The following is a 72089-nucleotide window of genomic DNA, read 5'->3' as shown; positions in this document are numbered from 1 at the left end:
GAAAAGAAATTAAACTATGCCGATATAAGGCACCTTTATACCTGCATAACTGCATCCATTCTAGGCATATGCTAAAGTGGATCCTTCCCCTGAGGGATGGGAGGCCTGGGAGGTTGCAAAGCAAGCCCACCTTGAACTTACCCTGCAACAGCAGCTCCTGTCTTGTGGGTCTGCCTGGGCATGGCTCCCTGCTCCAGGCATTGCAATCTGACCCTAGCACACAGGGTTGCAGCACTGGTTACTCAAATTTGGCCCAGTTACCGCTCTGTGGGCTGGGCCAAACCTGAGTTGCACTGTGAGCCTGTGCACCACAGGCCAGGTCACAGTGCTGGGAGCAGGGATCCAAGCCCAGACAGCCCTGTAGGACAGGAGCCGTTTCAAAAGCACCAGGATTTATGGGTCAAAGCAGGACAGTCCCACGAAACCCAGGACTGTTGGGACATCTGACACTAGGGGTTGTAACTGTATAATTATATCAGTAAAAAAACCCAACCAAACAAAAACAAACACCCCTAACTGACATCCTGTAGTTATACTGGCACAAATGCTGTGCATACACCATGCCAAAGGCCTTCAAGATTTAGCGCTATATCTGTGGTGGGAAGGGAGTTGTTCACTTACCAAAAGAATAGCGGTCTAGTTCTTTTAGAGCTTTTTCTATGATAGCCTGGGAATGTTCCACGTGGATAGTGCATTTTTTTATCCTGCATCTGTTACCTCTAAGGTGTGAGACAGCTTTGATTGCTGGTACTGCGTTACTCTTCACACTCTCATTGAGCCAGCTGTGAAACTACCACAGCCGCTGCTTGCCAGGGAAGGTCGAACCCTACTGGCTCTCTTTCCTTCATCCACCTGGTGCTGCCTGAGATATCATCCCTAGTAGCAACTGTTCTGATCTCAAGGGAAGGAGGGAAATCTGTGGGGCTGAACAGAAGCTGAGATTTCACAATTTAATGCTGTCTTTCCGTGAATGTGATCCTGTGAATTGTACGTGACAATATAACAGCTATACAGAGACATGCCTATTTGGGATGCGTGCTCTTCAGGAGTGAGTTTGCTTACAGTGAAAGACATTGCTTTTATATTATTGCTGCATGAATTCAATGCTTGTGAAATACACCAGATGATAATTGAGGGGTATAGTTGGGGATTTTAAATCTGAACCCACATTGGTTAATTTTTATACACACCCACTGCTCAAACCATGCCCATAATTTTCTAAAGCAGATCTGCCATACACACAGGATGCCTGCTAACATAGTGAGTGTGGTTAGATAGAGAGGTGTAGTAATGTATCTTAACTAAAGATCTGAGAAAGTACTAACAACCTACCAATCCCCATGAGAAATATTGCCTCTAGGAAATTAGAAGGCTTATACCATATATCTGGCTACTCTAAGCTAATTGTCTGGTCCTGCAAAGCACTGCACACTGAAACACCACTGAATTCAAGGATCAGTTTCAGTATCCTCATTTACCCATGGAACAGGTCAAACTTCCCCACATTGGCCTGTCTATTGTGTCTGAAACTTGTCCTGGAGGGACTACTTTGAGTGAGGAGAGGGTTATTCTGGTCATGCCTGTTCAATCATTGTTATTTACATATTAATATATTTATACCGCACCCAATAGTGTGCCAATGTGCTTAATAGATGGATTAAAAAGAGCATGCTCCCTGTCCCAAAGCATCAGTCCTTGGATATTCTGGTGAGACTGCCAGCAAAGGTCCTGCCGCTGCCTGTCATTGTTATGGAAAAGCACTGAATACAGAGCAATAATGTTTCCATAGAAATTGTAAGGCATATCTAGAATTTAATAGGGAATCATTTATCTGCTATAAAATCCCATAGGATTTTTTAAAAATCACTAATCAATATTTAAGGTTTTTAGAATAATTTCTTTTGATCCTTATTAGTTTCATCCCAAATACATTCTATAGGATTTTTCAATATGGGCTAAGATAGTGGGTTTAGTTTTGCAGACATCTGCCCACTAGGAACTGAACTGAGACCACCAATTCATTTCAAATAACTTTTGGGCACTACCAGATGTGACTTTGCCTAAAGATGAAAGATTCCTGGGGCCTATTTCCAATCCTTTTTGGTCCCCTTTTGCGGCTTGCAGGATATCTACACAGAAAAAGCTGTGCACAGGTAAGCCTGTCTGAACAAGCTTGAATCCAGCTGGCTTGGGTACTAATAGCAGAGAAGACAGCACAGCATGGGCTTCAAAGCAGGCTAGGGGGCTGAGCATACACCCAGAGACTGTGCCAGGTTGTGTTATCTGTATTGAAGCTTGCAGTGCTCTGTCTCCACTGCTACGTTACTTGTACTAGTAGGATTCAAGCTAGCTTGGGTAGGCTAACCTGTGTACAGCTTTTGCTGTGTAGACATACCCTTAATGATTTAGAACAAGGGACTGGAAGCCAGAAGTCCTGGTTCTAATTCAGCTCTGCCAATGAGTCACTAAGGGCATGTCTACACTGCCAAAAAAGACCCCAGCAGTAAGTCTCAGAGCCCAGGTCAACCAACTCAGGCACATGGAGCTCACACTACATGACTAAAAATAGCAGTGCAGACATTTGGGCTTGCGCTGGACCCTGGGCTCTGAAAGCCAGCGAGAGGGAGGTTCTCCAAAAGAAGGCTGAGGAGAGATATGATTGCTCTCTATAAATACATCAGAAGGATAAATACCAGGGAAGCAGATGAGTTAAGTTAAGCACCAGTGTGAACACAAGAACAAATGGATATAAACTGGCCATCAACAAGTTTAGGCTTGAGATTAGATGAAGGTTTTTAACCATCAAAGGAATGAAGATCTGGAACAGCAGAGGAGCAGTGGGGGCAAACAACCTAACTGGCTTCAGGACTGAGCTTAATAAGTTTATGGAGGGGATGGTATGGTGGGACTGCCTACAATGGCATGTAGCTGATCCGTGACTGCTAGCAGCAAATATCTTCAATAGCTGGTGATGGGGCACTAGAATTACTACAAAGTAACTCTGAATTACTATAGAGCATTCTTTCCCAGGTGTCTGGCTGGTGGGTCTTGACCACATGTTCAGGGTCTAACTGATCACCATATTTGGGGTCGGGAAGGAATTTTTCCCCTGGGTCAGATTGGCAGGGACCCTGTGCGTTTTTCGACTTTCTCTGTAGCATGAGGCATGGGTCACCTGCAGGTTTAATCTAGTGTAAATGGTGAATTCTCTGTAACTTGAAGTCTTTAAACCAGGGTCTGAAGACTTCAGTGACTCAGCCAGAGGTTAGGGATCTGTTACAGGAGTGAGTGGGTGAGGTTCTGTGGCCTGCAATGTGCAGGAGGTCAGATGAGATGATCACGATGGCCCCTTCTGGCCTTAAAGTCTATGAGTCTCAGCCTGAACTCGGATACCTAAACTACCATTTTTAGCAGTATAGTGTGAGCCTCAGTCAGTTGACCTGGGCTGTGAGACTCACTGTCACAGGTCTTTTCTTTTTGCAATGTAGACATACCTTAAGTGACCTTGAGCCAGTATCTTAATCTCTCTGTGATTCACTTTTGTTGTTTATAACATGAACAGCAGTTACCTCCCTTGCAATTGTTTTGCACGGCTTAATTGCTATTATTGTTTCTATGGTAGCACCCAAAGGCCCCAGTCAGTATCAGGACTCCAAGAGGTCAGGTACTGGACAAAGATGGACCCTGATCTTGCAACCTATTCTCTGTGAGCAGATCCCTACCCTGACATGAAGCCCCATTGACTTCAGCACAATTCCATGCATGAAAAGGGTCCACCCATGCAGAACAGCTTGCAGGACTGCTGTGATAAACCAGTGAAAATACGAGGTGCTGCACCAAGTAGTATGGAATTTGCATTAGAGGTAAAGCAAAGTCTAAAATACCTATTAATCAGATTACAATCTACGGCAGTTGTTCTTAAACTTTTGCGCTGGTGACCTCTTTCACACAGCAAGCCTCTGAGTTTGATCCCCCATAAATTAAAAACACACTTTTTTTTTATATTTAACACTATTAAAATGCTGGTGGATGAAGCGGGGTCTGGGAGTGGAGACTGACAGCTCGCGACCCCCACTTAATAACTCCCAGTTTGAGAACCCTTGATCCTGGCCCAGTTACTAGTTAAAGAAAAGGAAAGTTCAGATTATGTGTTCAGTACACTATTCTAATATTTGTAAAAAACAAAACAAAACACTGAAATGGATGTATGCACCTTTGATGAGTAAGAGAGAAAAATGGCCCCTCTCTCTTCCTGTCTGGAATAAATTTAAACCTTTACTTTCTTTATAATATTTCACACCTATGTAGCAGCTTTCATCTTTATTTTGCAAACATTACTGAATCTGCACAACATCTCTAGCAATATACCTGAGCATTGTTACCACCTGTCAGGGACTATCTAGATAATACTTAGTCCTGCCATGAGTACAGGGAACTGGACTAGATGACCTCTCGAGGTCCCTTTCAATCCTATGAGTCTCTTACTCTAACCCCATTTTGCAGATAATCTGAGGCAGAGAAGTGACTTCTCCAAGGCCACAAAAGAAGTCAGTGTCAGACTCAGATTTATTTCTTACAAGAAGCTGTTGTTAAGAAAGGGCACAGTGAGCTCTTACTGCAAGTTTTTGACTTTTCATCAGTTTTATTCAAATCCCTTTTCATTAGCTAGACAAACTGGTTTTACTTTTAATAAACAGATTTACTTACCACTGCTACTAATAACTTAGATTATTAAAATGGAAAAGCCTTTAAAATTCAGATTCACCTTAATAAATTCCCCTTAATAAATTAAAAGCGGCGAGTGGTGGGGGTAACTACTGCTCATAAACACAGTAGCCTAAATTTTTGCACTCTCTCTTTTCCTCTGCCTCAAAGCAGAAAGATCCTGCTCCAAACCAGTCAGTACTACCCAAATAATAAAAAAAATAACATTTTACACTTACAAATCAAGTATTAACACGCAAAGGTCTTTGTCTGAATGTGTATAAAAGATTTGTAAAATTTGTGTAAAACAAAGTCTTTTGTACCAATGTACAGGCTCTCCTTTTTCTGCAAAATAAAGCATTTTTCCTTATCCCTGTCAGGCTGTTATTTGGCTCTCAGCTAGGCAAACCCAATATTTCGGTAACACACCTTTCACTTTATGTGCAGTGTATTTATCTTTTGAACTGCACTCAACTGGGACAATGAAAAACTCATTGTCACTCTCTAGTCAATTTCATTTTTTTAGATTTTTCAGAAACTAGCCCAGTGCTGCAAAAGTTGCTGTTGCACTTGTTTAAAAACAGTTTCTATTATAGTTTGTAAAAAATAATGCATAGAAACATGTCGATTGATCTAAGGTGTCATGAAAAGTTTGACAAACCTAAATGTAGGGTCACATTTAAACAGATGGTGTATTTTTAATTGTGAAAGCTATGGCATTCTACTCACATGGGGGTGTTAAACAGTGCAAATTGCCCTTTAAAAATTAATTTTAACCTGTCTACATTGCATCATCCTTTTCACACATCCTACCTGGTGACAGTGACGTTACACGGAACCTTTACCTGCCGGATGACTCGTCTTTTCCATCCATAACAGCTACAAGGTTTAAAAAAAATAAAAGCACTGCAGCTGCCCTAAAAGGAAAGAGGAAGCTAGAACTTTGAAGTGTTGGTCACAGAATCTTGTCCTGCCCCATGATGCTTCTTCCTGTCTCAGTTTGTGAATTTCCACCTTCCCCTATTCTCCGTTTATAATGCAGCACACGTGGGGGCAGAACTGTTTAGTCTCCTTCTGTCTCTGCAGAGGATTAGTATCAGCAGAGAGAGTCATGCTGTTCCTCCTTTTCTCTATAGTTCACTCGAGGTAAAAGAACTCTGGCTGGATACTATCCTCTGGTAAGCCCTGTTCTGCCTATGAAATGAAGGTACCCAGTGAATATTAAAGTTAGTGTAATACTACAAATTTAGACTGCAGAAATTGCGTGCTGGGAGAGGTGGTCACCCATTGCCATTGTGCCTGTTGTGCATAGCTGATTGAGCGAGTTTAGTGTCAGATTTGAAAATTAGCACTGATGTCAGATTAGAGTTTTGTTATATGGTCTAGCTTTCAGCATTTATTATCTACTTGCATGTAGTGAAAGAGAAAAGCTCTTTTTTAAAGGAAGGCATATCTATGGTAATTGTACTAAATGCATTACATATACAATTTCAACTCTCATAATAATGTTTTATAGTTTGCTAAGGATAGAGAGATTGACTTATTTCAAGATATATTTTAAATGATATTTTGGCTTGCAGCAGAGGCACAAAAGAATGATTAAACGTTATGGTGGGTAATTGTTATTTCTTTGTCCCTTCATTCTGCACAGGCAAACAAAAGAAACCAAGGGAACCAGAATCACTAAAGTTCCATCAACTAAATTCCTAATGAAGGTGTTAAGCAGCTGCAATGCTGTAAGTGTGTTTAATGAGTCAAAGGATCTACTTTACAAAATGTTAATTTTTACAAATAATGTTGGAATAGTTTCTCACGTTTTGTATTTGTTTTCTTTCTTAGCCAAAACCTCTAAATGCCAGCAATATGGAGACTTTGATTGAGTGCCAGTCAGAGGTAAACAATCTCTAACACCATCCAATTCCTATTGTATGTTCATGTGTGATGCCTTGGCAAGCTTGGGGCCAGATCCTCAGCTGGTGTAAATCGGCATCATTCTGCTGAAGTCAGTGGAGTTTGCTCATTTACACAAGCTGAGGATCCAGACTTTGTCGTGTGTTTAATTTGGACCTTGTTTAGGTATTACATCTAAAGAACAAATATGCAGCAATGATGATGTTTAAAGTTAGTTTAAGCAAGTTTCAAAAAGAGATTGGATATTTTTAAGGATATCAAGACTATCCAGTCAGAATAGTTAATGAAAATATTTTGGAATGTTTCAGGATTTAAGCAGATTTCTAACTATTAAAGATCAGAATAAGACCTACCACTATGTGGAAGGCAGATTATCCCACATCTGCCTACTGCAAGGATCTTACACCTTCCTCTGAAACATCTGGTGCTAGCCACTGTGAGGCATGGGTATGACCCTTCTGGAAACTCCTAGGTTCCTAATAGCAACATAAACATTAGGACTGGATAGTTCTATATAATACAGAGTTTACGTTTAATTGCTAGACTTAATTAATTCTGTGATGCTATATTTTTCCATTTTGTATATGAAACATATCATGGGATTTTGAGATACAGATGTGGTTGGCTGTTGTTTTTGTCTGCTTCATAACTGATTAACATTTATTTTAGGGTGATATCAAGAAATGTCACTTGTTGGTGTCGTGTGACAGTGAAGATGGGCTTTGCCATCTGATTGGTGAGTTTTGAACATAAATTTTCCTCTTATATAAGTGTTGAAAGCTGGTATTTCTGCAAAACTGAAGTTGGTAGAGAGAGAGAGAGAGAGAGAGTGTACTGGAAGCAGGAAAACAGATTATTGTTAATTGATATTATGTATGTTAATATCACACTATGTGACGTTGTTATTCTTTTTAACTCTTTATTATCAAGACTTTAGTGAGCCACAGGTGCAGGTCCTGCTAACCTCTAACACACATAGCAAATTTTCCATTTCATTTTGGAGTGGGGATATTCAACGTCTGCAAAGAAGGCAACTTGTTTAGAAAACACTCCCATTTATGCTTTATGGGGAAAACATAAGCTTCAGTACACTGTAATCTTCAAGTTCCCAACATGCCACCATGTTTAAGATCCAGGTTCAAGTCCAACCATGGGAGATTTAGGAACCTCAAATAGCAGAAGGCGAGGAGTGTTGTTGATATCCTCCAGGCATGTGTGCTGTGTTCTAGGGTACCCCCTTGTGGCTGCCTAGAACAAAACTTTAAAGTCTTAAAGCAGGTGTTGACCCACTGAGTCACTGTATTTGAGTTTCTGAAGCAGAAAAAGAGGGCATTGAAATGGAGATAGACATAGAATTCGTGCACATTTGGACCTACCTACAACCCAGACTAGTTGCCGCAAGAGTTGAGATCCCTGGCATATATCCATAGCTTGCATCCAGCAGGCCAGCAACAACCCCAAACAGAAAAAAGTCCATATCTACTAAAGAAAAAAGGGCCAGTGAGTGATCTATGAGAGGCCTGGAGCACTGGTATCCACAAGGTGCAAGCTATGAAAGGATGTGCTTCTAATCAATGCTTTGCAAGGTGCTGGAAAGAAAAAAAGAAAGAGCCCCCACTTCCATGAATCCACTAATAGGGACATTGAGCAGGGTCAAATAACGTAGTGAAAGAAAATTCATAACACTGCAAACTGGGGATCCGCTACTGTTGAATCAACCACAAAAGCAGTTCTTGGGCTGCGCCTATTCCTGCTGTAAGTCTAATGCTAAGAGGAAACAGTGAGTACGACATAGAAACAGGAAAGGTGCTGTCTTTATAGAGATGGTCAGAGTGTTACAGTTTAAGGACTTGTTTCCTTAGTAACAGCTTAGCTGTCTTTCAGTTTAGCTTTGCTCCGCTTAGCTTGGCATCCTTGTTTTAATGTATATGGTGGATATTATTTCCTCTGTCACAGAGCATACCAGATCATATCCACTGTAGTTTTCTCACACTGACTTTCCTTTCATTTTTGTTTTGCTTTTGCTTGTAATAGATGGTAATAAGAAAAGAAAGAAGGTGATAGCATGGCCCTTCACGCTGCGATGGAACTCTACCATATCAGAGTCCTCGGGACACTTAGAATCTGATCTGAAGACTTTTCTATTTGATCAGCCTCTGTCAATTGTCTGTGGTGAAGATGACACACTCCCCAGACCCATCCAGGTAAGCAATAATCATTTGGTACTTCTTATGTCTAATGAGGGGCAATATTTCCTAGTAGGTAGGGCACTAGACTAGTATTCAAGAGACATCAGTTCTGCTTCTGGGTCTGCTGATGACCTTAGGCATGTCACTTCACTCTGCCTCAGTTTCCCCATCTGTTAAATGAGGCTAATGATATCTCAGTTTGTAAATTTGTACCAATTAAAATCTCTGTATAAGAGCTTGGTATTAATATTCATGTGCAAATAATAGTGCTACTAAGCAAGATGGGGATTTTCCTCTGTCCTAGAAAAATCCAATCCCTCAAATCCCATTGTCTTCAATTACACACGTGAAGATTACAGACTAAGGGACTATACAAAAAACTGCATGGGTTAGACCATCATAAGTCAGTAGAAAAGCAGCAGCTGAAAAGCTGTGAAGTTCAGGGTGGTGGAGAGGCTTGGCTTGATTCACTATAGAAAAAGGGGTTAGTAGCAGAGTTCAGATGCAAATCCAAAGTTTGAGGGTATTCAGATGTGGGGGGTTGGGTTCAGCCCCTGTAGAAGTGTGGTCCACTGGCGAGGGCACTGATCAGGGAGTCAGGAAAAGTGAGTTACCTTCTTGATCATGTCATTGGCATGTGTGATCTTGAGGAAATCACTTCACCTTTAAAATATTTCAGAAGATAAAGACATTATGCATGACAGAGTTCCCTGACAAAAGCACTCAGCTTTTGAGCAAACAACTTCTGACTCACACAAATGCCTCCTCAGCAAAGGAAGCATGTGTCGAGGCCCCTTGTCAAGGGTATGATAAGCTCAGAACTGGACTTGGCCCACATTCAAGCAATGGATTTTTTTTTCCAAAGTGAGCTTCACTAGACTTTCAATATGGGAGTGGGGACGAAAACATGAGTGCCCAATTCATCTCCTGCTGGAAATCAGGAGTAATTCCACTGAAGCGGATGTAAAGTTAAAGTGAGAGAACAGTCAAGCCCTTGAAGTGTAATTTGTTGCAAACTGACACTAGATGGTATCCCACTTTAAGAACAGTGCAGCTCCCAGTTAAACATGCTTATATCTTTAATAACACAATTATGCTCTATATGGCCTTCCTTACCATTCTTCCATTCCTGTATGTGTGTTTCCTATAGGATATCCTTACTACACTGTACTTAAAAGGACCTTTCACTGAAGGAATATTCAGAAAAGCTGCCAATGAAAAAGCACGCAAGGAGTTGAAGGAAGAACTGAACTCAGGAGGAAAGGTTGACTTGGAAAGCAAACCCGTGCATCTGTTAGCAGTGGTCTTTAAGGTAAATGCACCTGATCCCTAGCTGTGAGAGTAAATTTCTAACAGGAATGGGCAAACTAGTAACTAGAACAGATCCTAACCTGGAACCAAAATTAAAACCAAAGTGAAGCTAGACTAAACTTTTTCAGCGTCAGAAAAAATTGATAACCTTTTTCATTTCTTATTTTATTTTTCTCCCACTGACTTCCAATTCCTATGTGACCTTGGACAAGTCACCTCAAAACCTCAGTTTTCCCCTCTGTAAAATGGGGGTAGCTATATTTTTTCTGTCTTCGTGAAGCACTTCATGCTGTTTTGTGTATATTCATACAACATACATAAATGGTTTTGTGTGTGTGTGTGTGTATATATGTACCACATAGCTAAAACTGATGAGCATTGTGTTGAGTCAAAGTCATGGTAATAATCAAAAGGCAAGAAATATCTTTATGTTCATTCCATGGTAAATGGTATTATCCAAATGCTAAACCAAAGGTCTCTTCATTGCAGGATTTCCTCCGAAATATCCCAGATAAGCTACTCTCATCTGAACTTTATGATGAGTGGATGACAGTGATGGAGAAGCAGAGCAATCCTGACAGAATTGAAGGATTGAAAGAGTAAGTTTTGCAATCAGTCCCATTGATATGGAGAATCCAAATCCAGTGACCTGCCTGGAAACATTTCCACTCATGTCATTTGTAGAAAGTTGGTGCAACTCCTCCAGTGGTTAATTTTGGAGTGAAAATGGTGCAGAACAGCATTTCTTTAGTAACAATACCATCCTAATGTATGTGAGATTGATTGAAAAAACATAAGACCTCCAGAATAATGAACAAACAGACTTGCAATGTTTTGGTGATTAATGCTGTACATCAACAGTTGACAGTCAACTGGGGCCTCATCCAAAGCCCATTGAAGTCAATGGAAAAGCTTCCATTGGTTTGAACCTGATCCTGGGAAAACAAAAGAAAATTTTTCATTCTTGTGGGGGGAGAAAAATAGAAAAATATAAATTATAACAGCTGACATGAAATCACTGTAAAGTTACATAACATGACTTTAGACGTGTTAAGGATCAATATTATTGCACCTCTCCAGTGATATTTCTAGATTGCATATCATTTAACAACATTGTTTGTTAATTTATTTTAAAAGTATTCTAATGCTTGCTTGTCAGTCAAGACGTTATGGTTAGAGACACAGTCAGCTGCTGTTGGGGAATTTTGAATGGTAGTTTTGTAAAACAGTTAAGAAAATCATTTTCCTCTTTTTAAAGGAAATGTCGTGCATGGGAGCAAAACTGAAACTTGTTCCCATAAAGAAGAGGTCATTGTCACCTACTTAATTTTGCATTTTTTCATGTTTCTTAGGGTTGCAGACAAATTACCAAGACCAAATCTCCTCTTGCTCAAGCATTTGGTCTTTGTGCTTCACCATCTCAGCAAAACCTCTGAGGTCAACCGGATGGATTCCAGCAATCTTGCTATCTGCATTGGGCCAAACCTGCTGACTCCAAAGCAAGCTGAAACCTTACCACTCGAAGTCCAGAAACAGATGAATGACAAGGTTAGTTTGGCTTCCTCCCTCTGCCGCTTCCCTAAACAGACCCTTACCATTACTATTTGCCTTCAGAAGCTAAGTGAGGCACCACTACCAACCATCTCTGGATCAACCCTTCACTCGTCTATTCAGAAACAGGTCATCAAGTCTCCTTGACTCATCATCTACATTGTACTAACAATGAGTTAGCCTAGAGTACACGCTACTCATATTTCCAGCTCCTGAATACAAATGTACTGAACACATATATATCAATAAAATATACTCTGTGTGTGTGTGTGTGTGTGTGTGTGTATCTATATATCTAGATATACACACACAGATATACACTATTTGAGTTGCAGTCTTCAACTGAGAGTTAAGTCTTTTTGGGTAAATCTGAGCAGATCCACATATCCATAGGTCCAGGACTCCTGTTCCAAGGTGGCCCATTATGTAGGATGAGTAACATTTTCACATGATCCATCCATTCCTGCAAGCCCTTCATCGTTCAGCATGGTTCTGTTCAAAGGTATCTTGCTGTCTGATATGTGGAACTCTATATAAAGGAGTAGCTTAACCTAATGTTGTAGCAGCTACCCAGCAAAAGTACTGTACCGTATTATGAAAGATTAGTATATACTATACATGTTCTTTGTACCCCTTTGGTTAGAATAAATTAGTTAACCTAGATCTTAAATTGCAAAATAAGAACAAAACCAGTGCCAGTTATGAAACTGCCAGTTCAAATGCTTAGTTTAACACACACGCAAATACTTTATTTTATTTTCACAGGTTAAGACATTAGTGGAATTCCTCATTGATAACTACTTTGAAGTATTTGGGGAGGATATATCTCTGCTCTTCAGTTCATCAGCTGATGATTCACTGGAACACACAGACAGCTCCACAGGTACTATGATGTGTTGATGTATTTTACATATTGGGTGTACTGGACCCACTCCAGATTTGGATAAATAACATCCCTGTATATATTTATGCATGGTATCTGGTCTATCAAGTTATCGAAGCACGTTTATATTAAAATTTTTCTGAAAGTACAGGGGTTTTCTGGGTGCCAGACACAAACTGACAATGTTATTTTATTGGAGCATGCACTACATGCTAAAGAAATCACATAAAATGACAATATCCACAAGGCTAGACTCATTCCCAATGCTGAGCATCAGATGCTCATACAGTTTATAAACTCATAATATTCATAGCCTTTGATAGGACTCTATGCTGCAAGGTGCTGAGTGCCCTCAGCTCCCACTGAAGTCTGACCCCATGGATTTTAAGGAGACCCACCACCCTTTTTTATATAAATGGATTAAGAAGATTGTCCCTAAAAACAACAATGAAAATTGAAACAAATGTGCCCCATTAGGAAGCTATAGAATATAGCGATTGTTCATAGCTGGGGGGGGGTTTCTACTTGTTTTCTTCTATCCCCGTTCGTAAAATTGTTTACCTTCTGTTCTCCTCCTTTAGCCCTCTAAAAAATATTATGCTACAGTTAGTTGGGTATATACCTGAATTTAGTGAATTTGTCAGATAAGAACTCTTGAGGTGTTCGACTGAACTACATGGGTCAGATTCTCAACTGGTATAAGTTGCTGTAGTTCCAGTGAAGTCAGTTTACATCAGCTGAGGATCTGGCACCAAAACTATGAATAAATGGAGATCAGCACATCAATAATGGTTATTTTCAAGTAGTTTTTGCTTGGTATGTAATGTACTGACAATTTCTTCCTCTCCCACAGAACTGTTATCTCCCACTCAGCAAAATGACTCTGCCTATGAAAGCACTGATCCCGAGGCTGAATGCAGCTCCAGCATTTCTCAAATCAAGGAGCTCCAGAAGGCCAAAGGGAAAACCAGTAGCCTGAGCAGTAGAGACCCACAATGCCAAAAAACACAGGACCTGCCCCCTTCTGCCTCTTCACTAACCATTTTTAAAAACTCCATAAGCACACTGGATAGGAGATTCTCTGAGCCAGACATGTCCTTGCAGGACTGCCTTGAAGGCAAGATAAGGAACCAGAAGCTAACCAAAAGTGAGGATAACTTCACCACCCAGCAGGAACAGCTGAGATTGCAAGGTCAAGAACTGGAAAAGCACCTGCCAGGGGAATTGTTTCCTGGAGGTCACTATAGGACTAAAAAGCCACTAAACCTAAGTGTGAAAACCAACTTGCCATCAGAATTATCAAGTGGCTCATTACCCAAAACATCCTCCAACTGTTCCTTAGATAGCTCCTTATCCAATTCTGACTGCTCTGTATTTACCAGCTCACCATTAGTTTCTCCTTCCAGTCCCAAGAGAAACTTCGTAACCAGACCCCAGTCCTTTTCCACCAATACTGCTGATGAAAGTGATACACCCATTAGAGAGATCAAAAAGCACTCCATGTCATTTTCTTTTGCAACCCGCAAGAAAGTGCTAACAAAAACTCAAAGTTGGGAGCCTGGAAAAGCTACGAGCTTTCAAAGAAACAGCTTCAAGAAGGACTCAAAGAAAGAAAATCAGTTTTCAGGCAGGATAGTCCAGGAACACTGTACCAACAATGGCAAACCATTATCTATGGTATATCAACCAAGATCTCGTTTCAGGTCAGCTGATGAGGTGTTTAGAGAAGTGGACCAGAAAAATCCTGGCAAACCACCATCGTATGAAGAGGCTACTAAAAACTGCCTGGCTGCTAAGGTCCCTTCATACAGTACCTTAACAGTTCAGAATATGAGAGCAACTGTGTCAAATCAAGACTCTTTGCCTCTTCATCCATGTCTCAGCAATAGAGAGGTTACAACAGATACGGATCAGAAGGATCTACCCTCTGACAGACTTTTTGTGGTAAATGATTCTCAGATACAAACTGAAACCATTGACATTGGAATAAATTCCCGTGCAAGTTTACCTGTAACCCCTCGAGTTTATCGTCTCAGGACTATGTCTGAGTCCTATCAAAAGAACAAACAAGAGTATCTGATACGACGATGCAGTCAGCCAGTCTTTGAGGTTGACCAGATCAAATATGCTAAGGAATCCTATGTTTAAATAGACCGTCCATTCTCAACACAATGTACAAATAGTTGTCTTGCAAAACATCGTCCAAAACATTTTACTTTAAAAGGACCAAGATTAAGCTAGCTTGGCGTGAACACTTCTTCTGCATAAAGCTTTTCTGAAACCGGGTGTCAGCCTAAAGTATCATGTTTTTTCAGCATTGGGTGTGTGTGGTGCATTATAATGTAAAAAAGTGTATATACTGCACATAATATATTACACTGAAAGAAAATAATAGAAATGTGAGAGTTGTGTGATAGTGTGTTGTGTTTCTATCCTTCAGAGGTCACTTTCAGGGCTGGGAAGGCCAAAATTTAGCCCACCTGCCTTTTCTTTTATATATGTATGAAGGCTTTGTGTAATTTGCTATATGTTTTTCCCCTCTAACATAATGAATTGCTGATTTTGTTTAATTTAAAAAAATGGGTCAGCAATCCCTTAGTCCCAGAATTTGAGACATTAAAGATGGAAAATAATTGTTTCATCATCTAGTCCAGTCCCACCCTCTCCTAACGCAGGATTGCGCCTCACAACATACTTTTCTAGAGCTCTGTCTGGTTTTAAATGACTCAAGCAATGTTTCCACCACTTACCTTGGGATACTACTTCACTCTCTAATAACCCTTATTCTTACGAAGTTGCTCCTACTATTCAAGCTAAATTTCCTTTCTCTTGATTTTTATCTCATCACTTCCAGTTATACTCATTGTTGCCCTCTTAAACAATCCCTCTCCCTCCTTGGTGGTTAGGAGTGCAACCTTACAACAACTAATCGGTATTATGATGTAGTCAGTCTTGATCTCCAATCAAAATCAGGGACCTATTAGGCATGTACATATACACTGTAAGAGACTGTCCTTGCCCTGAAGAGTTTATAGTCAGGGCACACAGAGGTGGGAGAAAGGAAGTATTGTTATCCCCGTTTTACAGAGCACTTGAACAAGAAAAATCCTGCAAGTAAACCACTTCACACTCGAGCTTCCAACAGCTCTTTAAAACCTACAATGAGGGACATTTTAGTTACAAAAATACTTGACAGTATCTTTTAACTTTACAAGAATAAAAATGACTGGAAGTGTAATGTGTTTTCACATGTAGTAACTCACATGTTAAGAGCACTTATCTCCAGTTTATGGTTCAGTGCCTTGAACCAGGACCGAGGAGACTTTTTGGGTTTTCCTCCCATGTAATTTCACTACAATAAAGCACTTTCTTCTGCATGTCTAATTGTTATGATATTTTATTTGTGGTCTCTTTCTTTTTACAAATGTTCACACACTATCTGCATAATGTAACATACCCAAGTAATAGGATAGCAACTAATTGCTAATTATTGATTAGCATTTACTACTACTATTGCAGCTTTCAGAAATTGAGAGCTGAGTCTGGCCCTCAGACTATCTCTACCAAGGAACCAGGTTATGTTGGCACAAAGCAGCATTAGTTCTGGGTAGGGGTGGGGGAGTTGCAAGGGGCTGCTGCTGTGGTAAGGATTGGTAACATTTGTCAGAATGTTGGTGCAGGCAGGGAGATGGCAGACTGCTGAGGCAGCCGCTTTCCAGAGAACTTGCCTCCAGCAAAGCTCTCCAGAGTTGTCAGATCTTATGGTTTTACCACAAGTCCTGGGAAACTTGGTGTTTTACTTGAAGCCCCAGCTCCTGAACACAAGTGGATATGTAGAACCTCAGCTTTCATTTTTAAAAACTTAAGACTCTAGCCCTAATAGTTGCAGAGGTTCCTTGATCTCTGTTCCAGTGCCCAGACCCACTCCAGCCTGGGGCAGCCATTCCTGGGCTGCAATATTCTGAGTCACTCTGTGGAGATGGCACGTGTGGTTCAGTCACAGCAGAAGCTGTGAGAGATTGGGCATGCTCAGTGAGGGCAGAAGCCTGAGATTTTAGCTGCTAGTCTGCACTGATCATGTGTAAACTGCAATTTTTCAAAGGCTCGCAACTGCTAAATTTGGGCAGATTTTCATAGGAACACTTAAAGGCACATCCCCCCATATACAAGTCACTCCCTGCCAAAGTTCAAGTCACCATAATTTTTTAACATGGACAAAAAATGTATTTTCCCTAGTCTCGGTTTCAGAAATAACTGAACTGTTTTGGCTGACGTTTTCTGAGACCAGCCACACAGCATGGAAAAATTCATGGTTAAATGGTTAAAGTTAGGCAAAGTTAGAAGCAACTGAAAACAGTGTCCTATAATGGGAAATGCTGGGCAACCTTAATAATAGGTGGTGTTACCAGCCCTACCTTAGTATAAAGATTTGATAATAGATATGCACATACTTCTACAAGGGCTATATAAATGTTTTTTCAAACTCAGCCAGAGGAATGTTCAAGCAAAAATTTATCTTGGCCAACTGGCTAGTTTTCTGTCCACATGCACTGAGACGAGAACCATTCAACCCAAAATCTCTTGATCCAGAGCTCATAGTCAGGAATGGCGCTACCATTTAGGCAGCCTAGGCAATCACCTAGGGCACCAGGATTATTGGGGGGGGCAGCATTTTGCCGGGGGGGGGGCGGCAGGCAGCTCCAGTTGACCTGCCGCAGACATGCCTGCGGAGGGTCCGTGGCTCCAGTGGAGCTGCCGCAGTCATGCCTGCGGAGGGTCCATTGGTCCGTGGCTCCGGTGGAACTGCCGCAGTCATGCCTGCGGGTGATCGGCTGCTCCCGCGGCTCCAGTGGACCTCCCACAGGCATGCCTGCGACAGCTCCACCGGAGCCACGGACCAACGGACCCTCCGCAGAAATGCCTGCGGCAGCTCCACCGGAGCCGCGGGATCAGTGCGGGGGGCGGCAAAAGGGCCTTGTGCCTAGGGCGCGAGAAACCCTGGCACTGGTCCTGCTCATAGTCAGTTATTCCCACCATAGCCAAACTAATGGGAGCTGGCAGACAGGGAGAAAATATATACATGTATCTCCCAAGCAGCATCTCCCTATCACGGAAGAGAGAAAAGGCAGAATATTCATGAAGTCCAATAATGATCTAACTGAGGCCTGGAGCTTACCTAGAAAGCACAGTGTTCTTCCCATCCTGCAGCTCACTAGTGATCATTTAGTCTGATCCCCACAGGCCATTTAACTTCCCCAAAATAATTCCTAGAGCATATATTTTAGAAAAGCAACCAATCTTGATTTTAATGTATCTACATGGGGAACAAATATTTAATAATGGCTCTTCAATCTACCAGAGAAAAGTATAACACAATCCAATGGTTAATTATTCTCCCTGTCAATAATCTACTCTTTCTTTCCAATCTGAATTTGTCTACCTTCAACTTCCAGCCACTGGATCTTGTTATACCTGTCTCTGCCAGACTGAAAACCCATTACTAATTATTTGTTTCCCACGTAGACATTTATAGACTGTAATTACATCACCCCTTAACATTCTCTTTGTTAAATTAAATAGATTGAGCTCTTTGAATCTATCAACATAAGGCATGTTTTCTAATCTCATCGCCACCCCACCCCAAAGCCTTCACCCCTAGCTGGAGCTCTCACCCTCTGCACCCAACCCTCTGCCCCAGCCCGGAGCCCCCTTCCACACTCCAAACCCTTGGCTTCACCCCCCGCATGAATTTTGTTATGTGCGCCAATATGAAGTTGATATGTCACATATCACCTCCATATTTGTGCACATAACAAACTTCATTCCTCACATGGACATAAAAAATTAGAGGGAATACTGATTGCCAGCATAATCTAGTAAACAACTGCTTGCTATCTGTCCAGTCAGAGTCATGGAGTAGCAGCTATCTCCCATTCTAACTCACCCCTGTCGTCTGAGGAACACACCTACTTCTGGGAAATGGAAGAACCAAACAGATGCTGAATTCCTTGGGGTTGTTTTTTTTTTCTTTTTTTGAAAGATCTAATGCTGCATGTGAATAATTAACGATAATACACTGTTACTATCATGGATATGTCAGATTTTTTGTGTACAGCAAACAAATGCATTGAATTCCTTCCACTATCACAGTGCCATGAGGTCCCCCTAGAAAGTTTTTCACTTTGCTTCACAAGGATTCCAAATAAAACTCTTAATTCTGACAGACCTCCCGCCTTTGGGATCATAACGCCATTTTTGGCTTGTCTACATTTGCCCCTTCTTCCTAACATTTCCCCATCATGGTTACTACCTGTGCATCTCTTCCAGTAGAAGCAACCGTGGGAGCACTAGTGAAGACCCATCGCTGGCTTTCAACTACTGTGTTGTGTAATTCTGCTCAAAGGACGTGTAAATGATAAAACAGCCAGATTCTAATACCCTTATATTCAGTAGTTCCTTATGTAGTAAGATGAGGCCCTGAGACATAAACCCTTGTATCAGAGGCCCGGTATGAGGCCTAAGGCCTGAATTACAGTAATGGTGAAGACTTTGTTAACATAAAGCAAAGTTAAGCTGTGAGCAAGAGGCAGGCCCTGCTCAGAGTCTGGCAAGGAGAGGCCTGATGTTGCAAAAACCCACATGCCTAAAAGTACTGGACACTAGAGATATAGACACGTGCCAGGATGGTACCAGAACACTCCAATACTAGCACATTCCACATAGATAACAAGGAACATGCTGATCCATCCTAAAGACCCATCCTAAAGACAGGGGCAAAAGGGTAATATGATGGATAGGGTTGTTTTGATCGAACTAACATGTACAAGGTGATAGGCGGCACCTTACTACATAGAGGGGTTGTACCTCAATGCATCAGGAGTGATGTATAATTGGTTGTACCTGTGTATAACCCCTGAGTGGTTGCCTTTGTCTGGCATAGGGGGCAGTGGAGAATCCTGTCACTGACTAAGCCGTTTCATTGTCAGGGAGCTAGCAGAACTGTAGACATCTGATCCAGGGAGCTAGACTGTGTTTTGTTTGGCAATAAACCTGGCCAGGTGCCTTCATACCTTATCAGAGTCTGTGGTCATTGGGGCTTCTCTTAAGGTCTGCCGTGCCAGCAATCTGCGCATAGCCGGGGCAGCAGACAGAGGGAACACATGCACCCAGCTGACTGTTATCAACAGTGGACACAGCAGAGCACCACACTGGTGCCATCTGACAACATTACTACTATCCAAGCATTACTACCCAAATTTTATTCATATCTGATCCCCTCTGAACCTGATAATGCTGACAAATAAGTTTCTTATTTTGACAAATTTACCTTGCTTTAAAGATTGATTCTCTTGGATTTTGTCACTATCCAATTAATTTCAAGAAGTAGGCTTGCAAGTTTTTTACTTTACATTATATAATATACATTACAAAAGAACTCTACATCCTGCACTGACAAAGACCACTAGAGTTTTAAACAGGCTAGTATAGGAAACACTAACATCTTGCTGGCTCAACAAGGACTCTCTCTGGGTAGATCTATACTGCAGCTAAAAACCCACAGCTGGCCTATGCCAGCTGACTCAGGTTCACAGGGGCTTGGGCTAAGAGGCTGTTTAATTGTGGTGTCCATGTCAGGGCTCAGGCTGCAGCCTGAGCTTTGGGATCCTCCCTTCTCACAGGGTGCTAGAACCTGGGCTGCAGTCCAAGCCCACATGTCTACACAGCAATTAAACAGCCCCTTAGCACAAGCCTGGGCCAGCTGGGGGGGTTTAATTGCAGTGTAGACATGTACTCTGATCCTATCACAGAGGGTTTCATAGGCTAATATGCACTCCATTGAGCTGTGGACTAAAATGAAGCCAAGTACTTTCTCAAGTTTTTTTTTAAAGTGAGATTGCGGTCTCCATAAAATGTTGATTGGAAAGTAGTCTGAGAAATTAAGTTTTCCTCTAGTTCCAGACACAAATTTACCAAAAGTGCAAAGCTATACTTACCCAGGGTTCCAGCTCAGACTCATGTGTACTTCTGAAATTTGAAAAATGCAAACTCAAAATTACTAAGTGCACCTATTTACATACACAAAACAGTTCCATACAGCATTCTCTCCTAACCTAAGGCATCAAATACCAATATAAAGAAGTACAACATAAAACAAAAAAGATTTTAAACCCCAAAGGAAAACCCCTGTCTGAGCTATTTGTAGACAGACAACAGGAGTTGCTGTTCTGTCTCCAATCTGTTCTGCTTTCTGCTGCCTGACCTCTATATCACAGCTGTGCTGCAATGTTTGATTGCACACCTACAAGAAAGATTAAGCATGAAGACAATTACATACTGGCCTCCAATGCCATAGTAGTGAGTCACTGAGCTGCATTTGGAGGGCCTACCAGAGCACACAAGGACAAAGAAGAATAATTTATTTCCACCTTGGGGAACCAAAGATGGGAAATGCCACAGAGATTTGGGACAAAAGGGGAATGGAAAGTAGCATACTCACATCTCATACACAGATGAAGGCTTGAGTGGAATGAAGTAGAAAAATTCCCTGAACTGCAGAGGATTTAAAAATGAAATAAAGGATCCTGAGGAAAAGAAAAGGGAACTCCTACTCTCCTTTTCTAGGAACTCCAATCTTAACCATTCCCTGGGAAAAAACATGACAACATGAGGGCTGTCAGGAATCTTATGCTTCTATCAACAGGATTTCTCTTGAGAACTTCCTTTCCCCAGGATCCCCAGAAAGTAAAAAAAAGAAGCCACCTACATTGAACTAACAGAAAGACACACAAAACCAACACACAAGAAATTTGAGTAGATCATACTGCCAAAGCCTCCAAAGCAAAAATACTATTTTCATAGTCTCTCCACTCCAATAAATCCCTTAATCCATTCCCTCTAATGGAAAGAAAATTAGAAATAGAAAAAATGAAAAACTATGATTCAATATAATTTAACATTTTTATTCAATATAAAGCACATTGCCAGGTAATACACACTCTAATCATTCCACCTCTCTACTAATGCTGCAGAATGGATTCTGTTAATAGAACTACTTCCCCTCTGCTTTCACCTCATGTGGGCACTTAGACCTGGGCAGAGTGGGTGGCAAATGCTATCATTCTGTTCCGGTAGTAATTTTGCACTCCCTTTGCAAGTGACTACATGAGGTGCAAGGAAGTGGAGCAACCAACTCTCAGGTCAGGGCCTACTACAGCAGAGCCAGTCTGCAGGCAACCTAAGGAGCACATCTGGCCAGCAGTAGGCTGTCTGATTGATTAGCAGAATTAGCAGACTGGGTCTTAAGCCCAGCAGCAGTTCAATGGCTGCTCAAAACATTTGACCATGGCTGTGATTTTTCTTGTGCCTGTTTACCCCTAGCCTTTGGTTCTAACCCTTGGCTCCGATTCCTAATTACCAACTCCTGTGCTAACCATGAGGCCTGACTCCTGCTCCAACCAATGGCAATGATCACCCATGTCCTTGTCACTGACACAGTGACTCATTTAGATATTCTGTCCTCACAAGTGTTTCAAACCTATAAATCACAAAGTCCAAGTGCAAATCACATGCAACTATTATACCTAGTGTCTCCATTAATTTTTGTTAGCAACAGTAACTCTTAATTCTATTTTATAAATCTCCAGCAGAGCTAACTTTGACTAAAAGGAAACAGGAAACCCACAGTACTTTCTGGTTTCTCAGAATTTTGTTCATTCAGTGTTTATCTCTTTTGTCATCAGAGCAATGTGTGACTACTTTCCAGCAGAACTTGTTAAAGCCTAGAATTCAGGAGGGGTGATTACAGTTTAAATAATAACAATAATCTATTTGGTTTACAGACTCTATCATGTGAAAGTCAGGATAATCCTCCTTGTGCATTCCTCTCTCATCCACACACACCCAGTTTCAACTCTCCCTGGATTTGTCCTCTGGTTAGACTACCAGATAGGTGTGCCCACTGGGGACTCTGAAATAGAAATTATCTAATTATCTTTGGGTTTTTTTCTATAGAGCTTATACCTATGCTTCACTTCTGTTTAAAGCTAACCTTTCTCCGTTGCTATGTGTTTTGATTCACATTTCCTGTTCACTTTGGGTGCAGCCAGTTCTAGATTCTTCATGTTCTTCCACAAATGAGAGAGAAGGCCACTCTCTAGGTAAATGTGAAAAATAATAACTAAAATTACAAGTGTGTACCAGGGGTGCTGGAACAATTTGTATAGCGGGTATGCTGAGAGCCACTGAACCAAGCTGTAAACCCTGTATCTACTGGAAACCACCTCAAGCCAGCAGGTGCAGCAGCACGTCCCACATCTCGAGTTCCAGCACCTATGGTATGTACAGGTGAACAAATGGTTCAAGCAAAAATCCAAAGCCAGGTTTGTCTTCTGATCTATGTTTCACAGGCTGGATAATGACATGAGACAACTCCAGACTTATTAAAGAAAAACAGCTCTTTATTCAATCAGCAATCCATGATCCTCCCTCCAGGTTCCACGATTACTATGATCAAAGCTCAAACACTACATACTCAGTTCAACAGATGTCCTCTTGCAAATGTTGCAATATTTTGCTGCATTGTACATTCCCATGCTGAGGCCTCTCAGACCTTATGCATATGGTCTAGGGAATAGGAGAGAGCCACCACCTTCCGGTGTGTAGTGCAGCATAGTTCCATGCTGTAGGACTGCAGAAGGGTAGTCTTGTTGTTAAGGTCCTAGATAGTACTAAGGATATAGGAGTTCAATTCCTGCCTCAACCATAGACTTTCTGTGTGATCTTGGGCATGTTTTTTAGTTTCTCTATGCCTTGGTACCTCATCTCTAAAATGAAGATTATATTCCTCTGACTTCCAAAGGACTTGTAAAGATAAATTCATTAGAAACTTGTTAGGCAATCACATTACAGTGACAGGAGTCATGTAAACTGATATTCAGATCTCATTCCCAGCCTACAGACAGAGGGATAAGCAAGACTGATGCTCTACAAATTTGTCCCTAGATAATGCAGGTGAATAATGACTATATATTCCTGAGGGCATTCGTTGCCAAAAAATTAAAAATTCTGTGCATAACATTTTAAAATTCTGCAAGTTTTATTTGTCAATAAATAAATGCAGAGGCTCCAGCATGGCACTAGGGAGCACAGGCCACTGGCTGCACAGAGGTGGGAGATCACCCTGCAACATCCCCACCCCAAGACGCTGACTCAGCAGTGATGCTGTACCCAACCCTGACACAACACAAGGCCTGGACCTGTCCCAGAAACATATTGGGGCCCTGCCTCTCTGCACCAGGCACACCAAGTGTGGGGCAGGAAGGCTCAACTAGGCAGGATCCAAGTGTGGAGAGGCCCAGTGTGGGGGGATCGAGGTGTGGGGCAGTCTGGGTACAGGCAGCTCAGTGGGGGGGTCTATGTGTGGGGGGGATCTGGATGCACAGAGGCTTGTTTGGGAGAGGTTCCAGGTTCACGGGCAATGGGATTCTTCAGGGGCTTCCAGGTGAAGGTGGTTGGGGCTCAGTGGAAGGGTCTGGGCGTGGGGGTCTCAGCAAGGGAGTCTGGGTGCTGAAGGAGTAGGGCTTGGTGGGGATCTGGGTGAAGCAAGTTGGGTGTCAGTGGCTTAGGGGTCTGTATGTGGGGGCTCAAGGTGCTGCAGGAGGTCGGACTCATCAGGGTGGGGTTTGAGTACAGGGAACTCAGTGGGGGGTGGTTTGGGTTCTGAGGTAGGGGTCAAGAGGCAAGAAGTCTGGATGCAGGGGAGCTCCAGATGCAGTGGGGAGGGGTTGGGTATGGAGGACGAGGGGGGTTCTGGATGTATAGGGTGAGACTTGGAGTGGGTGTCTGGGTATGGCATGTCCAGATGCACCAGGGTTGAGTGGATGGGGGAGCAACTCTCCATACAGTGACCTCTTACCCCTGCAGTTGAGGAGCAATGGGGGCAGGAAGCAGGGGAGGATACTGAACTTCCTGCAGCTGGGGGAGATTTCTGGGGGTGGGTCTGACACAGCCCCAGCTATTCCTTGCAGGTGAAGAGGAAATCCCATCCTCTCCTGCCTCCAGTCCAGCCTGGACTAGCAGCTGATCCCAGCTCAGGGTAGGAACCACTGGCTGGGGTGCCCATAGCCCCATGGTGATTTACCTCTCTGCCAGCTGCCTGAAATTATGTACCTGCACTTCTAGAGAATGGTGCATGACTACTTTTGCAGCTTCCCTTTGCTTCCCTGTCAGAAAGTCATTTTTTGTGCAAAGAAATCTGCGGGGGAAATGAATTCTGCACACACACAGTGGTGCACAATTCCCCCAGGACTAACTATAGATGCAGTGGAATTGAAAGGAAGAAAAAAGGTAGCTGGAATACAAATTCAAGGATTCCTTAATGGCAGAAGAAAACAGAGTGTTTCAGTGGGGAAATGAAAATGTCCTTCTTCTCAGTGTTGAGAAGAGGGTGGACAGGGAGATTCAGTGCCATTTGCACTTTAAAGATCAGGGACCAAACTGAGACCTAGTACCAAGCAATGCTCTACTCTTTTTTCCCCACTTTTTTCCAAAATATACACACACCATTCCTCACCCTTCTGCATGCTAGATCAGGCTGTTCCTTATTTCCTCTCACTGCCTGGGTACCAGCAAGAGGGTCATTGAGAGCATAAGAAAAACAGTCTCCTTGCTTAGTTCAGGTGCCAGGTATCACAGTGGGGTAAAAGTCCTGCTCTGCTACTACAGCTCCAGGAGAGAGCAAGTTCAGTTGCTCTGGAGAGATGGTGTGCGCAGTCTGATGACATGGGAGAGAAGAGGGGCTGGTGCATGCTTAGTACAGACAGAATCTTTGGAGAATTCAGTGGCCAAACTCTGACAAGTCTCTACTGAGGATATGCAAACTGTGATTATTTTTAAAAGGCTCATAACTCTGTGTGACTATTACAGTAACCAATCAGATCTACTAACCAGACACTCAAAGTCCAGTTACTGTGGGCAGAGGAGGCAGGGAGGCACCAGGTCATCACCCGTGCCATGCCAGCCCCTATTCCACGAGGGCTGCCTCTTACCTGCATTGGGTGGCTACAGCTCCCAGCCTGGCTCCACATGAGTCCCTCCCAACCTGGGTGGGCTGGGGGGGGGAAGAGGAGAGAGAGGGGGAAAGCAGCAAGTGACAAGGAGACGGGGGAAGATGAGTGAATGGGGGAAGGAGTGGGGCAGGGATGGGGCCTCAGGGAAAGGGTGGGGCAGGGCCAGGGCCTTAGGGGGAAGAGACAGGGCAAGAGTGGGGCTTCAAGGAAGAGGCGGGGTGAGGGAGGTTCTGGCACTCCTGCTGGAGTATACAGTTTTTAAATACAGTAGAAACTCAAAGATACGAACACCAGAGTTATGGACTGACTGGTCAACCAGACACCATGTGAAAGGGAGAGAGACAAGCTGTTTTCACACACACACACCCCTCTGCCCAGAGAAGGACAAGCTTGCAAACTCATGCCAGGATTGAGGAGGGAGCTCAGCTGCTGCTGAAGCCTGGCCTGGACTATCAGCTGCTGGATCTGGAGCCCGAACTGCGCTTTGCACAGAGTTACAAACATTTCAGAGTTACGGACAACCTCCATTCCTGAGGTGTCCATAACTCTGAGGTTCTACTGTATTTCAAAATTGGCAACCCTAGTAGTCAGCTCTCTCAGAGTAAGAGCACAGTGATCTGGCTGCTGCAACTGGAGCTCTCGCAGGCTGGTTGATGAGTTTCCAGCTTCTTCCCAAATCCCAAAATTTTAATTAATTAATTCTGTGCCCCTGTCAAGGCTGATTCCCCACTCTGGCACTTCAAGTGCAGAAGGTGGGGGGCTCACAAGGACCCTAAAAATTAATACTTGTCACTCCAGGCTCATATTAAACTCCCAAGGTTACAACTTTTCTCTGACCTTGGATTGGTAGATGCTGCCACCACCGAAATGCAAAACCTTTGAGAACTCAGGAAGGCACACTTGGGAATTCCTACCTGTGGGGTACCCTCGAGCCATTCCACCCCTCCTCCAGTGAAGATCTGAGAAAGAAAAAAAAAGGAAATCAGCTGTTGCCACCAGCTGATTAAATAATATGTGCACAAACCTCTTAAGACACAAAAATCCAATTCTGTTCTAAAAAAAGGTAAATGTTATTAGTAAAAAAAAAAAGAAGAAGCAAATACATCTGGGAATTTAGGCTTTTGCTAGATTAAAAAAAAACAACTACAAGGATTAAGCATCAAGAATAGCTCTCTTGAGATCCAGCTTAAAAGGGATAAACCTAACCGTGTCTTCCTAGACATGTCCTGATCTACTTACTTATCTGGGGTTTTAGATGAGTAGTTTCTAGGTATGATATGGATGATTTTTCATACCTGGCCCATGCTTCTCACAGCATAACTGCTCCCTGTCTGCCTCTCCCCGAGAACAACAAACAGATAGACAAAAGAGGAGTCTTGTTTCAATTTTTAAAAGTTCTAGCCTTTCCATTGGCTCTTTTGGCCAATTGCCCACTCACTTCTTTTTACCTATACATAGCAGTGAGATTTTTTAATCCTTTACAGGTATAGCAATTAGAGGACAGCTACTAAGAGGGATTTCATAGCTACTAACTGGCTGAGTGTCCATAAAAGGGAGCTCCCCCCACCTTCATTTATCAAAGCTCCACCAGCCCAGAAATAATTATGCACCCCCAGACCTCTATCTGCCCATCCTTCAGCCCATCAATGTATTATGCACTCAAACTCCCAAACCCACATCTGTCCCTTGAAGCACCTCCACTCCCTCTGCAGTTGCAGTGTTTCTTCACACACACACACCCCAAGTCTGTTGTTGCCAGAATGCAGAGGGAAGGATGAACAGACTGACCTATTGTTCACGTGAGGAGAGGGAGAGGAGGGAGCAAAGCCAGACTGAGGAGCTATTTCTGCTCTTCCCCCCCTGCTTTCCCCCCCCCTTTGACCTCTCGCCTCCCAAAAATCTCCTCTGGGCTTCTAAGGGGGAGCTCTGCCCACCTCTTGCAGCAGCCCAGTTTGGCTGCCTTTCCGCAGGAGGCTGGGAAGTGGGGAAGGCAGCCAATCCGAGGGAGTTTTTCCCTCTGGGGTGGAACTCATGTGGAGGCTGGAACTTGCGCCATCATTGAGAGACTGGCTCAAGTAGGGTCCAAAAACACATTCTTGGTGACGAAATCATGAGAACTGACAATGCTGCACAGTTTCTCCAAAAAATTCTTACAACCAATTCATTAATATGGGCAAAACAACTTATTTTCCCAATTTTGTTCTCTGAAATGGATAAGCCATTTTTGCTGAAACCTTCCAAACAACCACAGCCTGGGGAAGACACTGGTCATGGAAATTTTCAGTCTGAATGGTTAAAGTTTGGCAAAATTATAAGCAATTTAAACAAGGATCTTATCATAGGAAGTGTCAGGTAAGCTTTTTCATAGAGTTTTAAGGCCAAAAGTCTGATCTCATGTATAACATAGGCAATTAAATTACACCAAGTTACCTCTGTATTGAGCCCAGTAACTTGTGTTTGGCTAAAGCAGATCTTCCAGAAAGGCACCCAGTCTTGATGTGAGACATCAGCAGATGGAGAATCCACCATTTCCCTTGGTAGTTTGTTCCAATGCTTAACTAACTTCACGGTTAAACATTTGTGCCTAATTTCTAAAATGAATTTGTCTGGCTACAGCTTCTGGCTACTGGTTCTTTTTATGCCTTTCTCAGCCAGATTAAAGAGCCCTCCCAGTATTTTCTCCACAAGAAAGTACATACACACTGTAATCAAGTCACCTTTCTGTCTTCTTGTTGATATATTAAACAGATTGAACTCCATAAAAGGAAAAGGAAAAGCTGGAAAAGTTGACTGTCAAGCTTATGCTCATACTTGTCAGACGGCTGGCATCAGAGCCTACCCTACTGTTAAATTTTATCTCTACCAAAGAGCAAAGGTAAATATTACTTTAAATATGATTCACACAAACCATGATTTGAGGACTTCCATGGGCCAGACACAGGTTTGATACAGGAGTGCGTGGGTGAGATTCTGTGGCCTGCATCGTGCAGGAGGTCAGACTAGATGATCATATGGTCCCTTCTGACCTTAAAGTCTGAGTCCTTCACTGTAGTGCAAGGGACTTTCCTGTAAAGATAAAAGAATTACAGTGACACCTTGTGGTGAAAATATCCTTTTACATCAGTTATGATATTCTTGAGACTTGTCTTGACAAGGTGCTGATACTGGTGCTTCTAATACAGTATTTCTTCTGCTCCGTGGAAGTTTTCTAAAAAACACAAGATATAGTATTGTAAGTAGAAATATATCCACTAAAAAGATTATTTCTAAAAATAATCTAAGCAGCCAACTGGCCCAGGAGTTTGAACCAAAAGCATAACTGGAACTATAGCTTCTACTTAATATTTCAACATGACTAATAAAATAAATAAATCAAACATATAAAAATTACCACTTATTCTCATTGAATGGAAACATATGTTTCTTCATTCATCCATCATTTGGAGAGGCAGCTGGATCTAATGGATTGATTTTAGGAGTTTATGTTAATATTTATAGGTGCAACTGTCTAAATTTGCTCACAAATCAGATTGTTAAATACCCATAAAAATTGAGATTAGGTTTAAAAATCAATCCTTTAATGTTAGAGTCTATTTTATATTATGTTGTTAGTGAATTTGATTAGGAGGTGGTCTCATAAATTGGTAGAGATGGAGCCAAGCAATGAATTGAATCTGGGCCTGAACTTTCCTAAAGTTCAAATAAGCTAACTCATTCTAGCAAGGAGAATCATGTATGAACAGATCTTGCTCCTCTATTTTCTGGTTGGATTTTAATAATCATAATTTTATTTGTATACAATTTTTCAATTTCTTTAGAATGTTCTATCTGTATGTGTTTTCCATTCATTTTTGACAACATATGGGATCATTCTGTAACTGATATAAAAGACAAGAAATAATGTATTAATTCTAAAGTATCAGTGCAATTGGAAAAATATTTGAAACACTTAGAAGAAAACAATATTAATAGGATGTTCTTAAAATTGTAATAAAGTTGATAAGATTATATACATATATGAGAGCTATTAATTTCTAACATGCATATACATATGGGACTATTATTTTAAAAGGTCCTTGTGAAAATTCTATCAATGCTAGATAATACATGAAACTACAACAGACATGTAAACACTGGGCTTTTCCATCTTAGCATTGTTCAAGTGCTGATATGATAAGAAAAAAGTTACTTTATAAAGGTACATGATGAAATGAAAAGTAATTCGTCTTTTGTGATATATAGAAAAATTGTCAGTGAATGAATGAATAGAAAACTGTCAGTTAATGAGGGGACCAGAAACAAGTGGGTGTATGTACAACAAAGCTGGTAAAATACACAGTAAATTCCCAGTCCTTTAAACACTTACTCATGTGCCTAACTTTACTGCCATCAGGGTTCCCTCCCCATTCTGAACTTTAGGGTACATACGTGGGGACCCACATGAAGACCCCCTAAGCTTATTTGTACCATCTTAGGTTAAAAACTCCCCTATTCTTTGGATTAAGTAACGCTGCCACCACCAAGTGATTTAAACAAACATTTAGGGAGGGCCACTTGGAGCCCTACCTTCCCCAAATATCCCCCTAAGCCATACACCCCTTTTCCTGGGCAGGCTTGAGAATAATCTCTTACAAATTGGTACAGGTGAACACAGACCCAAACCCTTGAATCTTAAAATGATGAAAAAACAATCAGGTTGTTAAAAGAAGAATTTGAATTAAAGAAAAGATAAAAGAATTACCTCTGTAAAATCAGGATGGTAAGTGCTTTACAGAATAACAAAAGACTCAAGAACATAGAGGATCTCCCCTCTAGGCAAAACCTTAAAGTTACAAACCCAGGGATAAACCTCCCTCTAGACAAGGAAAATCACAAGCCAAAATAAAAGTAAGCTAACACATTTTGTTATTATTATTTACTAATTCTAATCGAGTTGGATTGCTTGCCTTCTTGATCTGTCTCCGGCAAACACACTGAACAGACAGACCAAGAACAGACTAAACAAAGCCTTTTCCCCCTCCCCAGATTTGAAAGTATCTTGTCCCCTTATTGGTCCTTTCGGTCAGGTGCCAACTAGGTTACCTGAGCTTCTTAACAACTTTACAGGTAAAAGGAATTTTGTGCCTCTGGCCAGGAGGGATTTTATAGTACTGTATACAGAAAGGTAGTTACCCTTCCCTTTATATTTATGACAACTGCCATGAATAATCCCACTGAAATCAAGCTTGATGTTCACTGGATCAGAGTCTAAGGGTATGTCTGCATTGCAATGATATGGCTGCAGCTGTCCCAGGTCAGCTGATTCAGGCTCACAGGGCTTGGGCTACCAGGCTGTAAAATTGCAGTGTAGATGTTCGGGCTTAGGCTGGAGAACAGGATCTGTGATCCAGTTGGGGGGGGAGGGAGAGGCACACACTGTTATTTTTAGCCCAATTGCAGTGTAGACATACCTTACATGAGTGGGTTTGACCTACAGGAATGGGGAGTAGAAGAAAAGAATGTGACAGGGAGATCTCTTTTACAATACAACTTCATTAATTTTCAAAACGAATCATGATTTACTGAATTCTGAGCATAAGTGAACATTTAAAAAATCAAAGATAATGCATCACAACATATATTTTGTTATTTTGACAATTGTTCAGTTTAATTATGATCATACTTCACAATATACTATATGTTTTGTAAAAGTAGTTGTGAAGCTATAATAAGAGTCTTTAAACATGTGATGAGAAAGGGTGAAAGATTGCAAGTTTTGTGTGCAAATTATATGGATTAGTGTGGTTTCTACTGTATATTAGACAATCTATCAATACATCAAATATGCATGTTCAGGCCAGTTGGCATCTAACAACATGAACAAGCCACACAATGTTTCATCTTATTGTTTATGTAAACCATAACTCCTCAGAAGAAATGCAGTATTACAGAACCAAATTTTTCAAGGGGACTCTGTCCAGCTTCCATTTTTGCCCACATTTTTGTGCTTTGCCAAAAACAGAAAAAATATAGTTGATTTTGGCTCAAAACTTGTTTTGACTTTAGTTAATGTTTTACAGGATGATACTACTTCTACTAGCTCCAAGAAAACATGTTTTTGTGATAACCCAAGAAGGCATCTTCCTAAAACCAAATGAGTGTCTGTGTAAGTGATGAAGCACAGCCAAGGATTATTAGCCTGAGGTGCAGAAAGAGGGGTAGTCACTGGAGAATCAAATATTTTTCTTAATAACCCAGCTTCTGGAGTCAGGTGTTTATATGAGACTCAGCTTTTTTATTTTATTTTATTTTATTTTATTATGTACGTTTCTAGCTATCCTGAGAAAACCCTAAAGGTGGGGGGAAAACAGCAGATATGAAAAGTACCAACAAATTATTCTTTGTTGAATTTCATATTTGAGGCTATTTTATGATTTTTAAAGGGCCTGACCCATAATCTTTGTACAGAGGGGACAGACTGCATCGCTCTCACTCGCACACACGCCCGCGTGTGCCACCAGCAGGTGTTTAAGGAGCCGAAGAGACAGAGCTGCACGGAGTCACGACAGTATCCCCCGTCCATCACAAGCCCAGTGAAGCATGACGGCCGGCGTGCGCATGCGCGTTTCCTTGGGCTGGCCTCCCGAACCGGAAGTGCCCTGTTGCCGGCCGGGTCGCAGTTTATCCTGGAGACGGTTGTCAAGGAGCGAACGCCGCGTCGCTGGGCAACAACAGACCGAGGATTGTTCGCCAGCCCTGAGGCTGAGCTGAGCCGAGCCGCGCGCCAGGCAGCCCCCGCTGCGGCCATGGCCATGGCCTCCATGCTCCCCGCGCGCAACCAGGAGGCGGCGGCTGCAGCCAGCGGCACCTACAGCTACTGCAGCCGCCCCCGGGCCCTGCCCGCCCGGCGGAGATACCGGGGCGCCCCGGGACCCAGCGAGCAGTGAGTCCGGCCCGCGGCGCCCCCTGCAGCCCGCACTGCTCAGCCCGGCTCCAACCGCGCCCCCGTGAGCCTCGTCCCCCGCCCCCAGCTCCCCCGCCCCCCCTTGTCCCTTCTCCGTCCCGTCCCCCAGCGGTCCCCCCGCCCCTTCTCCCATCCCGTCCTCCAGCGTCCCCCTGTCCCCGCCTCCAGCGGCCCCTGACCCCCAGCCCATCCTCCAGCATCCTCCTGTCCCTGACCCCCATCCCCAGGATCCCCTGCCCCGTGTCCTGTCCCACAAATCAGTATCAGTGTAGTGAATAAGTGAGTGGGTGGGGTGCGACCCTTGGTTTGTCAGGGAAGGAAGTGGGTTATTTCCCTGGTCGGCGGTCTCAGTTACTCAATGTGGTATTGACTGTCAGGGCCGGCTCCAGGCCCCAGCACGCCAAGCGCGTGCTTGGGGCGGCATGCCGTGGGGAGCGCTCTGCCAGTTGCCGGGAGGGCGGCAGGCGGCTCCGGTGGACCTCCCACAGGCATCCCTGCGGAGGGTCCACTGGTCCCGCAGCTCTGGTGGAGCATCTGCAGGCACGCCTGCGGGAGGTCCACCGGAGCCATGGGACCGGCGAGCGGCAGAGCGCCCCCCGCGACATGCCGCCATGCTTGGGACAGCGAAATGGCTAGAGCCGGCCCTGTTGACTGTGTCCTATGATGTGTTCCATATAAATGTCTCTGGACCACCTGATGGTGTCGGACACCATGAGCTGTCTCATGCGCAGGGCGCAGCATCGACCGACTCTGCACACTCTCAGAACTGGCTTGTTGCGGGGGTCCCAAATGTGACACAATCCATAACTAGCTCTGTTGATTTTGTTCCTTTATGATGTGATGTGTTACAGAGAGGAAGAACCTGTTCACTATGCAAACCTCATGTACGATAGGAGAGTGGTACGAGGCAACACTTATGCTCTTCATACATTACCTTGGGTAGGTTCTGTTTACATAAATCTTATTACAGCTTTGTTAAAAACTAAGAGTCATAGAACTATTATAGAATAATAATTTTTACCCATTTGTACTTCAGTTTTACATAAAGCACAATCATGGGTTCTCCTTTTGGATTAATATGTGGGTGTTTTCACAGTTTTAGTTTCTAGAAATGTTGTAATGTATTTTCATGTGAACTTCCACTGTTCAGATTTTGTTTTAACAGTGTTGGGAAAACTTTAGATTAAGATGTTTTCTCCTTTTTCATTTCCTTTTTGTGTATATGCTATTGAGTATAAGCCAGCACAACTTTATTTACTTCCTGGTTTGTTCATCAGCATCTCAGTGATATTAGCACAACTCTGGGAATATTGTTTCTAAGCGCACGTCCAGACTAACCCGCGGCATCGGCGGGTTAAAATCGATTGCTCGGGGATCAATATATTGCGTCTAGTCTGAACGAGATGTATCGATCCCCAAGCGCGCTTACATCGATTCCAGAACTCCATCAACCCGAACGGAGTTCCGGAATCGACACGGAGAGCCGCGGACATCGATGCCGCGCCGTCTGGACAGGTGAGTACCTCGATTTTAGAAATTCGACTTCAGCTACGTTATTCACGTAGCTGAAGTTGCGTATCTAAAATCGATTTTAATGTCCTAGTTTGGAGGTGGCCATAGTTAACTTGTGCTCACTTATCCTGTAAATGCAGGACTATTCCAGTAAATGAGCAGTAGACACTTAGTACAGCCTCTCTACACACACACACACATCATACATCATTTGAAAGCTTATGTCGGTGTTAAGATGTTGTATGATGTGGAGCTGTGAAGTGGTGCCATTACCATAGAAATTGGGATAAACAGTGACACTATCAACATGTTAAAATGACCACTTTGGGACAGTTCCTCAGATTTGTCACCTAAAAAGAGTGGCTCGGGTTTGAGAATCTCCCTCACATCCTCAGTCATGAAGACCGATGCAAAGAATTCATTTAGTTTCTCCACAATGGCCTTATCGTCCTCAAGTGCTCCTTTAGCATTTCCATCCTCTAGTGGCCCCACTAGTTGTTTAGCAGGCTTCCTGCTTTTGATGTACTTAAAAAAAAAATTCTGTTCGTGATTACTTTTTGAGTCGTTGACTAGCTGTTCTACAAATTCTTTTTTGGCCTTCCTAATTATATTTTTACACTTTACCTGCTAGAGTTTATGCTCCTTTCTATTTTCCTCCCTAGGATTTAACATCCACTTTTTAAATGATGCCTCTTTGCCTCTCACTGCTTCTTTTACTTTGTTGTTTAGCCATGGTGGCACTTTTTTGGTTCTCTTACTATTTTTTTTAATTTGGAGTATACATTTAAGTTGAGCCTCTATTATGGTGTCTTTAAAAAGTTCCCATGCAGCTTGCAGGGATTTCATTTTTGGCACTGTACATTTTAACTTCTGTTTAACTAACTTCCTCATTTTTGTGTAGTCCCCCTTTCTGAAATTAAATGCTACCATGTTGGGCTGCTGTTCTGTTTTCCCTGATGTTAAATTTAATTATATTATGGGCGCTATTACCAAGTGATCCAGCTATAGTCACATGTTGGGGCAGATCCTGTTCTCCACTTAAAACTAAATCAAGAATTACCTCTCCTCTTGTGGGTTCCAGGACTAGCTGCTCCAAGAAGCAGTCATTTAAGGGGTGAAGAAACTTTATCTCTGCATCCCATCTTGATGTGACATGTACCAAATCACTATGGGAATAGTTGAAATCCCCCATTATTATTGAGTTTTTTATTTTTATAACCTCTCTAATCTCTCTGAGCATTTCACAGTCAATACCACTATCCTGGTCAGGTGGTCAGTAATATATCCCTATTGCTATACTCTTATTATTTGAGCATGGAATTAATATCTATAGAGATTTTATGGTACAGTTTGGTTCATTTACGTTTTTTACTTTATTTGATTCTATGCTTTCTTTCACATATAGTGCCACTCCCCCATCAGCACCACCTGTTCTGTCCTTCCAATATATTTTGTACCCTGGTATTACTCTGTCCCATTGATTATCCTCATTCCACCAAGTTTCTGTGAAGCCTATTAAATCAATATCCTCATTTAATATGAGGTACTCTATTTCACCCATCTTATTATTTAGACTTCTAGCATTTTTATATAAGTACTTTTAAAATTTGTCACTTTTTAGCTGTCTGCCATTACATGATGTCATTGAATGGGTCTCTTTTTCAGTTGCCTGTTTCTCATTAGATCCTACCCGTATTTTATCATCTTCCATCCTCTTCTCCTTACTAGAACATAAAGAACCTCCATTAATAGATCCTCCCCTAAGGGATGTCTCTGTCCGAGCCACGTGCTCCTCCGCACCTTTCGGCTTTCCGCCAGCCCTTAGTTTAAAAACTGCTCTATGACCATTTTAATTTTAAGTGCCAGCATTCTGGTTCCATTTGGTTTATGTGGATACATTATAGCCCTTTACAGAGAATTGTTGGGCCTAGTGTTCACAAGCAATGCTTATTTGAAGCAGAGGCATTCAATGTCTTGTGATATTTCTGATTAATATTTTAGAGATATTTAGTTTCCAGAGAATGTTCTCCAACAGATATTTTTAGAGTAGATCAACTTTAGGATTTAAAGAACCATTGAACTCAAAAGTGACTTTGTGGAAATGGTTCCATGGTTATTATCTCTTTCTGATTACGTATCAAATTTGCTCTGTTTATAAAGTTTAAAAAATGATTTCCTAACTGACAGTTCTGCAAATGCAGTATTGAATCTAAAAGTCATGGGTACCTTCTGGCTCACCCTTCACCAACAATAAAGATTCTGTAATCAGAAGCTAGTAAACAATTCTGTTGACAATATGCAACCTAGAACAGAATCCTTTTCACTCTCATTGCTGTCTGGGCTATGCTCTGCTAACTGGAGTAAAGACTTGCTTTAGACAATAAAGTAAGCCGGCAGGCATGACTGAAAAATTTCAGAGAGCAAGTCTGTTAGTAAACTCATGCCATTTTTAAACATCTTATTTTTCAAAATAGAACCACACTTTTAAGCTATTGGGTATTTCCAAATAGCACACTACTTCCTTAGCCCCCTATCCTGCAAAGATTTACACACCCGTTTAATTTTATACACTGAAGTCCCTCGGACTACTCACAGTATGTAAAGTTAAGAAGTTATGGAAGTCTTTGCAGGGGCCATATCTTAGAGCTGATCTAAATTATTTGATTTGTAGAAATTTAAAAAAATCACCTATATTTAGAAATTAGTAGTCATTTTGTGTACAATTTGTGCTGGAATTTTTCCCTGCAAAACTAAGCAACTTTTTTTTATCAATCCCCAGACTGCTCAGCCTGACCCTCTTGAGATCCAAAGACAGCGAGAGGCTCACAGGAAAGCACTTGCCAGAAAACGAGCAAAAGAGCAGCTTCAGTCAAGAACTCCAGAGCCTGTAGAGGGCAGAAAGCATGTTGATGTGCAGACAGGTAGAATGTTGAAAAAAATCTTGATCTAACATTAAAAACAAGAAACTTTTCATTGAGCCATATTAACATACTTAGTTTAATTCATATTGTTAATAGTATTGTAGGAGGAGCTGATAGTAACATCAGTAGTTAAGGTTGTCTGTCCTTTCCGATTATAACGTCCTGTTTTCAGTTGTTTACAACTTGTTAACAAGTTTATCCATTCAGGCTCAAATTTGCCATGTTTGGTATCTGGCTCACGTTGAAATTTTTTTTGAAAGTTTGGACAAAAATGGTGGAGCCATTTCCAAAACTAAGGCTACTGTTAGGAAAATAAAGAAAAACTACATCTTTTTTTTAGCCCTCAATGGTTTGTAGCAGGAACTTGAAATCTGGCAAGAGGATAGATTTCAGATCAGTGCAGTGTCTTTAGCTGCCTCTGAAAATCTGTTCAGATTTGCCTGAGCTGTACACTGTAGGAAAAATGCCATTTGCACATGCTCACAGGACACTTGTTCTTAATTTTTTGAATTTTCCAGTGGCACTGAACATTCTCCCAGGCTCAAGTGAGCATCCTGCCTTTCTGTTTCCCAATTGCAGCAGCAATGGCTTTTCCTCCATTTACATTTCTTTTGACCCAATTAGTTCTAGTATCTTACTTTATCCACTGAATAGTGTTAATAATCTTGTACGCTTCCCAGCCCTTATTACTGAGCAAGGTCTTGTATCTCAGCCCTTCCCCTCCACACACACATTTTACAGATGAGAAACTACTCAGATTCTCATTTAACTGAAGGTTATTTCTGAAAAGGTAGAAGGAGAACCCAGGTGTCAATACAGCAGACCTAGTCTCATCCACTTAGCCACTGCCTCTCAGAATGAACATACCATGGAGAATTAAAACACACACACATTTTAAACATAGCTAGTAATAGATATGCTATCTGTGGCCTTTCTTTTAACTTGCTTTATCAGAATTAATTCCACCTGCAACAGTATTTCACAAAGTGAGCTAAAACCTGATAGTCTACACTTCATCAAAGTGACCTCATCAACTTCTGAAATCTAACAAATGAAATATCACTTTATAAATCATAAAGTGATTCATAGACACTATGGACAATATGAGAATGGTAGCTTCTACACACAAAAATGGGTGTAAATATTACATTGAGTCTTTAACTTTGTAGTAATCATTTTACTGTACATTATTTTAATATGATAATTTACCTCTGTTAACAATAAGTTTGCCACATTGGCTTTTTGTGCAAAACAGAACCCTACATACAGTATTCATCACTATTGCTTCATAGAGTTGTATCTGGAAGAGCTTGGTGACCGCATAATAGAGGTTGATGTGGAGTGTCAAACAGATGCTTTTCTGGACAGACCACCTACTCCACTCTTCATCCCAGCCAAAACAGGGAAAGATGTGGCCACACAGATAGAAGAAGGAGAGGTACAAATGCAAATTTGGGTCTGCAACCATAGCAACATTTCTTGTGTACGAAATAAGTTTGTGATACAAAATTAAGAGTTTAACTCAGTCAAGAAACATTTCAGAAACATGGAGGAACTACTGTTTGTAGAGAGATTAAAAATTCCCTATAATGTCTAGAGTACTTTACCGTGAGGATAATGATAATGTTAAGGAAAATGCCTCACCCCGAATGCTAATAGTTTACTTCTTTGCAGTAAAAATTAAAACATTCAGAAATTCTCTGCATGTCTGAATAATAAAATTCAGTGTGAGGGGACTAGGGATGTGCATGTGAGCATGGTTTGGGTCCAGTCTAGCCTTTTGCCTCTGACTGGAGGCTGCAAAAGTGACTCTGTTTTGAACTGGTCTGTTGATTGGGCCCATCAGAAAGACTTAGACCTATTGCATGTTGCTATGGATGCTTTCTTAAAGAGGGGAGCCTGAAAGGGTCTCAGACAGAGAGGCTGAGCTGCTGAGGTGGCAGGAACTAGCATTAGAGGAGGGGAGAGAATTACAGAACTACCAGTATTCATGTTTAGTGGTATTTAGTCTGGATCATACACATTACTTAGTGAGGACTGGATTAATTCTTTTTTAAAACTGTGAAATAACCTAAGTCGTCTATATGATCTGGTACTACCCATCTCCCATATAACACCTTATCCTTTGCTTCTGTTTTTGCCCCATTTTGGTAACATTACAGCTGCACAAAACTGCCTTCCCAGCCCTGTGTTAGACACTAGTGATCTCACCAGCTATTGCAGATGTAAGCATTTCTGTTCACCTTGATAAGACTTTATATTGATTGGGACCTGGATACATAAATCTCTGCTTAATTTGCTTTCATCCTCAGCTCTTTGACTTTGACATTGAAGTCAAACCAATGCTAGAAGTTTTGATTGGAAAAATCATTGAACAAGCTTTGCTAGAAGTCATGGAAGAAGAGGAGCTGGCCAATCTGCGGGCACATCAGTATGCATATGAGGAACTACGCAATGCTGAGCTCGCTGAAGTACAACGCCTTGAGGAGCAGGAGAGACGACACAGAGAAGAAAAGGTATCAATACGATAGAGCAGTCCAGCAATGTCAGTGTCTTGACCTTTGGTCTTCTGCAAGCTTGTATTCATTTGGCTTTACACCACTGGAAGACAAAAACAAAACCTAAAATAAGTTTGATTAACTGAAAGGGGCAACCTCAGGTTAGACCATTATAAAAATAGCTCGATTTAATGCCTTTACTGCTGCATTTTTAGTAGTTTCCATACATCAGCAGTATGTTGTGGTTTCTGTAAAGTACTGATATTCAAACTGGAATGTAATCACTTCACAGAAATGTACCTCATACATAGCAAAGAACCTGACAGCATTTTGCCTTATGTATCTGATAAAATAATTTAGTCAAGCAGTTAACTGGAAATTTCCACAAAGATACTTCTCAAATGAATGCTTGCTGTGCTCTAAAGTGAAAAAGAAAACATCCAACTTTTTAATGCACAAAATCCTGAGTGTGCAAACACTTCTTTCATGGTCTGTATGTACCAAATGAGGTATATTGAAGTGCCCAGCCATCATTGTGTTTAACTTCTCAGCAATAAGCATTTTTTGGAAACAAAGGGCAGTATTTAGAAAATTACACCATTGACCATAGTAACATTTTTTTAGATATAATCTTTTTTAAAATGCTTAGATCCTGTAGTGGCAATCAAAAGAGCCAGAAATCCTCAGACAGCCATAAAGTGGTGGCGATAGTCATGGCTGCAGGACTAGCTGCATCTCTTTCTCCTTCTCTGGTCTCCCTGAGTGCACCCCATAAGATGTCAATTTTCATGCCCTTACCGTCTCTTGGGTGGAATTCTGCAGTTCTCCCACTCTTAGACAAAGTCCTCAGCTACAGTACCCCTCTGTATTGACTGTGCTTACCCAGCATGTCCACCTGGACTTTCTGCCTGTTTTTCTTCCCTTGGGGAGCTCTGACCAATAGTGACTGTTTCTGTTTAACATTCAGCAGTTTTATTTGTATTTTTAATACTATCATTTTATACTAAATAGAACAGAAAATGAGAGCGCTGAAAACTTTAGAAAATCTTTAAGTAAAACCAGATTTGCCTTTCCCCACCCCAGAAGCAGACCTTCTGCTTTATCAACAATAGGGATTTCCATGTCATCAGCCCAGTTCATGCTGAGACACCAGAGAAGGGCATGAAGTCAGCAAATGCAGAACCACTGCTTTACAGATGTACCAAATATTAAAAAAAGTAAAAGAAGGGAACCATTTTGCTGAAATGGCTGTGAATAATGTGGTTCTGGGCGTTCAGCAGTATTGAATATAATTTGTCCATTTTAAAAAACGTTTTTTTCCATCTGACAGGTCTGTGTACAAACAGGTGGACCCCATATAAGTTATGTATACTTATCCAAGGAACAATTGACCTCCCCCAGTTTAAATGCCTGTTGTGTGTTTTAGAAGTTCATGTTTTATTAATGTTCTCCTTTTGGGGAGTTGGAATTAACAGCTAAAAGTCTGAAAATTTTACATATAACATTCTTTTGACAGGAACGTCGCAAAAATCAACAGTCACAATTGCTTCAAAAGCAGAAGGAGACTTCAGAGAAAATTGCAGCAAGGGCATTTGCTCAGCGTTACCTGGCTGATCTCATTCCTTCAGTCTTTAGTAGTCTTCGTGAGAGTGGATATTTCTATGATCCTGTAGAAAGAGGTTTGTACTATTTTTTTTTCTTTACAGAAAGCATGTAATGTAACTAGGGCTGTCAAGCAATTAAAAAAATTAATTGCAATAAATCGCACAATTAAAAAATTAATAGTGATTTATCATATGATTAATCACACTGTTCACAATAACAGAATACCATTTATTTTAATATTTTGGATGTTTTCTACATTTTTAAATAAATTGATTTCAATTACAACACAGAATACAAAGTGTACAGTGCTCACTTTATATTTATTTTTTATTGTAAGTATTTGCACTGTATAAAAACAAAAGAAATAGTATTTTTCAATTCACCTAATACAAGTACTGTAGTGCAATCTCTTTATCATGAAAGTTGAACTTGAATTATGTACAAAAAACTGCATTCAAAAGTAAAACAATGTAACATTTTACAGCCTGTAAGTCCACTCAATCCTACTTCTTGTTCAGCCAATCACTCAAACAAGTTTGTTTACATTTGCAGAAGATTATGCTGCCCACTTCTTGTTCAGTGTCACCTGAAAGTGAGTACAGGTGTTCTCATAGCACTGTTGTAGCCAGTGTTGCAAGACATTTATGTGTCAGATGCGCTACATATTCATATGTCCCTTCATGCTTCAGCCACTATTCCAGGGGACGTACGTCCATGCTGGTGACAGATACTCCTCGATAACAATCCAAAGCAGTGCAGACCAACGCATATTCATTTTCATTATCTGAGGCAGATACCACCAGCAGAAGGTTGATTTTCTTTTTTGGTGGTTCAGGTTCTGTAGTTTCCGCATTGAAGTGTTGCTCTTTTAAGACTTCTGACAGAAATGCTCCACACCTCGTCCCTCTCAGACTTTGGAAAGCACTTCAGATTCTTAAACCTTGAGTTGAGTGCTGTAGCTATCTTTAAAAATCTCACAATGGTACCTTCTTTGTGCTTTGTCAGATCTGCAGTGAAAGTGTTCTTAAAATGAACAACATGTGCTAGGTCATCATACGAGACAGCTATAACATGAAATATATGGCAGAATGTGGGTAAAACAGAACAGGGGACATACAATTTTCCCTCAAGGAGTTCAGTCAGAAATTTAATTAACACATTATTTTTTTAACGAATGTCATCAGCATGGAAGCATGTCCTCTGGAATGGTGGTTGAAGCATGAAGGGGCCTACGAATGTTTAGCGTATCTGGAACATAAATACGTTGCAATGCTAGCTACAAAAGTGTCATGCAAATGCCTGTTCTCACTTTCACGTGACATTGTAAATAATTGGGCAGCATTATCTCTCGTCGATGTAAACAAACTTGTTTGTCTTAGTGATTGGCTGAACATGAAGTAGGACTGAGTGGACTTGTGGGCTCTGAAGTTTTACATTGTTTCGTTTCTGAGTGCAGTTATGTAACACAAAAATCTACATTTGTAAGTTGCACTGTCACAGCACAGGGATTGCACTGCAGTACTTGTATGTGGTGAATTGAAAAACACTATTTCTTTTGTTTATCATTTTTACAGTACAAATAGTTGTAATAAAAAATACACACTTTGATTTCAATTACAATACAGAATACTATATGAAAATGTAGAAAAACATCCAATTTCAGTTGATATTCTATTGTTTAATAGTGCAATTAAAACTGCAATTAATCGCGATGAATTTTTTGGAGTTAATCGCATGAGTTAACTTCGATTAATCAACAGTCCTAAATCTAACACATAAAATAACCATAAAATTCACAATAACTAAGACATTTACAATCCTATTGGTTATCCAGATGTAAACAATAAAATTAAATTTCATTCATTATTTACATTTGTGACTGGCATATTTGGTAATTTTTTTAAAGGTAAGTTTTAAAACTGACATTGCTGGTCGCTAATATACAACTAGATCCTATTTGTTACACCAGTAGCTAGTAATTATGTTTTATTGCTAAATTCAATGCATTAAAAACTTGCAACTTAATTTAAATGGAAAGTTAATGGGGACACAGACAAACATAGGCTGAGCTGTAGGTGGGATGCTCAAAGAGTTCAGATTTTTTGAGAATCATTTAAAAACCCTGTTAAAGATTGTTTGTTTGCTGTGTTGCTTGTAGCCATGCTGGTCCCAGGATATGAGAGAGACAAGATAGGTGAAGTAATATCTATTATTGGACCAACTTCTGTTGGTGGAAGGTACAAGCTTTTGAGCTACACAGAGCTCTTCTTCAAGTCTGGGGAAGGAAATCAGTATCTGATATAAGGTGGGAAAGATTGTTAAGCATAAGGGGTAACACGTTGTAGTTAGTCACTCTAAATGAAGTGGGCAATTGAGCGTTAGATGGTTATGCATAAGGAAGGCGTTTTAAATGGGCAATTAAGGGTAGCAGGCAGTGTAGTGTGTTACAGATTGTTGTAATCAGCCATAAAACCAGTGTCCTTGTTGAGTCTATGGTTTTTGGTATCTACCAGAGTTATGAATTTCAGTTCCCAAGCTTGCCTTTTGAAGGTGGTTATGTTGGCTTCCTTTGAGAACGAGTATTGAAAGATCAAATATGGAGTGACTGCTTTGTGAAAAGTGTTCACCCACTGGAGAGATGGTGTTTTTGTCTTTTATCATTTTTCTGAGTGAGTTCATTTGAGAGCATAGTGATTGTCTGGTTTCACCCACATAGATGTTTTGGGGGTATTTGATGCTGTTAAACATTATCAGAAGAGGGGAGAAATTGGTTGGAACAAGGATCTTGCCTATCAGGCAGGGGCAGAAGTGGAGACAGAATGGAAGGCAGGCAGGGGCCAAGCAGGGAACAGAGGACGGAAGGCAGAATGGATGACAGGGAGTAAACAGTGAGAAAACAGTGTGGGGAGCAGAACTCCTAGATTTACTCTACTAATTGCTCTTTTTCTTTAGTCTGTCCCATACTATCTTTTGCTCCTTGATTCCTCACCTCTTGCCCTTGAAACCCTCCCGTTCTACTTCTGAAGGATGCTGTGGATAGGCTCTTGCCTACCCCAACACCTGCTTTCACATGTGATGGGCGGTGGCACTAAACTTGGCTTCTGTGACATGAGGATACAGCACTGCTCCACCTGTGCTTTGCCTTTCAAACAAATGGAAGACTGAGTCTCCATAGCTATCAGTCTGGCAGCTTTCATGAGCACTAAAAACTCCACAAAAGAGAACCTACTGATTGCATATTCCATTTCTGGCAGCTTGGATCACCCTAGAAGCTCAGCGATTATGGCATGAAAAGGTTAGCGAAGTGCCTACTAGTTTCAGCAACTTAGGTACATGGTATTAAAAAAAATAACCATTCGACTTCCAGGCCAGTGCAATCAGAGCAAACCTTGTTGCCATTCAAACTGGACACTACACAAAGAGATATGTTATTAGAAAGATAATCAAGAATTTACATTTTTAAATCTAAAGTGAATTGTTTCTCTGGCATGGAAAGTTTCAGAATTTGTTAAAAAGGAAATAGCAGTTATGCAAATCAGTGGCTTCAAAGTCTGACCTTTTTAGGTCCCTGGAAGAGTAACATTGTGATACACCTGCAATTATTGGCCTAGAGGGAGACTGGTGTTTAAAAAGTACACAATTGCTTTTCCACCCTCTGTCAGCAGGGTCATTGCATGTTACAGTCACGCTCCTCAGCTCGTGAGGTGAACATCTTTCACAAACTGCTGCCCAAGGGACCATCTGCATGACAATATTTTATCGTACCAGCAGGCAGCTATCTAACTTAATGCCCAGGTTGTATTATAACTTAGTTTGGTCTAGTCTGTGTACCACACCTGGCTGTAACCATACTACAGACCTGACAAAATCAGAGCTGTAGTATGGTTTTCTTAATATGGTTATAACAGTTTGTTTCCCTGTATACTGGAAAAAGCAAAAAGTATTAAAACAATGACTGGAGGGGGGCAACCATGTTATAATTGGCTGCCACAATATGTTTACAGTTGTAGTGTAGTGAAGACATTATAATTCCGTGCAGCTTACATATGGAGTGCCTGTGAAAGCCAGCTATAAAAAAAACTGCAATTCCTTCTTCCTAACTGAAAACCAGTAGTCGTCACCTTAAGAGACAGGATGGATGTGAAAAGGGAGTGCAAGAGACAGAACTGGATGGCTCAAGGAATTTATAATAATTCATGAAACCCATCATCTTTAGGTCACTCCTGTGAATCACAGTGACTGAGAGCCAGATTTTCTGCCAGAAGTAGGTGCATACAGTTCTATGCATGAAAAAGAGGGCATCTGTTTAGCTATGCACATCTACCTGTATATCCAGCATTACATGCAAAATATAGACCTGTGCTTCTGCTTCTTGATTCAAAGTTAGGCCCTGAAGGTCATTACCACTTAATGGCTCTTCTTCGGCTTCTGTGATATGAGTTGTGGGTCTCTGAGGAATATCTAGTGGTAGGTGTCCATGACACAGAAAACATCATCATGTTTGGCTTTCTTGATGGCAGTCTAAGAAGAATGGTCTAGGCCTGAACAGCCATAGAAATGAGCCAGATGGTCAGCTCTAGAAATGGTCCCTCCTTCCTGGGTTTCTAAGGGGAGAGGACTTTTTCTCAATGCCATCATTCCATCTTTCACAAACAGTACATTCACTTACCCCAAAAAAGAGAGTGATGGGGATAAACAGTGGTAGATTAAAAGATATGAGAAAATCAGATAAGATGTATTGTCAAATTCCTACTACCTTGGGTTCCTGCTTCAAAACAAAGTTTCTGTGGCATATTTTTATGCACATTGATACTATGGATGTCTGTGGATATCACATATTTAGAATTGAATGAAAATGCTCTCTCTGAATTATTTTGGCTACTACCAGTGGCTGAAGTTCAAACTACTGAAATAGAATTTTGAACTTTGAAGGCCCTTTTTTTCTGGTCCCATATGATAAATCCAGAAGGTTTAACAATTTGGCCTAATAAATCACCCCAGTCACATGTTTAGCTCAAACAGTAATTCTTCTTGTGGGTCAGTCCAGTCATTCATACACTGTACTTGTAAATTTGGCTAACCCTTTGACCTATCTATCTCAGAAACAAACACTCAGAGTCTTATTATGACTACTTGTAAGTAGAGGTCTAGCTGGCAAGAAGAGAGGTACTGTCAAGTCCAAGGAGTTCAATTCTGTAAATCTTGCTTTTTAATTTATTAATCCAGTAAAACCTAAGTGCACTTCCAGTAAGTAAACTGCTGCCATTATTGATGACTTTAAAGCATCCCCAAGGTTTCCAATACAATTCTGTTTGGCCTTTTGCTGCAAGCCGCCTGCTATGGTGTACAACTTATTTTTGCCTGAGTAATGCCACTTTTCAGGACTTAAGTAATGTGAGAAAACTATTACATGCAAATGTTATGTTGCATTGAAACATCATGTTGAACATAGTGACATTTCATGGGCCCTGAAAGTGCTTTCAATCTAAGTTTTTTACACAGCATCAGTCACTGGGCACAAGCAAAACCTGTGTATATCTTGCAAATATGGCAAGACATTGGGTTGTCTTGTTAAAATAAGGTAATGTTGGAAATACCAGGATAAGCAGGAACTCCTTGGGCATAGATAATTAAACAGTTTGGACAGGACAGAGGCCAGGATATGTTCAAATTAAAAGCAGAACTGTTACTATCCTAAATTACTGAACCTTATTTTCATCTAACTAAATGCAATTTTTCGTTTCTAACTTGAGGCCTGATTGAGCAAGAGGTTGAGCACTCTCAACAACCACTAAAGTCAGACTCAATTCCTTGTAAAATCGGGTCTTTACAGGACAAGTGTCTTTAATGCACCAGTTATCATTCAACAATGGGGAACAACCATACATAAAGTGAAAAATAGACCCTAAGATCCTATAACACATCATTAATAAAAATACTTTATCTTGCTTCCTCTCCACAAATCTTACAGATGTTGAGAAAGAATTCCTTCCATGGGTGATGGCAGAAGTAGATAAGACATTGGAGATGATGATTCTGGGAAGGGCAGTGCTCGACAGTAAGTTACAAAGTCATGGAATATAGTGTACCCTGCTTAACTTTTTTCAGTCAGATTATTGTGAAATAAAGAAGCAGATGATATTTTAACAACAGTTGCAATTGTCCAGATGGGATGGTATTTTACCATTTTCTTTTTTTTAACCTTCTGACTGTTGGACAATTCTCAGACCCATTTTATGCTGGTGATTCGTAATTATTGGTCAAATGAAAAGAAATAGAAATACCAAGCGTGTTTCAGCAGCACATCTCTACTGACAGTACACAGCCTATGTGGAATGTCTCTGACAGAGGTTATTGTTATGTTAAGCAGAAGTGAAGTGGTTAATGAATGTTAATTGTTTTCTCTTTTTATTTACATAGTTTATATTCCTCATTTATTTCACAGACAACAAAACTATGTTCTTGTGTAGTGAAAGCTGTGTTATCCAGCAGTTTACCAACCGGAAAGCTCTAGAAACTGGCATTTCTGATATCCAACTGGACTTTTAATATCCATATCCAGAAGTAGCGACATGTCCCTGCTGCTCCTAGGCGCAGGAATGGCCACAGAGGCTCCATGCGCTGCCCCCACTCTGCCCTGAGCGCTTGCTGCACTGCTTCAGTTGGCCAAGAACTGCGGCCAATGGGAGCTGAAGGGGCGACTTCTGTGGGTGGAGGCAGTGCACAGAGCCGCCTGGCTGCACCTCTGCCTAGGAGCAGCAGAGACATATCGCCGCTTGTGGGGAGCTGCCCAAGGTGAGCGACACCAGATATGGCACCCTGAAACCCCTCCCAACCCCCAGCCCTGAGCCCCCTCTCGCAGCCAAACTCCCTCCCTCTTAGTTAACCGAAATTTTTGACTTACCGGCACCCCCCATGCCTGCAACATGCTGGATACCAAAGTTTTTACTGTATTTAGTTTTCCATTGAACAAACAGAAGGCTCTTTTGTTCCTCAAATTGAAAAGCATATACATTGTTTAAGGCCATTGGTATATAATAAAAGGCCTGTGGCCTCACATGTATAAATTATCCCAACTATGTAGCAATGAGGTCATTCTAAATGAAAGAATAAGAACAGAAGAAAAATTCTTGGTCATGATTGGCTGAAAAGTCATGTGGCTAGCAACTTTCCACTATTAATTTTAGATATAATCAGTGTGGTGGTTTGGAACAGTGTAAGTCACATTTTTCATGGAGACATCTGCTTGGCTCCTCAGTAATCAATAATACTGTACTTTCCCCTGAACTAAAGCAGTAATTAATCAGATAAATGAACCAGTCTCTGATTCTTGATTGGCTCCTCAGAGCTTAACAGTATTTTAAAAAATGTCTACCTTTACAGGCTGCAGTTAAAGCACCAATCTTAAACCATGCAATAATCTTACAGTTATAATTCATGCATATCAGTATGTGGTCCCAGATTAGATTAAAATTATTTTTAAACACAAATTCATCCTGTTTTGCATATATCTCTTTCTCATGGTGTCACTGCAAGTCAGACTCAGGAAGGTTGTTTGACTACCCTAACTGTGCATTTCTATACCTTGACTTTGGATTCTTTAAAATTTAGTCTGAATTCTGAATTTTCTGGGTCTATAATCTAGATCTTATTTCTTTGATAATTACAACTTTCCTCTTATCAGTAATTTAGGGTAAAATACATATGTGTTTCTCAAACTTAACTCCTTACTAATGACATTTTGTCTGGGGAATTTTTTTTATTATTATTAAAAAGTTCATCCATGAACACTCAACAAGCATGTGATATACTAATGACTGGAAGATATGTAGTATCTATCTTTTTTTTTTTTAATTTAGATTTGCTTTTAACTTTTAGGGCCAGATTCACCAATGTGTTCTAGCTGCTTTGCACCATCCTACAGCAGTGCAAAGTAGCTGGAGCATGCTGACCGGTTAACAGGTACTTTGCCCTCCTGCCCCCTACGTTCTGTTCCACCACCTTAGTTTTCCTCCACCTGCCTTCAGTGTTTAGTAGGTCTGTTTTAAAAAATTGCCCATTGCATCAAATCTACTAAAAATCATCCATCTCCCATTTTTTTGTTTAGCTAGATAATGCATGAGCTGATACCATGTGGAACAAAAATAAAAGATCAAATACAGTGCTTAATTTCTCATGGAATCCATTTTTTAATTAATTTTAAGTTGGAAATTAATGAATGGATTTACTTGTGAATTCAAAGAAAATTTATTCTGTACTCAAAGTAAATGCTACAGTTTTGGGGAGGATACATAACAGAGAGGGTGAATCTTCTTTAAGTGCAAAACTCAACTCAGTCTTAACCATAGAGCTGTTACTGTCACCTCTATATTGTTCCATTTTCTGCATTGTTTTAAAAATAAAAACCTTTTTTGGTTAATTTTTTGCGCTATTTTCATTTGTCATGTTTATTAATTTTTTTTAAAGTGGGATCCCACACATTGTGATATTTATTGATTTTTAAGGGAATAAAAAGTATTATTTTGCTGCTGCTTTTGTTTCAGTTAAAGTGATCTTCAACTGCACTGCTCTCCAGAGATATGTTAGATTCTTTTTGCTTTGGAGGGATCCCTTGCCTTCAATATTTACTGTCCCCTCACTAGTACTGGTTTCTGGCATTGTGACCTGCTCCAGCAGTTATGAAGGAACAAAGATAAGAGAAGAATGATAATAAAACAGTTGAATAGAACCTTTTAAAATAATTGCCTTGAGGTAACTAGAGCTAATTTGGTTAGGCATATATCACAGTCTCAGGTAAAATTTTCTGCATTTACTATTACATTTCACTGCTGCCCTGTGAGTCAATCAATAATCTAATAATGTATAAAATCATCTCTAAATATTGCATTTTTTAATATATAAAAATTTCTGTTCTGCCCAATAGTAGCTACATTTGTCATTTCAGCATTGATTCGTGAGGTGGTTGAAAAGAGGTTAGATGCGTTTGATTATCCAGAAGCATCTGGTCAGCCTGCTGGGCAAACAGAAGCGTCTCATCGAGGCTCTGTTCAGATAGAAGCATTATATCAAACAGAAACTCAGGAGCCTGAAGCTAAGTGAAGACCAAACCAAACATCAAGTAATCAGGTAATGGCCAATAAGCACTTGGCCTAGTCAAAAGATGCGTTCACGAATCTCATACACTAGCCTTGGTGAAGGATACCAAACAATTAGATTAGCAAAGCCTAAAATAATTTTTCAAAATATTGATATAGCTAACTTGACTAAAGAAGACTGCAGAGAGGTTACTACTAGCAAACTACAGAAGGATGAGAGTGAAATTCTGTACAGTGTTCAGTTCAGCATTGAGGTTGCATTTCTATATAACCAGCCCAAGTGCAGGTTCTTTAAATTAAAAAAGTAGTGCTGCCTGACACTTCATACAAAGACCTGTAATCGGGGGAAGGAGGGGACGGGACTGTATTAACTTCACACTAATAGACACTAATTTGCTAAAAGTAACTTGCATGTTTTCATGCCACAATACAGTATACTATTATCCTAATATCTTTAATCTCAGAACAGGAATGTAAATTCCTCAAATTTCAATCCGTCTACATTTATTTCACTTTAAGACTCAGCATGATAAAGTCAGACCTGTGTCTTGTCTATCTCACCAACAGAAGTTGGTTCAATAAAAGCTATTACCTCACCCACATTATCTTTCTAAGGTTATGTCTACACTTACCATTTGAAGTTCAAAAAGTCCCTTTTTTATGCTAAAACCGCGGGAGCATCTACATTTGTTAATGACTTTTTGCAGTGAAAACTCAGAAGTTTCACCGCAAAAAGAAAACCACCTTCACAAGAGGCATACAGCTCTTATTGCTGTTCTTTTTGTGCTGTTGTGAAAGTGAAGACACATTCTAGCAGTGTAAACACCTTTTGGCCTCCGGAGGATATCCCACAGTTCCAAAAGCGACCACTCTGGCCAGCATCTCCACTGCTCTGACGCACAGACATCCGCCCCTCCCCCGTAAGCTCCAGGAAGTTTCCCTTTGTTTGTAGATGTGGTGGGGAAAGCAGCCAGACAGCAGGAGGTTTTTTTTTTAAAAAAAAAAAATGTCACGGAAGAAACAAGGAAGTAATGGGGCTCCTGAGACATGAAGCAGGGCAGCACGGGGCACTGAGCAGGGATCCAGAATGCTTTCTGCTCATCCCCTGCCTCCTTGGCACAAGACCTATCGAGAGGGCTGCACTGTGAGATAGCTGCCCTACAGTGCTGCTCTCATCCATGATGGAAGTGCTTGTAGTGTAAACACTCTCTGACACCTGAGGAATTGAGTGAGTACACAAACCAGCGCTTTACTTTCACTGGTTCTCTATCACTGGTGAAACTGACAGCGCAAAAACTCTGTAAGTGTAGGCATACCCTAAAGTCAGACCTGACAGTCTGGAACGGGGCAGGTATATTGGTCTTAGAGTGGTTAAAGCCCTGTTTTCTATGAACTGAAAGAGGTTACCTCAGGTTAATTACAGACACCTGAGGCTAATTAAGGGCAGCCTGTGACCTTTCAAAACCTTTTCCAGAGAAAGAGAGGATAGGAGGGAAGGAAAGGGAAGCAAGCTGTGGAAAGGTTGTGTAGAGCATGGGGAAAAGGCTACTCCTAGGTAAAGAGCTGGTTTTCTCTATTTCTGTTTGGGGAAGGGCCAGCATAAGACGAGGCAATACCCCAGTGGAAGTTAGGAAATGGTAGGGGGGGGTTGTTTTTGTTTTTTCATTTAAAGAAACCCCCAGGATCTATTCTGTAAATATTGTAAATAAACCAACCTGAAGAACTGTACCTCCAGAGTACAACTGATTTACCCCCACCCCTCCTGACATCAGAGCCTTGGTGTAATGAAAGAGGTGTGTTGTCACTATCTAATCCTGTTTGTTTTGGAGGATAATGTCAGAACATCTTAAGAGTATCCTCTAGGAAAATGAAGATCAAATTTTAAAATGCTAACTTGCAAAATATTAATTTTCATTTGGTTTTGATAGCTACATAGTGCTAAAATTATAGGAATTAATAATTTATGTAGAGAGCAATCTTAATTTCATTGGTGATTCTTCAAGACAGGTAGAAAACAAAACTATTTTTCAGCCAGTGTTAAAATAATAAGGAAGAGTAAATGACATTTGTGTTTTGACTTTTAATGTGTTTGTCACAAACAAAGGTTATGAAACTGTAAATGCTGTTATATCATTTAATAGGTATTAGCGATTTAATTTATAATACGTATCTTTTAAAAAGCTTAAACACCTTTGCTGAAAGTTGCTATGTTTTACCATTAGATGTCAGTAGTATCATTGAAACTAAAATAAACTTTACCTCTTGTTAAACATTTTTCTCTTATACACACTCCTATCAATTCTGTTCCTTTTTTGGTTTCCATGCATGGCTGAGGCTGCATACACATTAATTTAGCAGTTGTAATTTGCAGCCTATTTCAGGGTAAAATTCTTATAGTATTGTTCCTGATTGTCATATATTTTGAGTTGTGTGACAGTTTTGCTAGAACCTCCCTAGACTTAGCTAACATTGGTTTATGAACTATACTCTTACTGAATGCACGAAATAGGTAAGAGATTACTTAGAGAACCCTTGTCAGATTTATTAGTGTGCCCCTTAGGCAGGGCCGGCTCTACAGTTTTCGCCACCCCAAGCAGCGCGCCGAATTGCCGCCACGGGCAGCGGGGGCAGTCCCTGCACCCTTAGGGCAGCAGGCGCGTTTCCGCAGTGGCAGCAATTCAGCGGCAGCTTCTATGTTTAGCTGAAGCCGCCCGGACAGCTAAACATAGAAGCTGCTGCTGAATTGCCGCGGAAACGTGCCTGCCGCCCTAGGGGCTCACGAACTGCCCCCGCAGCCTGGGGCGGCAATTCGGCGTGCTGCTTGGGGGCAAAACAACAGGGACTGCCGCCCCTTGCAGAATGCCGCCCCAAGCACCAGCTTGGAATGCTGGTGGGTGGAGCCAGCCCTGCCCTTAGGTGTGAGGTAGTATCTTCTCAGTACCTTTTCTAATACAAAATCCTAACACTGAAATCTCGATCAAAATTGCTGCATTCCAACCTGACAAATCGAATATGACTGCAGAGGGAATGTGGGAGAGTTAAGCCCATTACAGGTTGCATCTGGCACCTTACATTTCTATTGCATAAGGACCATGGCAGTCTAGCATGAACAATAGTACTAGACTCCACATGAGTAGCGCAGATTTGGTGGGCAGAATTCTGGGAGAGAGAGCATGCTGAACCTTGGGAAATAATGCAGTAGTGACTACTTTTGTGTACATTTTCTGAGTTCTCAGAGAGTCTTTGTCTGTCTTTGAGAGATTCTGCCAATGAAAAGCCTTTCTTCATTCTCCTCACCCACATAGTACTGGCAGGGACTTAAAGCCATAGTCTTATCTTGGGTTTTCTTTTTAGTTATGCAGGTGATTGGACTAGAAGCCCTCTCAAGGTCCCTTCCAGTCCTACAGTTCTATGATTCTATACTTTCCTATTGATTCATTCAGTGTTGAACGTACCAGGCACTGATGGCAAAAAGCACCTACAACTGCTTCCCCACGTTCCTGGTACATATTGACATTCCAAGTAGAACATTGCCTCTTAAAAGAACACCTCTGCATTCCACTGCATCAAAGCAGTTGAATAATTAACTATGCTGATGAAAATAGCTCCACCCTGTCAAAGCTCTGTCCTCTTGTTCCTCTGTATTCGTCCTGTATCTGTATTATTGTAACACATAGTACTAGAAGATACTACAGCTAAACAAGTGATTGTGCATGTCAAATCTTTTTTTTACTAGGCATAGTATTTCTGACATCATAATGTCTGACTGGACCACAGCTTAGGTTTAAGCAGTTTACAGTACAGTTTGGGTTTAGACATGTAATCACTTGTCCCCATTATCCCCAATCCAACAGGTTGGTGGAAAGTGGTGTTAAAATAATAGTCGTAACTGAAAAAGGTAGCAGAGTCACACTCTAATCTGTACTTAGCACTGTAAAGTTGCAGGATGGCCTCAATAAAATATGGTTTGTCATCTGCAGAAATATTGTTTTATCAGAAAACTGAGAATTTGAATGCCTGTAATGGTAGAAGCTGATGTCAGAGGAAGTGGGGACTTGCAGAAGTATGAAGAGACAGATAAAGCTAAACATAAAAATGCAGCCTGATTTGGGATTGGGAACTGCCACCACTTCCTGAAAATGATGTTGCATTCACCTGTGATGGAGATCAGTGACAGTGGTATCACATGAGGTTGCCCCACAGTCTTAATGGCCATCACACCAGACAGACACGTGCTGAGGAGTAAGCAACATCTTTTCCAGTTTCCAGAAGGGAGGGAGATATGAAGCAGTGAGTTGAGATAATACAACAGGTTGAGAAAGACAAACCCCAGGACATAACACTACCAGAACAAATTACCATCTCCTGGTAACAGTAGTACTGATTTTTCAAGGGAGATGTCCACAAGTCCAGGGAACAGTGCAGGGCACCTCAGAGATTAATTGAACATTGTTAATAAGTTTTGTTAGCAGGTGGGTTATACATTTTGGAATTGTTATTGTATCACATTATTTAAGTGTTGTTATCATTAAGTTTGCCTGGGAAAGGAAGATGTGATTTGAGGACTGTATCTTTTAGTGGCATAGCTTCATAGACAGGGAGTTTGGGAAGTGGTGTTGCAGAAGCCCTTGTTCTGTTATGCAGAGGCAGTGAAACTGGTCAGTGAATTGAGTATTTCTTTCAAGCATCGTGAGCCCAAAAGGATTCCTGAACACCATAGGCCATTGACTTCAATGGGGCCAGGATTTCTCCCCTGGTTTCTATTTCTGGTTTTGATACTGCCTTCCTCAGTGACCCTGAATAAGTCATTCTCTCTATGCCTCTGTTTCTCTGTGTTTAAAAAATTGTATTGTTTCCTAACTTCATGGGGATGTTGAGGCTTGGTTCATTAAAATGTATACATTATTTTTAGATCATTTGATGGAACATTATATGTCAGTGCAAAGTATAATTTATTATTAAATGTGATTTTTATATCTTTACAGGGGGCTAACTATAGCTGAGAAGATTGCTCTTGATCATTTGTGAAGAGAAGATTCAATTTGTTTAGGAAATTGTTCCAAGAAGGGAACAATAAATTGAAGATTTTTATTTTTGCAAATTTTTAACAGGCTTTATGCTTTATTTCCTATAAAATTTACTTAAAGAAAGAGTGGCTGCATGATTATACGTGTAAATAGTGTTTAGTATTAATCCTTTTCACACTTGGATTACTATACAAAGAGTTAATGAATTCACTATATGCATTGCAGTAATATAGGAATATTGGCTTAAGAAAGTTCTATAGTATTCTTTTTATTAAGAAATCCAAATCAAGTATCCATTGCAGATATATTGCATCGTATCCTTAAAGTCCATTCTGCATTTACCCTATTACTTAATAAATCCAGGAGTGTGTACATGCATGTATATATGAAGAAAATAAAGCAAGTTCACTCAACTCTAAAAAGATGTATTGGCAACTTCAGTTTAAAAGAATGGCATTAAAAAAATGTGACTGAGTGTGCTTGTTTATGGTGTTGCAAAACTAACAAATTATCAGTAAAGTCAGCCCTCAGATGTTTCTCTACCCAGCTGTGCTTGGCTTTTTCCCCTTTAATGAGGGTTGAAAATAATTTTAGAAAGTTACTAGAAAATTGTAATCCATTCATTTTTCCTAGAAGGTCAGTTGTATGATACAGTTACATTTCTGCTTAATTACTATTTGTGAATACAGTGCAAGCTTGTAATCATATTTATACTTTTCAAATTGTGTTAGTGAAAAAAAAGTCATGATGATAATATGTTGCAAAAATTCTCCTGTGATAAAACTTCCACAGTGCAATATAACAGGAGTATCCATTCTCTTTGATTCTGAAGTATGGAACGATAAGTGTTCTGTTATCAACAGGTAATAGTTCAGTTAGTGCCCAATGTTTAAGATAAACCGAATTCCATCCTATTTAAATACAGTACTGGTTTAAAGATAACCACAGAATGAATCCTATGAAAGTTCACATAATGAAAAAATCACAATACCTGTATATGCTATATTTAAAGTAAGAAAAAAAAAGTATAGCATCCCTTTCTGATTCTCTTCATTTGAATGGCTGTATTGTAGAAGAGGAACATAATTTGTCCGGGCAGGCAGCCAGTCAGCTTTCTCTGTTTGAATGAGAATGTTCTAAGCTAACCCTTTCTAGGAAGAAAACTGACATTTACGTAAAAACTTGCTTTCCACAAACACGTGTTAATAAAATATCATTGAACTTAATTACAAAAAGGGCATGATAATGGCTGAAATAAATTCATCTGAACATTTAAATGAATAGGATTTTAACACTGTTTTCCCAGATCGACTTACCACACATTTTCTGGACTTCATGATCTATATTACGCATCTTCAGTTGACTGATTAGGCATTAGGCAGATTCTTCTACATTTCCTTTTCTCTGCCCCAAACATAAAATAACCAGTAATCTTGGATATATGCAGAAGGGGACAGTTAAGAAGTAGCCTGGTGTATTTGGATGGAGTAATTTGGTAAAGGGCTTTCTGAAAGGTTGCCATACCTGGGTGGGAAAGAGTTACAGTTTGCTTGTAGTATATGATGGACAATAGTTGTGGTAGTGATAGGTGGAGAAAAAGATATATGCTGTTAGGCAACTTAACCTGTTATTTCCTTGGGTTTGTGTCAAGCATAGTAGATGTGGGGCAACCTGAAATAATGCACAACAGAGATTTTGTGTATGAATATACTGTAGATTAGGCTGGTAGCGTCACATATTACTAAGGTTGTCTGACACTTCCCATTCTAAGACCCTGTTTTCAGTTGCTTATATCTTTGCTGAACTTTAACTGTTCAGGCTGAAATTCTACATGTCATGTCTGTCTCAGGCTCCTTTTTTTAAAAAAATACTTTCAGCCAAAACAGTTCAGTTACTTCTGAGAGTGAGGCTACTGAAATAGATGTGGTTTTGCCCATATTAAAGATGCTGACAACTTTTTATTTTAGAAGCTCTAGCATCCCCATACTTTGAAGCAAGGAGTTGAAATTTGGCAAGGAGTGGCCTTTGTGTCTGGGACAGATCTTTCACTGTTCCTGTGAAAGTCTGTTCCTGTGAAAGTCTGCCCAAATTTGGCCAAGTTATAAGCCTATGAAAAACAGCAGTTTTCACATGCTCAGAAATGTGTTACAGCTGGCAACTAAAAACACCAAAGATTTGGTCATCACTGAACATAATACAGCCCAGAGCTGGGCTGAACTTTCCCTGCAATTCCCCTGGGCTGGATCCAGGCACTGGAATTGAGAACACAGATTCTCTCTCTATTGTGTTCTCCCTGCTGGGACCAAGCAACATGGTGGAGGAAGCTTCCTGATTTGAACACAGAGGACAAAACAGCCAGACCTGGGGTTGTCGGGAGAATAGATTGGGACAAGGAGTCCTGAAGAGGGAAAAAAGATGATAGAATCGTATCATATGATAATGATATCACCCTTTTCATTCCATTTCCATCTCAGGAGGATGTTAAATAGCAGCTATTAGAGTCAGACATTTTTAAATCAGCGGGTCTGTATAACTTGCATCCAAGAGTTTTAAAAGAGCTGGCTGAGGAGTTCACTGGACCATTAATGTTGATTTTCAATAAATCTTGGAACACTGTGGAAGTTCCAGAAGATTATAAGAAAGCTAATGGTGTGCCAGTATTTAAAGGGGGTAAATGGAATCACCTGGGTAATTATAAGCCTGTCAGTCTGACATTGCTTCTGGCAAGATAATGAAGTGCCTGATACAGGACCTGATTAATAAAGAATTAAAGGAGGGAAATATAATTAGTACAAACCAATGTGGATTAGTGGCAAATAGATCCTGTCAAATTAATTTAGTATCTTTATTTAATGAAATTACAAGTTTGGTTATAAAGGTAATAGTGTTGATATAATACACTTGGACTTCTGTAAAGCCTTTGACTTGGTACCGTATGACATCTTGATTAAATGATATAAAACTAACATGGCACACATTCAGTGGATTTAAATGATAGGTCTAAAAATGTAATTGTAAATGGGGAAACATCATTGAGGGTTTCTCTAGTGGGTCCCATAGGGAATGGTTCTTGGCCTCACGCTATTGAACATTTTTATTAGGGACCTAAAAGAAAACATTAAATTTTCTCTGATGAAGTTTGCAGATAATACAAAAATTGGGAGAGTGGTAAGTCATGAAGAGGACAGGTTACTGAGTCAGAGTGATCTGGATCACTTGGTAAGCTGTGCACCAACAAACAATATGTATTTTAATATGGTTATATGTAAATGTACACATATAGGAACAAAGAATGTAGGCCTTACATACTGGCTGGGGGACTCAGCCTAGGCAGCAGTTATTCTGAAAAAGATTAAGGGGTCGTGATGGACAATCAGCTGAACATGAGCTCCCAGTGTCACACTCTGGCCAAAAGAGCTAATCCAATCCTCGAATGCATAAACGGGCACCTTGAGTAGGAACAGAGGTAATTTTACCTCTATATTTGGCACTAGAGCAACGGCTGCTGGACTACTGTGTCCAGTTCTGGTGCTCACAATTCAGGAAGGATGTTGAAAAAATTGGAGAGGCTTCAGAGTAGAGTTATGAGAATGATTAAAAAATTATGAAAAAAAGTCTATAGTGATAGGCTCAAGGAATTCAATCTATTTACCTTAACAAAGAATGGTTAAGGGGTGACCTGATTACAGTCTACAAGTCCCTACATGCGGAACAGATATTCAATAATGGTCTCTTCAATTTAGCAGAGACAGGTATAACACAATCCAGTAGCTGGAAGTTGAAGCTAGACAAATTCAGTCTAGAAATAAGGCAAAAAAAAAAAAAAAGAACAGTGAGGAATTAACCATTGGAACAATTTACCAAGGGTGATAGTGGATTCTCCATCATTGGCAATTTTTAACTCAAGATAGGAAGATTTTCAAAGCTATGCTCCAGGAATTATTTTGGGGGTGTTCTATGGCCTGTTTCGTACAGGAGATCAGACTACATCAGTGGTCTTCAACCTTTTTTCATTTTGCAGACCCCAAAAAGTTTCAAATGGCAGTTTGGACCCCTTTGGAAATTTTAGACATAGTCTGTGGACACCCCGACCCCCAGGGTCTGCAGACCGTAAGTTGAGAACCACTGTTCTATAGAAAGAACAACCTTTCACACCCCCTTAGACATAGTCTGTTGCCTCCCCAGAGGTCTGTGGACCACAGGTTGAAAACCACTGAACTATATGATCACAATGGTCCTTTCTGGCCTTAGAATCTATGAATCTATATAGTTTCTGTGTACAGTTACTGTTTATTCAATGAAATGTCTAGCTCCTTATCCCACTATGCAAAGCTCATTCAAATAACTTCTTAAAATTTGCTTCTTCAAAGAGGTCCACAGATGCTGACCCATACCAGTAAAATTCCGCTGTCTTTCCCAAAAAGCTGTTAAGTGGCACCATCGGCCACTTTTCTCAGTCCACTTTTATTGTTGTTCAATCACTGACTATTTAAAATTCTGCCACTCTTACATATGCCACGTAGTGTCACAGGCCCAGGTTCCACAAGATTATTTGCATGGACAGACCTGACCCCAAATAAGACACCACAGAGATCAGCTGGTACATTTGTGGCCTTATTGCATGAATGGTCCTATTGAAATGAATAGGCCTACTTGTGGAGCAGGGAATTACTTCAAGGTGAGTAAGGGTAGCAAAGTCAGGCTCTTAAGGCATGATCCAAAGCCCACCAAAGTCAGTGGAAACTTTTCTAGTGACTCCATGAACTTTGGATCAGGTCCCTAGATTGCAAACTTCTTGGAGCAGGGACAACAGTTTCCCTTATCTTGTGCAGGGCCAAGTATGATGTCATCGGTTAAGTAATAATAAACAGAATATATAATAAGCATTTAACTTAGCAGGACAGATACTTCTATCATGTCCAGTGCCCCAAAAGCTGTTGATGTTGGACCTGATGGAATTAGGGGGTTCAGTCTTACAATTAGGGGTTGGTGCCAGTGTACATTTTTGTGAAATGCTGCAAGGGAAACACTTTGGATCTTAGTATTATACTAACATGAGAACAGTACGTTCCTAAAACAACTTGTGGTGTGCGAGCACTTCCAGTTCCTTGACAAGGCATCTAAAAGAAAAGTCATACAAAACAGCACATGCTCTTAGGAAATACAGTAAGAGGAACACTGGGCAACCCAAGCTAAAATAGAAGCCAGGAGTTCTCTTCTCCTTGCCGACTATAAACCTTAGCTCAGCTGAGGAGAAATGAGCTGAACACAATATGTACGTCTATAGATATATTTGTATGTTTAAGCACTTGTACAAGAACAGTTCACTCTTATGAAAATATTACTTCTACAATGCTGCCAAAGTCACTGTTTGCATGGTTATCTGCAACATAAGTAGCAGTTTCATAAGATAAAATTTGCCTTCGTGGCAGGATTGACCTGCAGAACTAACTTCTACAAATATTTTACCAATTTGATTTTGGAGTCAGCATTCCTGTCTACCTTCTAGGTTACAGCATGCACACCTCTCTACAAATCCTGTATTATCATCTGTCCTAAAGAAATACTGATTGGATGAAAGTTTAAGGGAAGAGGTTAATCACTTGATTTTTTCCAAATTAAAAACATATTGCCCTTGACCCGGGGCGTCATATGCAACAGAGGTTATGCCACCTGCGACAAGAAATTTGTCAATCAGTGGTAAACTTTGATCAGGCTACACAATGTGCTCCATAGCAAAATTACATTTTTTCACTTCGCTGCTCTGGGAGTAGGTTTAATTTTTTGGTTTGCTGAATTAGACTTTTATTATTTTTGAAAACATCAATATTGTCCATGGCGATTCTCAAGACCTTGTGGGGAAGGATTTAAGGGGCATTAGGAGGAATGTAGAGACCTCAGTTAAACATAATTAAATAAGGAAAAGCACCACACCAAACAGAGTATCTGTTATTCCAAACGTTCTCAGTGCAGTTCCATTTCCTGAGAACTGAAATTAGGCTTCTCTTCTTTACAAATCTTTGGGTCAGAAAGTCCCAATAACTTGTACAGTGGAATCGGCACTAGAATATTTGTGCATCAAAAGCATTTCCTTTGGAAGCAAAGATGGAACAGGAGCTGCCCTCTTGAGGCAAATCTCTTGCATAATAGAAGCCAAACTCTATTTGACTACTAGTCTACCATACACTAACTGGCATACTTTGCATTAAGCAGCTTGTACCACTAATTAGGTTACTCTGTTCCCAAATCTGCCCTCAACCAGACCCTTCCCTCCCACTCCATTCCTCCATCTCCAGTAACTTCCAACTGCCTCAGTTTTCCCATCTGCAAGGTAAAGATAATACCAATCTTTGTAAAGCAGTGTGAGATTCGCTGATTAAAAGCGCTAATAAAGTGCTCATTGTTAAGAGTAACTTGAAGTAGAATTGGATTCTATTCCTATATTTAAAATCTGTGGTTGTATCTGTTTAGCCAAGCTTTGATTAGTAGTAGCACCCATGAACATTCACTTCTTTTTAAGTGCTGAAGTCTCCCCTTTTGACTGCATAAAAGAGTCATACCAAAATGATATGTGCAAAAGTAAAACATTGCACCATATTCTGCCCAGGGTTCTACACAGGCAACCCCACAGAAATCAGATAGGCTGTACGGGTTTAACTATGATCAGAATTTAGCCCATTGCTAATAAGGTCCCAGATCTTGCAAGTTTAGGTTGCAATACAAGTTCAGGAATCTGCCCGAGCCATTCTCATTACAGGTTTGGGGTCTAGAGCCAGAGCCACAATGTATTTAAGCTCCTAATTTCCACTGAAATCAAATACCTTTGCAGATCTGGACCTACAACAATAAAGCATTAGTGTCTGATCTAATTTATCTAGATCAGTGGGTCCCAAATTTATTGATTTATGTGCCACTTTCTTTAAAAGTTGATGTTTGAAGTAACACATGCACACTTCTCTTATTTTTTTTTCCTTCACATGTATTTCAGGCCATAGTAGGTGTAAGTATATCTAGACTCTAGTAAAATAAATACCTAAGGAAGTCTAAAGTGTTCAATTATAATATCCTCTTTAAAAATCTCAGGTTTCCAAATAGTGAATCAGAAAGAAACACAATGAAACAGCCAGGACCAGCGCCAGGGTTTCTGGCGCCCTAGGCACCAGGCCATTTCGCCGCCCCGCGCGCGGGTCGTGCGGCTCTGGTGGAGCTGCCGCAGCCGTGCCTGCGGAGGGTTCGCTGGTCCTACGACTCCAGTAGACCTCCGCAGGCATGGCTGCGGCAGCTCCACCAGAGCCACAGGACCAGTGGATCCTTCGCAGGCACGGCTGTGACAGCTCCACCAGAGCTGCCTGCCGCCCCCCTGGCAAAATGCTGCCCCCCCCCCCATAATCCTGGTGCCCTAGGCGACTGCCTAAGTGGCCTAAATGACCATGCCGGCCCTGGAAACAGCCATTACTGTTTATGACTGTGGAGGCAGGAGGGAATTCCCCAGACATCCGATGCCTCCGAGCCCCGCAGGGGCCAGGTTGCATCTTCTGCAGGGCAGGGAGTGCAGAGGGAGCTCCTGCTGTGCAACAGCTATCCACGTGGAGACCTTTGGCCTTTAGGCTGCCTGTGGCTGCAGCTTTTGCAGGGGTTCTGAACTGGCCCCGCACATGTGTCTTTTTGGATGAGAGGCGCGCTGGTGGCATGATATGAAACGTCATGAGTTCACCACAATAGCTTGGAGCCAGCTAAAGGCTAGGCCTAGCAGAAAGTCTGTTGTGCATCAAATGACAGTACAGTTACCCCTCTGCACATTACTAAATGCAACTGCTATTCTGGCATGGTCAGTGAATGTTATTCACCATTATGGCGGAAAGTGGCCAGGAGATTACATTTGGCTTCTTATGCATTTTCTGGTGTATTACAGGCAGTGCATGCGATGACTGTTTATTTGAAATGGACAGCCTTCTTTTTTTTTTTTTTTTAACTTTTTTGCATACCACTTTCAAGAAGCTCACTACCACCAATGGCACACGAACCACAGTTTGGGAACGTCTGATCTAAGTTCTTATATTGGCACCCATGAAGAGAGACACAAGACTAACTTCAACAATAGGTCGGAAAAGAATAAATGTGAGACCAGAAAAGTGAGTATGTTTTAAATTAGGACTTTATACAATTGGTGGGTGGGGTTAAAAAATCTCCATTATTATTTATAATACCCTTTTTGAGGTTTGAAAATACAAACTCTTTCCCTGATAATTCTGGGGCATTTATTTTGTTCCTCTTTTTTAATAAAAATGTGTTGAATGGACTAAGATCTACAGATATCTACTGGTAAAATAGACTGCAGAAGTTAATGGGGAAGGTAACAAACAGTTAAAAAAAAAACCCAAAAAAACCTGGGAACCAGAAGTGGTTGTGGTTACTAACACTCAGTAATTTTTAAAATGCGGTTACCATGTTGAGGAAGAAGTAGAACACTGTGCTATGACACCGACACGTATGGCAGCATCTCCATTAAGAGACAAGGGCAGTTACAAGGACAGAGCAACACTAATTGGCACCCTTGAAGCATGAGAAGTCAGTACACATGCACACCATTTACAGAGCCCTCCGTATACAAAGGGATCCAATGGGACACATTATTAATTTATACTATAACTATATTTTATTCTACATTTTATAAAATGTCAGTGGTTTTGAGGATCTGATCCTGAACACCTTATTCAAACAAAAATCCCCTTGGGATCAGCCCATAAATTAGCTTATTATAGCACTGGCACATTACAACTATTAATGTCTGCCAGTGTTTCTGTTATAAACTCCTACTTTAAAAGTTCATAACTTGGCAATAAAATGTACTGTTGCGGACTCGAATTTAGCATAGGAAAACTCAATCCAGGAGAAAATTTTGTTACTGTGATGTGCAATTATTTTTACAAGACTTAATTAAATGTTTTGAATGAACTTGTTTGAAAAAGGATTATTTTTTGGACCAGGAATATGCCATGTACACTGAACTGCTGAAACAGGCCACAGCTAGTATATCAAAGAGAGGCTATTCACTAACTCACAGAAAAATCAACAACAATATTCACAAGTCACAACCCAAGTGGAGGGCAATGGTAACTGGCAGCCTCTGTCTGCCATTGTACCAGGGAGAGTACAAGGAGACAGAGTACAAAGAAAGGAATATGACTACTCCTTTAAAAAATCTGAAAGGCGAGACATAGGAATCTGTAATCAGGGAGGTATCGTTTGTGTCTAAATGCTGACTTAAAATATTACGTCTGATAACTGAGTGGATAAGGGAGCAGAAATGCATGTGACAGGAAAACCAGGTCACTGCCAATATATATACAGGGATGCACATGAATGGTTGGTTGTTCTTTTTGCTTGCCAGCAGACTTTCTTTTGTTTTCTGGTGTGTCCTGGAGTGCTCCTGAAACATGCATGTGTTACCCTTTGAAGAGTAAAAGAAATGTTTAAAAGACTCCATATCTTTTCAGAGGACTTTTGAGTTTAGAAATGATTTGCTGTCTGAGGGAAGTAAATAAACAATTGGATAACTATACAATTTATATTATTTCGGATAATTCCAAGGGGCTAGTATAGAATGTAATTACTGGTGGGTTGCTAAGGGAACTTTATTATGTTTGTTGTAAATTTTGAATTTGTCATGCAGAAACAGTCAGTGAAAGCTGCAGTTCCAGGCTGGGATGGTAGCATGAATTTTCAGCTCATGACCTTTTGGGAAATGCAGTTTATTACTATTTATTTGTGTTGTGATCATAGGTGCTGGAACAAGGAGTTCTGGGGATGCTGCCACACCCCCTGGCTTGAAGTGGTTTCCATCATATACAGGGTTTACAGTTTGGTTCAATGGGTCTCGGCACCCCCACTATATAAATTGTTCCAGCACCCCAGGTTGCGGTAGTGCCTAGAAGCTCCAGTCATGGCCCAGAACCTGACTGTGTTAGGTGTTGTACAAACACAGAACAAAAAGACAGTCCATGCCCCAAAGAGCTTATAATCTAAATATAAGACAAGAGACAATAGGTGGTTACAGACTGATAAGGTGGAGCACAAGGAAACTATGAGACAATGTGTAGTTATATCACATGACCATTTGATTGCAGGCATTGCTATTTATGAGTCGTTAAAGAACGTGAAAGGAATTTCTGAACTAAATTATGATAGATGTAGAGCAATCACCTACCACTCACTAAATATATAGTAACAGCATGAAAAATATAGGATGAAGGTTATATTTAAAGCAAATACCCAACAATGTTATGTTCAGTGTATAAAATCATTGGATCACAGTATACCAGCCTTTGCATGGTTATTTCTGAAACAAGGAACAAAGTGCATTCTTTCTGACTTCATAAGAAATGTCCTTTAAAATAAAGATTGGCCAGATTGTACCGGATCTGATACTATAGTGGTGTAGCCACCTTAGTACCAAGAGTGATAAGAATACATGCAATTTCGCTGGATAGGTGGAGCCTGATCAGAGAAAAGATTCAGATCTTTTTGGGTGAGGGATTATGGGTATTTCCACCCATAAAGAGAGCTGATTTAAATAGCCAGATAGCTAACAAATTGGTACAAATAGTCAATGTATTGAACATTTAGGACCGGAAGATTGAGCAATATGATCCTACTTCTGCAATGAGTTCTGCCTGGGAACAGAGGTGCACCCACTCACAGCTCCTAGCAGAATAGGGGCTTTTTAATTAATTCAAATGAAACCACTTTTTGATGCCATCAGAATTAAAATTAATGGGAGAGTAGAAGAGGAATAAAATAATACAATAAGCCTTATCACTACATTTCCTTCACTATTAATAGACAGTCTAATATAGAGATGTAAAAAGTTAACCAGTTAACTGGTGAGCATTACAGTTAACCATTAACCCCGGTGGCCCCACATGGACTGGAAGGACCCCAGCCTCGGCGGCGACAGGCCGGCAGGAGGGACCTGAGTGCCAGCCGGGCACATTGGGCCAGTCAGCCAGAGGGACCCAACACCAGCCACAGCAGACCAGCCGGACCCCAACCCCAGCTGTGCTCTCAGGACCCCAACCCCTGCTGTATCAGGCCCACTGGAGCTACTTCAGTTAATGGTTAACTGGTTAAACTATATAATTTTAATCGTTTAACTGGTTAACTTTTTTAACAGATATTTACATCCCTAGTCTAATATGTTTATGGACTTAGGTTTCACACAGTAAAATATTGCCAGGCACAGACTTTTACTTCAAGATATGGCACTTGCTACCCTTAAGAGGATTTTTTTAAAAACCAAGCTCTTTAAGAGGGAAAATACTAAAATTAGCTGGAATAAGTCATCCTGCCCATGAGAAAAGCACTAGCACTGGGTGGATGAGGAATGTGGCTATAATTAGCCACTGGTGATTGTGTCTGGGTTACTCACACAGTAACACAATATTATGGCCATAGTTTACAGTATCAGCCATGACATCTGGCTTCAGGCTATGGCTTATTTTAAAGGCTTACGTTCCGAGTGAATACAAAGGAAGCCCAGGGGAGCTTCAGGAGAAAAAGCAGTAGGTCACCCTACCCCCACCAGGTAGGGAGAGGGACCCACCTTCCCCTGACGCACATCACCGCCAGCTCACTGCGAGCGCTGAGCAAAGCGCTGCTATTTATAATGCGCTATTTTAATCGCGTTCGCTCATTGGCCGTCTGCCTTGGTGACGGCACAATCGCACCCAGGGCGAAGTTCCACTCCTCTGCCCCTCCCTCTCTCCCCAGGAGAGCGAAACGCGCTGGGGACAGGCGGTGTCCTGGGAGCGGTACGCGCGCGGGGGAAAGGCCCTTGGTTGGGGCGCCGAGTTCGTAAGGAAGCCAGGTGCTTCCCCAGGCTGCCGAAGAATCGGGGCTGTGGGGGGAAGTGAGGAGGTACCCGATCTAGTGCAGCTCCAGCAGCAGCCCCCTGGCTGGGAGAGCCGCCCTGGCTGGGCTCCCTAATGCCGCATCTCTCTCAATAACAGTATAACTAACAAAGGGTGGGACTAGAGGCTCAGGAACAACACCACAGAGGTAGGAAGAGGAGCCTTTATTCCCTGGCAAGAGGAAATTAGCTCTACTACAGAAGCCAAGCGCAGGGTGTAAAATATACAGCTCCAGAGGGAGAACTGTGGTGGATACATAGACATGGGGGGGTGCTTGGGTTCGGGGATGAGGACTGTATAAAGACTTGAATGGACAATAGGTACAGAGAGGCCTTGTCTACACTAAGAACATTCTTTGAAAAAATTCCTACTACTATTTCAGAATCCTTGGAAAGAGCAATTTTGGGAGCCATAGTCCACCAGCTGCTTACCAGTGTTCTTAATACCATAAGAAAAAGCCTGACTATTGAAGTTAATTAGCATTTTGCCATTGACTTCAGTGGGGCCAGGATATCACCTCATGTCATCTAATCTTGCAAAAGGCAAGTCTAATTAGCATGTTTCTCAAAATTGTAGCAACAACCAATGAATGACTCCCTCTAAACTAGGGTTCCTAATGCTGCTAAAACTGGTGGAGGTGAACCCGTGTTAGCAAAGATTGGACGTTTTTGTCTGGACCATAAACAGATTTCCAGACAGCACTTGTTACAGGAGTACCGGTCAAGGTTTTGTTGCAATCTCTGTTACAAACATAGATTTGATGAGATATCCTTAGAAATTTAGTTTAAGCAGGGAGAATCTGTTTGTTCCCATAGAAAGGGCAAAGTTAGTCATAGGGCAACATGTTCTTTGTAACAACAAAGCGCCAGATTCACCAATGGTTTACACCAATAAAGTGTGGTGGAAGACCCCCGGTAGCAGGAAGTGCACAAGGAGGAGTGGAAGGCAGGGACAGGTTACAGCAACATAAATCAGACACAATTTCACTTTCAGGGATAGAGACATAAGGGATCAACTTGGCTCTGAAAGAGGGCTGCGGCAGCCAAAAAAGGGGACCTGCCCAGAGTGGCCAAAAAGTCCACTGATGCAGCAGCTCGTCACAGAGGGTCCTGCCAGCATAGCTTCTGTGGAACTGTTCCACACACAACTTAGCAGAGCCCTGACACAGGCTCTATCACCCCTGTGGAGGAGAGCTGGTGCATCTTCATGTTGAGTGCAATGGGCAGGAGGGTGTATGCTACACATGCCTGCACCGCTTTGCTGAATTTGGCCACGCAAAAGGAAAATTCTCACTAGTCATGAGTCTACAGAAGTAGGCTTTCTACAAAGTCCTATTAATCAAGTCATTTAAGATTTATTGTTGGCATAGAACTTAGGCAATTTTAAAATGACAGTAGGACAAATATATAAGCACTTAGGGCCATCCCTGGGGGGTGGGCCTGGGGCAGAAGTGACGAATGCATCACTTCCAGGACTGACCTGTCACTTCTGGGACTGACTGTGCTGGCTAATCGCGCCAGCCCGCGGGGCCCCCCAAAGCATGGGACCCGGAGTGGTCACCCCAATTTGCCGTACCCTAGGGACGGCTCTGTCAGCACTCTAATTCATCCAAAAGTAACCCTACTGGCTGCTGGTCCATAAAAACTTTGTGGCATTTTTATGCTCTGTAGTTGCAGAAACTATTTGCAACTCCAGTGAGGAAGAGGGTCTTCAGCTGCTGCAACCCCTCCTTTAAAGATAGGGTAACCAGATGTCCCTCTCATCTGGTCACCCTATTTAGAGAGGAGACCTCTCTCTAGCTGGTCTGTTTGCTGTACCAGTATGCCCTTAAGAATAGTGTCAGAAGACTCCACTGGGCATGCTCAAAATGGACTATCTCCTGATCTCACTTATACAGATTAAATCAGGGTAATGCCAATAAAGTTAATGCAGTTACATGAATGTGCTGTGAGAGGGGAATCTGGACCAGAGTCCTCTATGGTCTAATGAAGGAATGGATTCTTCTTTAGTTGACAAAATATCAGTCAGATGGGCCATCATTTATCAGGGCTACAGTCCCAGGTATTTGGGCTCTTCCCTGGATGACAAGACCATTATAAGGACCCCCAGGAGAGTTATTTCATTCCTTTAATATCAGTGAGAATCATTATCAGTGGTGTTCCCAGATGTAGTGCTCAATAACATGCAGGCCAGGTGGAGTCAGAACTCTACCTTGGAGGAGGGGCAGTGTGGAATTCCTAATATTTTCTGCAGCCATTTAAATCAGAGAATATTGCCCTGACAGCCAAGTAAAAGATACTCCAGCTGAGATTTGGTGTAACTTCCCTTTATTGACCAGCTGCCGTGGGGGACAGGTAACCCAGGATTGTGGACTATGGTATTTTTACCCTTTCTTGATATGAGCACTAGTCAAAGTTCAGGGCCTTGTAGGTGGTTCCAGGTGGGAGTAGAAATTGATGATGGAGTCTGATATTTTCTCTGATGCAATCTTGTTTATTTACAGGGAATGTACTAAGTCTTGCTTCACTGAATGCAGGAGGAACCAAAAACAGGAGACAGCTTCTTGGTTTGTAGCCACAAGCTTCTTTACCCAGCACCCAGATCTAAAAGGCCTCTCACTCTAGCTTCTCCTAGGGTCATACAGCCTTGTTCAGGCTGACCTTCTGTCGGTCTCAAATTCTCTCTCAATTTCTTCTGCGTACACAAACTTGTTTTTCCACAATCTAAGGCTATGTCTGTATTATAGACTAGAGCTTATGCCGGCACAGTTGTGGTGCCATAGCTATGCCAGCATAGCTCTCTCTAGGGTATATGCAGCCTGTACTGACTGAAGGACTTTTTCTGTCTGTGTAGGAATTCCAACTTCCCGAAGAACATTAGCTATGTCACTGGAAGCCCTATTCCATTGACATAACTGCATCAACACTGGGAATTTTTCATATGCCCTGTCCTACATAGCTCTGCCAAAATAATTTTTAAGTGTAGACCAAGCTGTGCACATGCACACACACTCACACATCCCTAATCAGAACAATAGTCAGTGGAAATCTCCATCCACTAATTTCTGGGCAGAGTCCATTACGCCATGTTTTAGGTGTGGCTACTTTAACTATCTTTCACAGCAACTTTAAATTATGGGTACTTACACACCCATCTGTTTCAATGAGGTTTTAACTCAACCCATAACAAGACTTAACCCAGCTCAGAACAGTGTGTCTCCACTCCAATCAGGAGGCCCACATGCAGCACGTATAACAGGGATAGGCAACCTACGGCAGGCGTGCTGTCTTCGGCATGCGAACTGACTTTCAGTGGCACTCACACTACCCGGCTCCTGGCCACCGGTCAGGGGGGCGTGTTGCATTTTAATTTAATTTTAAATTAAGTTTCTTAAACATTTTTAAAAACCTTACTTCCTTTACAACTATAATTTAGTTATGTATTATAGACTTATGGAAAGTGACCTAAAAACATTAAAATGTATTACTGGCATACGAAATCTTAAATTAGAGTGAATAAATGAAGACTCGGCACAGCACTTCTGAAAGGTCGCCGACCCCTGATGTATAGGAATACCTGAGCTAGCTTTGACTGAACTAGCTCGCTAAAAATAACAATGTAGTTTCAGCGGCATGGGCTAGCCAGCTGAGTACAATCCTGTTCAAGACCCTCGGTACATACTCAAGCAGCTAGCCCATGCTACTGTGGTTAAACTGCTGTTTTTAGTGAGCTAGTTAGAACAGCTAGCTCTGGTGTACCTATATGTGCTGTCCTGATTGCAGGTAGACATATTGTAAGCGAGAGCACGTGTATGAGCTCTTCATCTTGTAGAGCACTGAAGCTTTTGCCTATGCAACTAGGATCTGCATCCTTCAGGACCTTGCACAGCCAAAAAAGCCATAGATATTTTCTGCCAGGTACTAGTGTTATTACATGTTAATATACATTTGAGAGGGTAGAGGACTTCTTATGCTCTGCTTACTAGTGGACTTGATGAAATATTCATTAGCTGGATTCAGGCAAATTACTAAAACAAGGCCAAATTCATCTCTGGTTTAAATGCCTTTGAAGTCAATGGAATCACAACACAATGTATGAGCCTAGAGTGATCTACTTTTTGCCCTATCTCTGCCATTGAATTTCAGTAGCTATTTGTGTTAAATTATACACAAATTTATATATTATACACAAAATTACTGGATTACCATAAATTAGATATGTATTCCGGTTGCTGATCTCCTGCTATTTCTTACTGATCCTCAGACATCTGTTCTGGTTATAATTCTCTCATAATCCAATTTAGAGATGTATCATGGATTAAACTTATTTACTCTACATTGGAAGCTATACTGAAGAAAATACAGGAAAATACAGAAAAATATATTTTCCAGCAACAACCATTTAATGTGTTAAAGGGAAGTTTTCTTCATGTGGTCTGTTGATTTTAATTTCCATATAATCCATAGCAAATATATTAATTCTCTCTCATTCAGAGCCTGATCAAAAGCCCATTCAAGCCAATGAGAGCCTTTCCATTAACTTCAATAGTCTTTAAACAGGCCCTCAGTGCATCAAAGTGGATCTTTGAAACAGGATGTACCTCTCAGTGCTCTTTACAGGTCTGGGGTTTAGGTGAAAGCACAGTTCATTGATATGTAGTTTAACCATGTGTCTCATATCCTGCATCTTTTGCTAACTCTATCCAAACAAAAATAACAGTGAAATCCAATTTGACAATAATCTCAATACATTTTCAGATGGTTGGATATTTGGGATTTCCTGATTTCTGGTCTGCTGTCTAGGCAGCGTCAAGCCAGCATTGCTCCTAAGTAGCTTAGAGTGATGCTGAAGAGGACCATGATCTACAAGAGCAGAGCTTCAGACCTGTGATATACAGGGGCCATGCAACACTGAAGCTTCCATTAAAACTCTGGAGTACTTAGAAGAAGTTTCAATTAGCAGA

General features: G+C 41.1%; 2 protein-coding genes across 2 annotated transcripts; both read left to right on the top strand.

Annotated features, from left to right (window-relative positions):
- Positions 1-5771: 5771 nt before the first annotated feature.
- On the top strand, positions 5772-15917 carry TAGAP (T cell activation RhoGTPase activating protein). The gene is made up of 10 exons (XM_030556674.1): positions 5772-5882; positions 6356-6440; positions 6544-6597; positions 7285-7351; positions 8650-8819; positions 9955-10116; positions 10605-10714; positions 11468-11663; positions 12432-12549; positions 13403-15917. The coding sequence occupies exons 2-10, from the start codon at positions 6414-6416 to the stop codon at positions 14695-14697; spliced, it is 2199 nt and encodes a 732-aa protein (XP_030412534.1). The 5' UTR covers positions 5772-5882; positions 6356-6413; the 3' UTR covers positions 14698-15917.
- Positions 15918-32268: 16351 nt separating this feature from the next.
- On the top strand, positions 32269-56456 carry RSPH3 (radial spoke head 3). The gene is made up of 9 exons (XM_030556673.1): positions 32269-32538; positions 33411-33498; positions 36851-36992; positions 38285-38430; positions 39305-39508; positions 41007-41169; positions 47067-47153; positions 50040-50221; positions 55176-56456. The coding sequence occupies exons 1-8, from the start codon at positions 32402-32404 to the stop codon at positions 50192-50194; spliced, it is 1122 nt and encodes a 373-aa protein (XP_030412533.1). The 5' UTR covers positions 32269-32401; the 3' UTR covers positions 50195-50221; positions 55176-56456.
- The last annotated feature ends 15633 nt before the right edge of the window (positions 56457-72089 follow it).

Source organism: Gopherus evgoodei, chromosome 3 (assembly GCF_007399415.2).
Source record: "Gopherus evgoodei ecotype Sinaloan lineage chromosome 3, rGopEvg1_v1.p, whole genome shotgun sequence".
Classification (NCBI taxonomy): Eukaryota; Metazoa; Chordata; order Testudines; family Testudinidae; genus Gopherus; species Gopherus evgoodei.
The sequence above is the reverse complement of the archived record's forward strand: the minus strand, read 5'-3'. Positions and strand labels throughout refer to the sequence as shown.

Coding starts and splice junctions, on each gene's coding strand:
- TAGAP (XM_030556674.1), top strand. CDS start 6,414: ATGAAGGTGTTAAGCAGCTGCAATGCT. Junction 6,598..7,284: donor TGATTGAGTGCCAGTCAGAG/GTAAACAATCTC, acceptor CATTTATTTTAG/GGTGATATCAAGAAATGTCA. Junction 10,117..10,604: donor TGTTAGCAGTGGTCTTTAAG/GTAAATGCACCT, acceptor TCTTCATTGCAG/GATTTCCTCCGAAATATCCC.
- RSPH3 (XM_030556673.1), top strand. CDS start 32,402: ATGGCCATGGCCTCCATGCTCCCCGCGCGCAACCAGGAGGCGGCGGCT. Junction 32,539..33,410: donor GCCCCGGGACCCAGCGAGCA/GTGAGTCCGGCC, acceptor GATGTGTTACAG/AGAGGAAGAACCTGTTCACT. Junction 39,509..41,006: donor GACGACACAGAGAAGAAAAG/GTATCAATACGA, acceptor TTCTTTTGACAG/GAACGTCGCAAAAATCAACA.